General features: G+C 45.3%; 1 protein-coding gene across 1 annotated transcript; it reads right to left on the bottom strand.

The window, feature by feature from the left end:
• Positions 1 to 18,079: 18,079 nt before the first annotated feature.
• LOC131273153 (NBPF family member NBPF4-like) lies at positions 18,080 to 38,132 on the bottom strand. The gene is made up of 14 exons (XM_058275402.1): positions 38,123 to 38,132; positions 37,724 to 37,826; positions 36,715 to 36,929; positions 35,264 to 35,312; positions 34,293 to 34,468; positions 32,708 to 32,756; positions 31,737 to 31,912; positions 30,151 to 30,199; positions 29,180 to 29,355; positions 27,595 to 27,643; positions 26,624 to 26,799; positions 25,104 to 25,343; positions 19,997 to 20,184; positions 18,080 to 19,243 (listed from the first exon to the last, which is right to left on the bottom strand). Exons 1-14 carry the CDS (start codon positions 38,130 to 38,132, stop codon positions 19,208 to 19,210), a joined length of 1,692 nt encoding a protein of 563 aa, XP_058131385.1. The 3' UTR covers positions 18,080 to 19,207.
• Positions 38,133 to 60,948: the final 22,816 nt, after the last annotated feature.

Below are 60,948 nucleotides of genomic sequence, written 5' to 3'. Positions count from 1 at the left end.
TGGCACGAACAGGAGCTCAGGGCGCCCACGCCCACGAATGGGTCACTGGCGTCGTGGGCACAGCCACGGCGCTGACGGCAGCCAGGAGCGCTCTCGTCCACCCACAGCACAGGACGCGTGCTGGAAGACACGAGGCCAAGGCCAGGGGCCAGCGGCGCTCCTCTGCCGTCCTCCAAATCAGCGCCATGCCAGCCGACTCAGAACTGCTCGCAGGTGACGTAGCGACGACAGCGAAAAGCCACTCCTGCAGCACGCAAGGAGCACGATGGCGCACCCTCCCAGGTGAGGGAAGGAAGGACACAGAGGGGAGTGGAATTATCCCCAACCCGGGAAAGGCCGAGCCCACGGAAAGGCTCGCGGGCCAGCACACGCCTCAGGAGACCAAGGAGGGCCAGGAGAGCCCAGTGTGCAAGTGACATTAAGGAGAGGAAACGGCGGCAGCGGGGCGGCGGCGCCAGCCCATCCTGAGCTGCGTGTCAGCTCAGCGCTCGCTGCAAGGAGAGAGCCGACCCCGGAGGTCAAGTGCATGGAGGGCGGCTGGCAGCAGGCGGCAGCGCGGGGCTCAGCCCAGCTCACCTGCCCACGTGCGGGCTGGAGCCAAAGGCGCCCGCGGGAGGGTCCACCGCGCACGGCTGGGGCTTCGGCGTCAAGGCAGCCAAGGGCTGACCCAGGGGACGACGACAGGACTGCACGGCTCAGGGCACTTCCACGGGCCACGAGGGTCCTAACAGGAAAAAACGGCAAACTGGGGAAAAGCACCAGCGACCCCAGAAACCTCAAGTCTAAGGGAGTCACCACCGCGGTGACAGAAAACCAGGCCAGATAAGAGACAATGGCTGGGAGAAACGTCGCTAACGCCCAAGCAAAGCCCCGCGGGAGCCACGGGTCAGGCGACGGCGAGGAGTAGAGTGACGTCCCCGTGGGCTCAGAGTCCAGCCCCGCGCTCCTGAGCGGGCCCCGCTCCCCGGCGCCCAGAGCCGCTCCTGCTGCGCGGTCCCCAGCCCAGTTCCAAGGGACGAGGCAGCGCGGGCGGCGCGTCCCGCGGGCGCTGAATGGCGCGTCTGCCCCAGGAGCGCCCACGGCCGCCGGGCGGCGCGGGTGACGGGCTCGGGCCTGGGGGCGGCGGGGGCCGGGCGGGCCCTGCTGGGGGCGGGGCCGGCGGGGCGGGCTGGGGTCCCCTCGCGCTCGCGGCGGCCCCCGTGTCCCTCAGGGCGCGCCGCTGGGGCCGAGGACGGGGGCGCGGGCTGTAGGGGCGCCCGGCGCTCGGGGCCTCGAGCCCGGCTCTCCCAGGCCGCTGGCTCCGCCGAGGGCTCGGGGCCCCGGGAGGCGACGGGACCCTGGCGGGAGCAGCGCCCAGGCGGCCCGAGGGACCCCGCAGCGCGCCCGGCTCAGAGCAGGGCGCTGGGGAGGGCAGGGAGGAGGACGGCGCCGGGGGCTGGGGGACCCGGGCGGGAGCAGCGCTGAGCGCCCTGGAACTCGGGCGACCGCCCCCACCAGTGGCCCGAAGGAGGGGCCTCCCCGAGGCGGCTTGGCCGTGGCTGGCTCCAGGCACCCAGGGGAGTCAGGAGAGACAAGGAAACACCTCAAGGAGGGGGCGCCGCGGGGCGCGGGGGCGAGTCCTGGCAGCCAGCCCTGCCCGCGGGGTCCCGACGCCCAGTGCCCGGGGCTGGAGCCCCGTGACCGGCTCTCAGCGCCTCAGGCCGGCGCGGGTGCAGTGGGACGCCCTGAGCCCCCCGCGCAGCCCAGCGCGGCCCCAGGCCGGTGAGGACCCCCGGCGCGTGCACACGCTCAGGTCGCGGGAAGGGCGGTTGAGAAACCTCCCCTGGCGGCGCCCAGCGCCCTCTGTCACCAAATCGGGACCGGGGCCACCAGGCAGGAGAGGCTGAGCAGGGCTCTGTGCCCCTCCTCCCCCACGCAGCCTCTGATCACCAGCTCGCTCCTGTTTATGTGACAGTGTGTCCCAAAAGGAGAAGCAGGCCACAGCCGGGGAACAGCAGGACGCTGGGCAGGGCACGAAGGCACATCCCCAGGGGCCCTGCTCCACCCTCCTCCTGCCCATCACCCGGCGCAGCCCACCCATGGTGGTTTAAGGCCCTGCTTCTCCACGGCGGGGGCAGCACTGACTCCCACCCTCTGGGAAACGAGGCACAAGCAGCGCCAGCCAGGCTAGCTCCCCCTGGAACAAGCACGCAAGGGGACGTGTCCACTCACCAAGGCACCAGGCCACGGCCTCTCGCTGTCCACGCCGGGGACTCTGGCTGGTTCCCCACCGTGGGCTCACAGACACCCCCGTCCACCACCTCCCAGCTCTCCCCTGGGCTGTGCTCCCCGAGGGCAGAAGCCTCAGTGCCCACTGCACTTGCCAAGGCCCTAAGCAAACATGCTGCATGTCCCCTCCTGGTGTCCCAAGCTGAGTGATGGCGCAACAGGAGGCCCATGTCCTCCCCGACTGCTGCTTCCATGGGTCCCACCAGGAGGTGCAGTGGGTCTTAGGGGTCCTGAGGGCAGACAGGGTGGCTAGAGCATTCCAGTCTGGGACTGGCACTTGGGATCCGTGTCCACAGCTTCTGGAGTCCTGGGCTGCCAGCAGGGTGGCATGAGAGGCACACAGCAGGCCCTGGGCAGTGGGGGGGCCTGTGGCTTACCCTTGCCGAGTGCTTCCTGGGCACTGGCCCTGCAGGCAGGTCCCAGGGAGCTCCTGTCCTCTCACTTGGGGTGGGTGCCAGCACAGCTGCAGTTTTCTGCCAGCCTCCAGGGAGCTCCAAGTCACAGCCCATGTGCAGCAGCATCAGCACGTGGGCAGGGGAGCAGTAGCAGGGACCCGACCAAAGGATCATGGGTCATGGAGGGGTGAGGGGGGCAGGGTCCAGAGAGCAGCGTGCAGGAGCAGAAAGAGGTGACAAGTTTCAGCCAGTGCCTCTGATAGCTACTGAGCCTGCTGGTCGCTGTGGTGGGGATGCCCCAAAGCAGCCCTTTCAACACAGGCTCCCACCGACAAGCCCGGGAGGTGCTGCTGCTACGCCGTTTTCCTGGTGGAAGGAGACACAGGCACAGGAAGAGCTCGGCCCAGGCTCAGCTGGTGCATCCTCAACCTCCTTGCTGGGACAGTTGTGCCTCTGGCGTGGGGCACGTAACCGCCATGAACTTCAGGTCTGGCCAGGTTGTCAGGTTGGCTAAAGCGAGGCCACCTGGGCCCGCACTGGCAGGACATGGAGATGGCCACCAACATGCTGGAGATGGCGCTGCAGAAGAGCCAGCGCAAGACCCCAAAGCACCAAGGCGACTTTGCAGCCTGGTTTAGTGGGTGGGCGTGGCTCAGGAAGGAGCCAGGCGATGTGAAGGCTCCCTTGCTCGCAGGTGACTCAGGCAAGGACCCTTTTGCTCTGGGACGTCCCTGCTCATCTTCCCTGGATGGAGTTCACACCAGGAACGGGACTGCTGCTCCACGGGAGAGGGAAGGCGACCCCTGCCCTCGACCACGGGGGCACACGCAGGAGCTCAGGTGCAGGTTAACGGACCAGGTGCAAACAAGTAAGGAAACGGAACAGGCACTGGGGGGATCTCAGACCCTGTGCTGGCCTTCTTTTCTGCTCAGGGAGAGGCCCCTTCCCAACCCTGGGCTGCATCTGAGCTGAATTCTCACTCCTGGGCTCTCTTGGGGACTCATGCCTGGGCCCCTGTCTGGGCACAATCCCTGCTTCTGGGAGTCTCCAGAGAAGTTTGCACCCCTCAGTTCCTCACTCCTATATCCTGCCCACATGGAGAAGCGCTTACTAATTCTAGGAGGTTACATGAGCTCACATCTACACACAGAAAAAACACTCTCCAGTACACATAGAGTGACAGGCAGATACAAAGGGACCCACAGAGTCACCCCCCACACACACACACACTCAGGTAAACCCAGCCACAAGAGCAGCCCATACCCAGAAGCACTTAGACACTCGCTCACTCACAGCTCCTGACACGCTTAACACCACGATGGGGGTGTGCTCCCCACACACAGCCCCTTTGGGTGCAGGTACACGAGGACCCTCCACCCCTACCCCGTGTCCTAGGAGGTTTCCCAGATGGCTCAGCCTCAGCCCCGCAGGCCGTCCCTCCCTCCTGGCCACCTGGCTTCTCTCCTCTCCCTTCTCCTCCTTTAAAGATGTACAAAGGCTCCTCAGAAGAAACCCTGGGCTCTGGGTGCCTCCCTCCCTCCTCCCGTCAGCCACTGCCCCAGGCCCTTTCCCCCTCTGGGATAAGTCCCTCCCCCCAAGTGGCCCAGTCTGGGCGCTCCCTGCCCAGAGCGGGTGGCGCCCTTGAACTCTCCCTTCACAGCCGCCTCACTTCAGGGCCCCAGGGCTGCGATGGACCTGGTGGGGACAGGAGGAAGGTCAGGGAGGGGGCTCGAGCCTGAGTGCAGGAGGGAGAGTGAGGGCGGGAGGGGCGCGAGGGCGGGAGGGGTTGCGAGCATGGCAGTCGCCTGGCAGGTGGGCAGTGCCCGTCTTTCAGAGCCAGGATTCCTGCCTGTCCTCGGGGCCAGTGAGGGGACATTACCGTTAACTGTGAGGCAGGCCACTAGGAGCAGGGACCCCCACCTGCAGTCCCCGCGTCGTCCCCTGCATGAGAGCTGGAGGCAGGGCTCTACAAGTTCCCACAGCCAAATAAAGGGTGTCTGCACAGCTCTCCCCCAAAGACCCACATGGACCCCAGGTAAGGGGAGCCCTGCTCAGCGCCCCCCGCTCTGCTGCCCTTGGAGCCAGCCTCAGGATGCATTCAGGGCGCCCCCAGCAACCTCCCTTCACCTCCCATCACCCTGGTCCTCTCTTCCCTGGGTCTCTTGCCACTTCCAAGCCTTCTTGGGTTCCAGGGAGGGGGTCTCCTCCATAGGGTGCAGGAGGTTAAAATGCAAATTTTAGTAAGTGGGGTGCATGCCCCCCGCGTGCTCCTGACTAGTGTGCCACGATGGGAGCTCGATATGCTGCTAGTGTGTTGGCCTGTGAAGGGTCCTTTGCGTTTGCGCGTGTGTTTGTGTGTATGTAGGGGAGGGGGTGAGGATAGAGGCCCTATACCGGCTTATGGCAAGAGGTGTGGGTGCGTGTTTGTATGTGTGTGCTTGTATGTGTGAGCTTGAGTGTCTCTAATTAGGTCTCACCAGCTTACACGGAGTGGGGTCCTTGCTATAGGATCAGGTAGCCATCTGGGAACTGCCTGGACTTCCTCTTGGTGTTCTGGGCTGGGGGCTTGGGAAAGAATATGGGGAAAGGGTTGGCTCCCTGTTTCACCTGATGTTTGCACCCTCTAAAGGAAAATTCCTCCAAGGGATGGAGTCCTGCTTCACCTGGACCCACCCGTTAATATGGAAGAGAAATGGCCAAACCCTGAATCAAATGAGATGCTGTCACTTTAAATTCCGCACAGGGCAGACTCAAGGGCTTTGATGGGAATTTGGGGACTCTGGGTACTGGGTGACAGAGAAAGGGGGGAAGTCAAAGGCAGGTTCCTTTTCTGGGGCTTCACAAGTCCAGGAAAGAGCTCTGCCCCTGCCTCTGTAATCATAACAGCCTAGCAGTGTCTCAGGTTTCTGGGGCTTGTGGGAGGATCGGGGCAAGTGTGCACCCCTCACTGTTCATCAGGGGGAAGGAAGAGTCCTGGGGACCTGCTCACCCACCAGAGTCAGGCAGGGCCTCGAGGAAACTTCATTTGGGGGCAGCTCTGGGTAATGGGGAAGGAGATGGATGGAGCACTTTCTGAAGATAGATTCTTCCTTCCCTTCCCCCATCACAAGGCTTGAGAAGCCCCAGGGACTCCTTTCCTGAACGGGGCCTCCCCATGCTCCATTGGAGTGAGGGCCCCTGGGGAGGCCAGGCAGACACGGCGTGCATGTGAGTGTGTGCGTGCAAGTGTTTCCATACTGAGAGGGACCTATACTTTGGGAAAGGGTTGTAGATGGAGAACCCATGGCAGAAGATGGGGTTAATTGCCTGAAGCTGCTAGGGATTTGCACCTTGTTTCTTGCATGGCTCCAGAACACTGCCGAGGCGCCAGGGGCTGTGGGAAGAACCTCACAGTGAGGAGCATGGTTCTGGGCAAGGCCTCCCTTCCTTTCCTCCCCTCTTAGGAGGCTCCAGTTAGGTCCCTTGCCCACCCTGCCTAGGACTTGGCCTGGACTTGGTCCCTGGGGTCAGCCTTGATTTGATTCCCTGATGCCTCTTGAAGGCTTGCCCGACTCAGCAGCAATGCTGCGTCTTCCTGCTGGTAGCGCGGCTTCCAGACTCGGCAGCTGTGACTCTCCTCAGGTAAGAGGCAGCAGTCCTGCTCTTAGACAGCGAGGCTCTGGGAGGGCAGGGGCTGAGATGCTGGGGTCGGGCTCTGGGCTCCTTGGCTCCAAGGGGCCACTGTAAAGGCCATTAGGGAAAAAAAGAGATGGAACTATATGTGGCTTTATACATATATGTATGTCTATCTTCTGGGGAGAGATAAAATCAAATGTGTGTGCAGGAACCTGCCAGGCGGGTGGGTGACTGAGCTCCCCACCTGCTCTTGTACACACACCAGTCTCGGGCCAGAGGCTGATGCACAGCCACAGGGAATCTGCCTTAGGAAGCTCCTGCGGAAGCACAGCTCCCCAGATCATTTTGGGGGGGGGGGGTGAGAAATCAGAAACAAGGTCCCACGTGAGGAGTTGTTCTCATTTTCTATTTAATTTTCAATTCATAGAAAAATGAAGTAGGAAGGAAAGTGAAAGAACACACAGGCAGGACTCTGGCCCAGAGAGGGGATGAGAATTCCACAACATTCTCTAGCAAATTGGTGCCATGCCCAGGGCCAGCACCTATGTGGCCTGAGCGCCAGGGCAGTTTCCTCCCCATTCCCCCACACTAAGCTCTGTTCTGTCCCCAGCCCACCTCCACACTCCCCCCAATTCAACCCCGGGTCTTTCCTCATTTCATCTCATTTCAGAGACACATTTCAAAGCTGCTCACCTGGACACAGGACTCTGGAGAGAAACAGTCCAATGTCTCAACCTCTCTCCCCACTAAGCACACACCCACATACAGGCACACACACACACCATGCACACACACACACAGAATGCATGTTCTTTCCCCAGTGCCTTCAGAGCATTACACACAAGCAGGGACCCAGTACTCAATATGACCACAACAGGTAGACAGAGTCCTGTACACCATCAGGGCTGTGCCTCACCCCTTTATTAAGGAATGCTTTACTTTCCAGACATCAGAGAGGACTCCCATCCACTGATGCCAATACTTCAGGCTAATTTATTTCTTTATATTAATGAGAATCTCACCCCTACATGTTTATTCATATTGCAGGCACATGAGCTCACACAAGCATACATGCATACATGACCTCACACACACGTTTACACACAGACCCAGAAAACTTTCCTACTTACTGTATTCTCCAAAGGAGAATTGCAAGGTCTGCACCAAATCCTGAGCCTCTGTGTAAAGACATCACCCACAGGAAGACGGCGCCTTGTGGCCCCTGGGAAGGGGACATCTAAAGCCCTGTGAGTGACAGGCCCTTGAGAATTCACAATAGGGCCCATGCCAAAGGGTGCTCCCAACTCCTCGATGCCTATTTCAGAGGACAGGCCAGCCCTGGGAAGCACGGGGTTTGCAGGCTTATCTGCAACATAGACTTTGCCATGGTAGCCTTTTCTGTGGCTGGTGGTACTTTAGTTCCCAGAAGTGGCAGCTGTGACTCCCCTTCAACGTAGGAGAACCAGCTCAGAGATTCAGAATTAGCGTTTGGGCTCCTGTTGAGTTTAAACAGTCCAGCTCAGGCTGCAATGAATATATTTGAAGAGGTACAGCCAGGGACTCTAAAAACACTCCCCCATCCTAAGCCCAAATAAGACATATTCTCCTTTGTAGTTCTTGCAAGAATTTATGTTGACCACAAAGTCCTCTATTTCCCTGAATAGATCTTGCCCCAAGTGTCCTTCAGTTGAGTGGGGAGACATTTTCTGATGCGATCTTCTCTTTTGCCTGTACACATCAGCTATCAGGCCACTAAGGATAGGTATATCCTGCTCTTTTCTTCCTGGGACCCCTGTGCTTAAGTCCAGAGCTTAACAAAGTATCCCCTGAACTCCTGCTAACCACATTAAAAAACATGATGGGAGTCATGTGAATAGATCAGGTCTTCAAATGCCATTCTCCAAATAATGCACCCCCCCCCCCCCCCCGCTGGCATGGTTTTCCATTCCAGATTTTCTGGCAGAACATGGGAAAAGGACATTAACACTGAAGTCAGCTCTTGGGAAAACATCCTGGATGGGTCATTTGAGCTGACGTTGAGATATGGGTAGGTTTTCAAAAACTGGAGACTCAAGGTAAGTTTTGGAAGAAAAAAGGTATCTATTCTGGAAAGTGAACATTGTCCTACTGTGTTCAGGGCCTTTACTTGTATTCTCTCACTGAATATTCCTTCCCACCCAGTGAGCAGATACAGCTTCTTTACAGAAGGAGAAAGTGAAGCTCAGGCTGATTAGAGCCTTTGCCGTGGGTCACACCTAGGTCTTCCTTGCTTCAGCGACTCTGCTTTTTCCACTGTACCCCTGGATTAATGGCAGCATTGGATAGCTAACAGGGTTGCCTTATTTAATAGAAGCTAGCAAGAGCAGAGACTTAGCACTGACTCTTGGAAGTTAGGTCAGGGAGTCCTAGAATCCAAATACCTCAGAGTTTAAAGGTTTCTCAACAATTAAACCTTTCTTCTTATTCAAGAACCAAAAATTCCTTTTGTGCTATTCATAATGCATGACTATTCAGTCTCAGCTTTGGCACTTTTAGGAACAGTGAGCTTATTACCACAGGATCCAGCCTAGTTCATATTTGGAGAGCTCTGACTTCTGTCCATCAGTCTTTGAATCATACAACACAAGTATAAATCCTTTCTCAACGGTCATTTCTACAGCTATTATGGCAGCATAATCATGTCACCACATGTGTCTTCTTACAGACTGGAAGCTCCCACTTCCACAGCTCTGTCTCCTGTGTCATTCATTTGGAGGCCTCTCTGCAGGCCTCTTCTAGGGTTTATTTCACTTCTAGAGTTTAGAAGACTCAACTTTGTAAGAGTCACTTTACATTGAGTGAGAATGAAAAGGAGGATTCATTCATTTATTCATATAACATTCTTATTGGTATCCTACTCTGTACCAAGCATTGCCCTAGACTACTGCTGTCAAATAGAGCATCTTTGATGATATAAATGTTCTCTCTGCTGTTCAATATGGTAGCCACTAAATGCACGTGTTTATTGAGCACTTGAAATGTAACTTGTGTTACTAAGGAAAAGAGTTTTTTAAATTTTTACTGATTTTTATTTGAACTTAATTTAAATACCTACATGAGGCTCATGCCTACTCTATTGCATAGTGCTGATACAGACATTAGAAAAGTAGGATGAATAGGGTCCTGTTTCCATGTAGCTCATACTGTAGAGGAAGAGATGGATAGTCAATGATTAAACAAATAGATAAGCACACTAATTTCACATAGTGGTAAATAATTTGCATAGTCTTTTAGAGAGGAAGGTGGACAGTGTAAGTTTAGCTAGGTGAGTTGGGAAAAGCCTTCTATGAGGAGGAGATATTGAAAGTCAGATTTAAATGAGAAGGTACCAGCCATGGAGTGTTGCAGAGGAGGAGCATTCTAGACAAAGAGAAGAGCAAAGAAGAAGTCATGGAACATGGACAACCTCAGCGAAGGTCAGGCACAGGCCAAGGGCCAGCGTGACTGAGGCTTTGAAGGAGAAGATGAGCGGCATATGACAAAGACAGAATTGTAGGCACAGGACAGATAATACCAGGCTTTCCACATGAGGAGGACCTGAAAAACCTTCCTCTCCATCTTAGCATTTCCCTGTTTGAGGAAGAGAGGAGTCTAAGGACTGAGGGAAAGTTGGGAATTGCCAGATGTTTAGCAAGAATCCCCAACAAGTTTTCCCCATACCATTCTTAATTAGTCATTCAATGGCTTCCTTTGATTCTTCATGTCTAGCCCTTCTCTAAATGCTTCACCCTGGAAATACTCAAATCTAAAGGGAGGGGGAGAAGCAGGGCAAGGGGAAATGGACAGAAAAAGAGGAAGAAAATGAATAGCTGTGGAGAAGGCAATGGAAATGAAATCTGGTGAAAAAGGAGGAGAGCTGGAGTCAGTTTGGATTGGTGATTATGTGTCTTGTCTGTGAAAGGCCTGGAGTGAAGTCACTTAGTTGGGATGGTGGTGAGGCCTGCTAACTGCTGGCAGCCTAGAGAGGAGATACACAAATTCATTCATTACCATTCATGGCAAACTGATAATTGTCATTACAGAAGTTGAATGAATGTTTGAGGAAAGGAAAGTTTAGAAGATGATGGAGTGGTGGTGATGGTGGAAGTGATGCTGGGATGAGGAGGAGGAGAAGTGGAACGTGACAGTGACTAGACTTTTGCAGGACAGATACCATATCTTTCAATGGCCGTCTCCACTGATTCCTAATTTGATGTGGTAAGAGCAAAGGCTCTGAGGACACCTGATTCTAATTCAGGCCCTACCTTTGATTGTCTGGAAGGAGGACCAAACTGTGCCTTGACTTACTGAAGGGACATTGTCCAGCTCTGAAGAAATGTTACATGGCAGAATTCTTGTTAAAAGCAGAGAGAGAAATGGCCATGCTTTATCATAAGCCTGAGATGCCTTCTCAAAAGGAGCACATCTAAGAGAATTCAGGCCTCAGGACACAGTCTGTGACTCAAGACAGGGGAGGACAGAGTGGAATGGATGGTGATCTGGCCCAAATACTGTAACTAATAGTATCAGAGTGATTAAGTGTTTACATGAAACCCTCTGTCCTCGAATATACAAATCTAAAAGTGCAAGACACTACGTATACTGCCTTAACCCAATGAATGGCCTGGAAGACAGTATAACCTACAACATAAACTATAATTCATGCTGTGTAGCTGTGCTCCAAAATGTACTCATCAAATGCAGTGAATGTAGCACACTAATGAAAGAAGTTGTCAACGTGGGAAGAGTGGGTTTGTGGAGAGTGGAGTGTGCAGGGGATCTTATATTTTTAAGGTTACATTTTGTATAATCTATGTATCTTTAAAAAAGATAATAATAAAATGGGGTGTGGGAAAGGTTGCCTAGAAACCTATACAAAGTCCTTGAAGCTGAGGGGGCAAAGAAAACAAGAAGATAATGAGTCTGAAGAAAAGTGAAATTAATCTTTTTCATGTGAGGGTAAAGTGATTTTGTCTCCCAAGGGAAATATTTTTTGGAGATTGCAGGTGGCCTTAAGGAGAAGAGACCTAATCAGACAGGGTATGAGAAAGTGTTTAAAATTGGTAAATAACCAGACATTCATGGTATCCATTGGAGGAGACACAAGATGTAGAGACTCAAGATGCAGATAGCCTGGTGAGGACACAAAATATATCTTTCTAATAAATCCTGTTCTCAGCTTGTAGGGATTTTCTCACAGGGTGAAAAGCTCTATACATGGATGTCAGGACAAATCTGGGAACACCTAAGAGACTCTGACCCCGAAGAATGGGGCAATAGATTGCTTGGGAAATTATAAATAGGAAAAGATGCACTCATTTTTGTTAAACTGCAAAGTTTGGAGGAGCAGGGTTCCAAGTAAATGGCACATCTGAAGAGATAGAACCTTTTGTCAGGGTTGACCCAATACTGTCCTGGAGGAATTTCTGAGGTATCATTTATCTAGTTTTCGAAAAGCCCTGCAAATGAGCCAGTGGCCACCTGTAGAAGAAATACTGGATTCTGGGGCAATGTGAGACAGCAGCCTCACAGACTGCAAACTGGTTCAGACAGAAGATGGGTGGGCACCCTAGATGCAATTGCCTTTTAGAGGACCCACCACTCACAAAAGCTGCAGTCAGGGCTTCAGTCTCCATTCTAAGGATCTGCAAATGTATATGAAACTCTGGTGGCTTGTGGAATTCCTGGAATGTCCAGCATTCTCAGAATGCTGAGAGAGATTACTGCCAAAAGTTTGTGTGTTTACATGGTAATGGTTAAGCTAAATTTCTTATGGAATTTGAAGGGGTCTGAGTTTATAGACACTTCAGTGGGGAAGGACTTTCAAGCATTGGCTGCTACTGAAAAAACATTGAACAAAGCACTGGCCATTAAAAAAGAAAATCAGTGCTATGGTATGATGAAGAGTATTGGGGAAGGATAGAAAAATCGAACACCCTGCAGAGGTGGTTTTGCTGCTAGGATGTATTTTGGAGACAAGACTCTTTTAGATGAAATGGTCCTCATCAGAAGCCATTGCCAGAGATGGCCAAAGCATGGCAGTGCCCAGAGGGGCCATAAAGAATTTTATTCTGGATGCTTATCAATAGGACAGAATCATTCAATGCCTGGTGATGCTTCTTACAACTGATTCCCAAAAATATTAACAGGTCAGTCACAGTTCTGCCTGTCCTCTCCTCTTATACCTGACAATGAGAGTTCTACATTTAGGCAGATGGAATTTGAGTGTATTCCAGAAATATCTTCACCCATAACCTTTAGAGATGGTCAAAACATCAGAAAACCATTAGAAAACCCATCTCAGGGTGGGAAAGTATATGTGACAGACATGTTACCTTGCCTTTCTGCTGTGATCAGTTGTAGATATAGATTACCTTGTCGAATAGTCTAAAGAAACTCCTGAATAAATAGTATTTGATATGAGGAAACTGAGCCTCACATCAGTGATGCCTCTTGTTCAAACCATAAACTGAGTCAGTGTAAGATTGAGGATCTGGGGAAACGGACTTTGGCCCAGTGGTTAGGGCGTCCGTCTACCACATGGGAGGTCCGCGGTTCAAGCCCCGGGTCTCCTTGACCCGTGTGGAGCTGGCCCATGTGCAGTGCTGATGCGGGCAAGGAGTGCCATGCCACGCAAGGGTGTCCCCCGCGTGGGGGAGCCCCACGCGCAAGGAGTGCACCCATAAGGAGAGCCGCCCAGCGCAAAGGAGGGAGCAGCCTGCCGAGGAATGGCACCGCCCACACTTCCCGTGCCGCTGACAACAGAAGCGGACAAAGAAACAAGACGCAGCAAATGGACACAGAGAACAGACAACCAGGGGAGGGGAGGGGAATTAAATAAATAAAAATAAATCTTTAAAAAAAAAAAAAAGATTGAGGATCTGAATCTCGTGCTGTGTGGCTTGAAAGTGTAGAGGTAAAAGCTTGGGCACTGGACTTTGAAGGCCAGCTCTGCTGTTTACTGGCTATCTGACCTTGGCCAAATTACCAAATATTCCTGTGCCAGTTTCCTCATCTGTAAAATGAAAAGACAGTAACAGGAACTCTTCATATAGTCATTATGGGGAATGATGAGTGTCAGTGATAGGGGTTTGAACAATGCCTGGCATGTCATCAACACTGTATAAATATTAATCTATTGTTACTTTCATTATGATCACAGTATTGCATTAAGTTAAGCCTTGCCATGGTACCCCCAGCTATGTTCTAAAACTGGAAATACCCTGTAGCAAAGAGGCTTTTGCCATGTCTTTGGCACCACATTGCAAATGAGCCTGGTCAGTGATGTTAATTCCCCTCCCCCCAAGGTAGTAACATCATAGCAAGGATTAGGGAAATGGAGCATTGGAGAGGCAGGCAAAGCACTGAAAGATGAAGAATTCCCAAGGCAGATATTTTATTCTTGATATTACCCTGAGACAGAACCCAAATATGGCTAGAAGATCATCTGCTATCAGAGCTGAAAGTCATCTTAAACATCATCCAGTTCCACTTGCAATTTTTTTAAACATATAAACTCTTTCTCATCTAAAATCAAAGTTTCTAAGTTGGTACTAAAAACTTAGCTCACAGCAGCCAAGCTCACTGTGTCTCTTGATGTTTTAATTAATTAATTAAATTAAGTGTTTCCTTGCACTAAAGAGAAAGGTCCCACTGATATTTGAACACTATTCCCCCAGTTGTCTTCCACTCCCCACCCTTTCTGTCCCCCATCACCTTCACCTCCCTCTTCCTTGGATCCTCCTCCCCAGTGCAGTGCATTCCAACATAGACATGAACAGCCAGAGTGTGAGAGGAGGATAAGGAATACATCTATCCCTGTTCTAGACCCTTTGGAAGTCTTTGTGGGCAAGGTAAGGGAATTGACATCCACCAGTACAGGTTCAGAATAAAAGTTGTTTTATTATCTGGGATGAGTTCTCATCATTACACCCTAGAACCACTGGCAAGTGTTAACCCCTGATGCTTTGGAGGTGTGGGCCTCTTCCCATGCTGTCTCCTTCTCAAGGACTTCCTTCCCAGACATTTCCTATCTGGTCACACAGGAGCCCTGTGGGATCCTCTGCAATAAGAGGAGATGTCCCTGGCTGATGATGTCCACGGATTGGGTGACCCATATAAAAACACTGGTCCAGAATGGCTAATGTGTGTCCTTGGAAGTCCAGGGAAATTGAAACCAGGGAATACCTTTGATTTTTGCAAGTGGAATTCAAAGTGGAAGATTCACAGCACCCCCTCGTGTCCCTACAGGGACCCATCTCGCCTAGACCAGGGGCATGTCCAAAGTAAACCAACCTAATGCCCTGTCGACACCCTGGGGTAGTCTCCCATGGCCCCTGACCTTCAGCTTCTCTCAAGGCCTTTCTGTTCTGGTGATGTGGGGAATCTTCAGCACCACAGGCTCTTGAGGGTGCTGCCATCTTGTGGCCTCAGGGTCCTCCAGCAGTCTCCTTGCAGGGAAGGCCTTGTCTACTCTGAGCAGGATGTAGAGCACTGCCAGGTCCTAAGCGTCACACTACACAGCATTGCTGGCCTCCGTTGGGGACAGAGTCATCTGTTATGATCAGGATTTGAACAGAAACTGCCATGGCCCTAACACAGGTCCCTAGGTACACCATAGTCACAGCTGGAACCAGTGTGGCCAGGTGTAAGTTACCATCTCTTCTAAGTAGACAACATTTTCTTCTGGGCTATTTCCTCAAGGCCTAGAGGGGCATCTCCTCTCTCTCTGTGTATCCTTTCAGCTTTCTCAGTTCACCCTCCTCCCCACGTGCTTGTGTCTCCCCTGTTGAAGGTTTGAGGCCTCTGCCCCATACTGGGTGGGGAGTTTAGAGCCGTTCCAAGCAGTGCCCTCTAGATGTTCCCATGATCAGGACCTATAGCTGGTTCTAAAACAGATGTGGATATAAATTTTTTAAAGAAATTTTTTGGATACAACAATATATAAAAAGACTTATGCACAGTGACCCAGTGGTATTCATTCCATGTATGCAAGACTATTTCAACAGAAAATCAATTAATGTAATTCATCACATCAATATGCCAAGAAACAAAAATAAATAGAAACAGGAGTACATTTAATGAAATCCCCTCAGTTATGATAAAAATAAATTCTCAGCCACCTAGATATTGGAACTTCCTCTACTTGATGAAATCCATCCACAAAATCCTATAGCTAACATAATACTTAATGGTGAGAACTGGATGGTTTTCCTTGAGGTGAGGAGCAAGGCAAAGGATGTTCCCTCTTAACAAACCTATTCAACGTTGTACTGGAAGTCCTAGCTAAAGAAAAAGAAAAAGGATTGAGAGATATGCAGATTGTGAAGTAATAAAAACTTTCTTTGTTTGCAGATGAAATGATTGTCTATATAGAAAAATCCAAAAGGAAGGACAAAAAAAAAAAAAAAAAAAAAAAAAAAAGACACTCCTGTAACTAATAAGTGATTGTAGCAAGGTCACAGGCTATAAGGATAATATTCAAACATCACTTGCTTTCCTAATACCTAATACAACTGAAAAGAAAAATATAATATCATTTACTTTAGCCCTCCTGAAAAACATAAATCTAACAAAATATGTACAGGATCTAAGGATGGAATACTAGAAGACTGTAGTTAAAGAAAGTAAAAATGATCTACATAAATGGAGAGAGATTCTATGTCCTGGGTAGGAGGAATTAGTACTACTAAGATGTCAGTTCTTCCCAACTCGATTAATAGATTCAGTGCAATCAAAATCAAAATCCAAGCACATCATTTGTGGATGCTAACAAACTTATTCTAAAACCTATAAGGAAATGCCAAAGAACTCCCACTTTTGGAAACCATTAACATTCTTCCATTTTGGTTAATGTTAAGACTAAAAACATTGAATACACATGAAATGTTAGGCATACCCCTTCCACTGAATCCTAGGACAGAATGCCTTCATTTACTGAGCACCTATTTTCTGCTTACTAGATACCAGGATCGGCTGTGGATAAGGGGTGGTATCTGGAGCAAAGCTAAGGTCCCTGCCCCATGGGGCCCACATCTAGAGGCACCAAGAGGGGCAGCACTGTATAGACAGACAATTTGTGTTCTTTACATGACCATCTACTGGTTCAGATCTGTGGATTCAGGGTAAGAATGACCGGCAAGTAGAGTGAAGAATGGAATATGGATGACTTCAGCCTGATAGGCTGTGGCTGTCACCCTTGGGGGCAGCTTTCAAGGTAGTGAGAGGAGGTGGGGAAGGTAAGGGCCTGGCATTTGATTGCCAGAGTCCTGCACTCACTTGAACTCCTTGTCAATGCCCAAAGGAGCCCAATGACAGAACTCAGTGTCACTGGCACCAGTGATTATTTTCTTCCCATTAAAAAAAAAAAAAGCCTATTTCTGTTACTCAGATTGAGCAAATTCTATAGATCTGTCCTCAAGTTCACAAATTCCATCTTCTGTCATCTCTACTATAGAGCTCATCCAGCAAGGTTTTAAAAATACTGGTTACAGTACTTTTCATTTTGATTTTTCATTTTTACTTATAGCCATACCAGCCTAATTAGACTTAGTGTTTGCATGGCAATTAAATTTTCCATCTATTTACTTCCAACTTGTGTGGCTCCTTCTATTCAATGTCAGTTACTTATAAACAGGTAGAGTGCCACCATAGCTTTTTATGCAACATTAATCTATTGGCATCTTATGGAATTATTGATATGGCTCAGTTTGAGTCCACCACCTTGCTATTAGTATATTTTGTTCCCTTTGTTGTTGGTTCTTTAGCTACTACTTTACAGTAAATTTCTTTATGTTTGACTACTTTAGCAAGTTTGAACTCCATTTCCTTTGGTAGATCCTCATTTAGCTTATCTCATAACGCTGGCCTTCACTTACAAAAATCAAGAAGACTTAGGTGATATTTTCAATATTGTTGATGAACTCTCTTTAGTTAAACCACATAATTCATTATGTGTATTTTTCATTTTCCACAGAACAACAGGCAATGTTGTTAAATTATGGCTGCTACAGAATACACATGGCCCCCTTGCCTGATTCCAGTGTTTCTCACTTTGGTTTAAGCTTTCAAATGTGGAAGCCTCTTCAAATATCTTAGAGCTTTCACCCACAGCCTAGTTCCAAAGTTACTGCCACATTTTATCTGCCAAATTCTATATTTCATTTTCTCTTGCTTTATGATGAATTACTAGAAAGGTTGGCAGCTTAAAATAATGAGCATTTCCTATTTCAGACATTTTTTGTTGAGCTATAATCTGGGAGCAGCATTCCTGGGTGGTTTTGACTCTGGATCGAACCAATGTATTCTCCTTGTAGAACTAAATCCAAAACCAAAGAAGGGAGAAGATGAGAAAATAGTCTATAAATGGTGTGTGTTTAGGATGGCAGAGTTGACACAATAACAAGTGGCAGGTAAAAAGAGAAATAAAACAAGAGAATAGGGTCATTGATCAAGGGGTAGAAGTTTGAAGTGGAGAGATATCTTTTAAAACTTGTAAATCAAACAAAAGATGTTGCGTACCTTAATAGGTTTTATTGCAATTGTAAACATAGCGTATACTATTGTTCCTCAGTAAGAAATAACACACAAACATCACATGCTCAAACAAAAGAAATAACATGGAGAAATGCAGTAATATAATCTAACACATACAGTTAAGAGAGTCTACAGCTCATGAGTTGTAAAAATAAATATAAATAGGGAAAATTATATTTATGATGATATATATCCATATGAAACCAAAAATAATGACCACACTGAATCAAAAATACGTGAGTCCATAGTGATAGTCAAAACAAATTTAATAGTAAGGAAAGGGTTGGGAAAGCTATTTTTTTTTACAGCAGAATAATAGCAATTAAAACAATAGAAGAATGACTAAATTAGGAAATTATCAACCTAGAAACACAAATAGTGTAATTGCCAAGGAGCAGAGATGATCAAAGAAGCTGGGAAATTCAGAGAAATATTATAGAACAGGATATTAACTACTCTCAAAGTACCACTCTCCAGATTACTGCATCATAAAAATAAAATAATATATCTCCACAGTGCAGAGTTCTGCTAGACCCCTCCTTACCCGGGTGACCAGACCTAGGACCACAGTAATGCTGGTGGACGCACTGGACATCATCCCTCTACTGGCACGTGCTAGGAAGCACGCAATCTTTCAGAAATCTTGCCCAAAATGTTAACCTGAATTTAGTCTTGAGCAAAATAATCAAACAACTTCAGAATATAGAACATTCCATGAGAAACCTGACCTGGCCTCTTCAAAAAATTCAACATCACTATGAACTAGGACAACAAAACAGTGAGGACACACTTTTGGTTCAAAAGTACTACAGAGTAAGTTCCTTGGTTGTGAACCAAAAATACATCCACGCCATTGTGTTATTATAGTTGTTTGTGATGTTGATTGTTTGAAGAGGACAAGTAGGTTGTCTTGTTGAATGGAATATATTCTGTAGTTGTCTGATAATTTCCTCCTGATTAAATTCAAGTTAAAATTTTTGAGCAAGACCACAGCATAGTTAATGCTGTGTGCTTCCTAGCAATCCCATCTGCTGTCAAAAGATGTCCAATTGACATGCTGTTTCTTCCACCTGCTCCTTCCTCCAGTTACAAATAGTTGGGGATGGAAAGGAGCAAGGATTAAGGACTCTCATATTTGCCTGTCGAATTTGGCATTGGTCCCGCTAAGTAGTAATCACATTTGAAGATGGAAAGAAGATGATTTTTCCAATCCATATACACTTTTGGACTAAAAATAAGAAGTGGCTGGTAGCTGTGAAATTGATTCCCAGGGATGAATGGCTCCAAGGGTCTGTTTGGACTTCAACTTGGACTGTTGTTTTATACTTTTTTTTTTGGTCAGGTAGAGAAGGTACTTTTCAAAAAAATCATCTCATTCAAATTAGTAGCATCTTTCCAGCAGAACTTAATATCTAAGACAAAAAAGAAAAAAAAAATCAAATGAGATTCCTTGTCAGTGATTGTTGGTAGTTGAGCTGGAGTGACTGCTAAATTGTGAGAGAGATCAGGCTTGTACTGAGATTCTATTGAATTTATGATCCTAAATGGTGGAGCTGTGGAATGGATCAGGGGTAGTGACAGCCTCAGATTAAAGGAAACATGGCCCCCCTTAAAATACAGTCCAGTCTATGGAGGAAGACAGAGATCTGCCCAACCCATACCAGGAACCAGCAATGGTCCTTCTCATCACTGCACAGAGGCCATGTCTGATCCCTACCACTCTTTCCTCAGCTGCCAGTTTTCACCTCTGTCCCCTTTGTGTAGAACAAAATCAGATTTTCACACCTCCAGACTGGGATTGGGTTTAAAATAAAAACAGCAAATTCAGAAACTGACTGCAGTAGGAATGAGAGGGCACATTGCTGGGAAACAGACCCTCCTCAAATTTGAAGTCCCAGGGTTTCCCTGTTATTGTGAGGCAAGGGGAGTGTGATCAGCCGGACAGCAGCTGTGAAACAAAGCAGAGTTCAGAAAATAAACAGGAGATGGAGTTGGCAGGGTGTGGCCTGGACCAACTTCAAGGTAAAAACAGGCAGAACTAGATGAGGTAACACCATCTCTTGGAGCAAATAAGGAAGTAAAACTGCAGTGGGAGAATGAGCAATGATCCCATAGAAAAAGCAAGAAGGAAGACATGCCCCAAAGAACCACAGATGTTTGATTACCTCTGTCTGAGCATGAAGGCCAGGGAATCGGCATGCTAACTTCCTCTTACTGAGCAGCAGTTTTCTTTTCAAAATCTTCTCTTTCAAGGCACTGGTGTCATCAGTGTGGCCAATGACTTGACACCCATGGTTGTTGGCTACCGGATTCTCAAGAGAATCACACTCTACCTTGGGAGAGGTTTTCATGCCTATGGAAGCATCAAAATCCAGTTATGAAAAATAAAAACATGGCTAAACAGGTTCCATTATTTAAAGCCTTACTATGATACATTTTATCAGTCTAAGAGGGGGCATCAAAGAACATAAGTCTCTGGGAACAAACAAGGCCAATAGAAATTCCTGGCCTGGTAGAGGCACTTCAATATTAATTCCTTCTTGATCATTGTTCCATTAAACAATAATATACACAGTGAGAGTATAGACACTTTAGTAATTTCCTTCTTGTTGATCTCTTTTCCATTCAACAATAATAGAGTGCTAGGAGGAAACAGCTCCCAATATTGAATATTAAATAAAAGTTGAGTTACTAAAAAGGAATTGTCCATAGGTGGTGAGGGCAAGGGCAAGGAAATTGCACTGGATGCAGACTGTTATTGGAAATGGAGAGACTGGAGTGAAGTTAACACAATAAAAATATGAAGTAAAACCCCATAGGAAAAAAGAACTGTGGAAGACTTCTGAGTTTCCAGTGGAAGTTAATTCTCTTTATAATGGAGTACTCACAGGCTTCATCTGGATTTAAGGTACTTGCTTAAATACATGATATATGTTATATATAACCCTTGTATAATATATATAGAAAATAAATATCATTACTATGACATAAGATATGAGTGTACATCTATATTTGTGTGTATATATCTAATTGAAAATATGATTAATGAGGATTTTAGTGATATTGAGTATGGCATTCTAATCTCTCTTCTAGTAGTTGGAATTCAAAAAATGTAGAAACAGAAGGAGAGAGAGATGTCAGAGTGGGAAAATGATGACCTGTTAGGGACCAGATAGAAATCACAGGGTGGAGGAGAGGGAGAATAAAACTAAGAGTCCTACCTACAATGACTCTTTCTGCAAATGCTGGCATTTGGTCTGATTTCATGACATGGCCTGGGTGGGAAGTGAGTAGGAGAAAGCACAACCTAGCTGGTGGCCTTGAGTCTTGTTTGCTGTTGTGGGAAATCAAGAAGGAAAGGAGGGGCTAAAGGGAAGAGAAGATAACATCAAACACTTGAAGATAAAATAGCACTTGTGAGGACTGTGGGAAGATGGAGACAGACTAACAGGCAGAGCTGGGTGCACTCAAAAAACAATGGAGAAAGAACAAAAAGTGGTCTGAGGGACCTGCTTTGAGAGTCACTAGTCCAGGACAGTGTTTCACAACTCTCAGGAGGGTGCAGAATAGAGAAAAGCAAAAATAAGAAACATGAGTTACCAAGCCCCCCTAGCAGCCAGGAAGGGCTCCGCTCCCCCACCCCCAAGATATTACATTCAGGTAAAACCCCTGTCTCAATGTAGCCAAATGAGATCGGAACAGACACTGTCCTTCCTGTCAGCTGTTTCAAGAGAAAAGGAACCTGCATGGTTTTTTCCTGTGGATTTGGCCAAAGAATCCACTTAGAATCTCTAATCTGGATTCAACACAGGAACACACAAAGCCAGGACTGAAATACCTCTATGGAAAAATGTATTGGCCAGCACCATCTCTTGGCCTGTCTGGAAACAGTATAAACAAAAACTGTTCTTGCTCTCTGTATCCATCCCCTGGGAGAAAATCTATTCCCCAAATGTGAGGTCCTGACCCAATTTTGAAAACTTATGATGGGCAATTTTTAAAGACTGAGAATAAGTTGAACCAAAGACCTAAGAAGAACTGTGGGAAAACTAGGCAAGAGAAAGAAATTAGCCATCAGATTAAACACAACACTATACTCAGATGCCTACATATCAGCAAAAAATTATAAGCCATACTAGGAAAAAGGAAGAATGGCCCAGCCAAAAGAAGAACCAAATAGTGAAAGGTATACAGGATTTAAGACAATCTGTGATAAACACACAACTCTTGTAAATCATTTCAAAAAGTTAAAGGAAAACAGGATGAAAGAAACAAGGATCTTAAGAAGACACTGAGAGAGAATAAAGTATATAAAAGCCTGCAAAGAAAAAATAACATGCCTTATGGAAATAAAAGACCCAGTGGATGAGATTAAAAATATATTAGAGGCACCTAAGAGCAGATTTGAATTGCTTGAAGGCACAATTAGTGTTTTCAAAGACAAGATCTGAAATGGAAAAAGAAAGGAGAATAGAAGAGAATAGAAAAAATGGAAGAGTCTCAGACAATTGAATGGCAAAGCAAAATGCACAAACATTCACATTATTGATGCCCCAGAAGAAGAGAACGCAAAAAGGGAAGTAAGATCATTTTAGAATATAACTGAGAACACCCCAACACTTATGAAAGATATAAAAATCAACATCCAAGAAGGACAATGCACCCCAAAAAGAATAAATCATCATAGGCCTGCCCGAGACACCTACTATTCAGAATGACAAATATCAGAGATAAAGAGAAGATCCTGAAAGGACAAGACAAAAGCAAAGAATCAGACACAAGGGAAAATTGACCTCTCATCAGAAGCCATGGTAGAGAGACGAAAGTGGTATGATGTATTTAAGGTCCCGAAAGTGAAAAACTGCCAGCCAAACATTCTGTATCCAGCAAAAATGTCCTTCAAATATGAGGTTGAGTTCAAAGCCTTCATAGACAGACAAAACCTGACGGAACATGTTACCAAGGGACCAGATTTGCAAAGTATATTCAAGGGGGTGCTGCAGCCTATAGGAAAAAAAACTAGGATAAGAAATTTGGAGAAGAGTTTAGAAAGGAAGACTATCAGGAAGGGTAAACCAAAGGGTAAGAAGACAAAAATAGAAAAACATAACAAGAGAAAGGTGAAGGACAAAAGGGATGAGGCAAAACAAAGTTTTCAAGTAGTCCTTCACATCTATCCAATGAACCCTGAAATATGGAAAGAACACTCCAGGAGTAGCAGAAAGTGGCAGAGAGGATTAAACTGAGTGAAACAGCAGCAGAAGTACGATTTCTCACCAAAGTCAAATCCTGAATATGACTTTGAAAGTGATGAAATTGTTGCTGTCTCTGCATCTGTTGCTGAGAAACCAAAGATGGCTTTAACAAGTAAAAGAACGGTTATTGTGTCTGCTTCTGGGACTGTAGAGACCGTAACTGAGAAGGAAGATGGTGCTCCAACACCAGATGATTCTGTTTTCATCAAAGCTTGATGAAGGAAAATGCATAGCATGAATTATTTGAATCTGTCTTTCATGATTATCATTTAAAATTTTAGAAACAGGGACATTTGTTCTGGAGAAACAGGGCAAAAGTCCTGTTTGTTAGATGAGTTTTCCAGATGAAGCATATCAATCTAAATGGTAGCATTATTGTACAATATTTGGACAATTCTTTGTTAAGTAATGGCTTATATTTAAGATTAGAATTCTGAGAAAAATGTTTTTGATGTATGAATTTAATCCAAATATATGGATGAATATATTTTGAAGATGCAACTTGAAAGGCAAATTCCTGAACAGTAATAGCTAGGTCAGTGTTATTAAAATGTTGAATCACTGACTTTTGCTTTATGAGAAAGGAAATGAGTGATTGCCTTCTCTCCTAGGAATATACTGCTCTTACCGTTCACTCTGGGTCCCTGGCTTCTGTAGAGTATGTTACAAGGCTTTATGTTTTTTATATGTATTTTCATTCAAAGTTGTGGTTTTGTTATATGTGCAATCTTTGAAAATTCAGCCAAAAAGACATCCAAATGTGAATATTCTCTAAATTTTGATTTGTGCTTAAGTTTTTGTCTATAAAGAAGTTATAACAAACGGGGGAGAGTGTTAAGTACATGGGAATCCCCTATATTTTCTATGTGACTTTTTTGTAACCTAAAACTTCTTTCAAGCTTATAAAAGGAATAAAATAAGATACTGGAGGAAAAAAAAAAAAAAAAGAAGTTATAACAATGGAAGTAGCCTCCTCCAGTATTTGTCAGATGTGTGAAGTAGTGATAACTGTCACAATGATGAGTTTTTAGATGATTACTCTATGTAGGTTAGTCCTAAACAAATGTGAATTTTTAATGAGCTTTTCATGTAACTTTTTTGTAATCTAAAAATTATTTTAAAAATAAAGTTTACTGTCCTTCTTTTAAAAAGAGCACTTGTGAGGATGGTCTGTTCCTCATTTCAGAGAGGAGGGCATCCTTGTACAGCTGAGCACCTAGTGATTAACATAGCACAGATAAAGTAGATGTGATGTGCTGAAAGCTGAGCACCACAATTATTGGAGAAAAAGTAGATCCTGATGTGAAAAAAACTGAAGGCATGGCCACCAAAAGTGAGGGGGAAATGAATATTTAAATGGAGTACCATAAAATAAGCTGTTTTGCATACTTTACTTTATGAAAGTATCTTAAAAAAAAATAAAGGTGTGGGGGTGAACAGTGAGCAGAAAAAGAAGCTTGATTTATCAGAAGACTGAATTGTGTGTCCAGGATTTACACCTATACACAATGTGTGAAACAGGAGAAATTCACTTGATGAGGGAAGATAAGAGAAGAGGAAGACAACTGGCAAACAGCCTTCTGAGATGCAGGGAAGGGAGGGTCTCGACCAAAAAAATGTTACTTCAGATGTGAAAATAAGGGACCAGAGAAATACAACGCTAATATTACATACTCCTGCCATTTACTGAACAATTTTTATTAAAGAATGCATTGTGAAATATTATCTTGCTTAATGCTCCTATAGGAGGTGGATATTATTTTTCTGGTTTCACGGATGATGAAACTGAGATGAAAGGACCTAAAACATGAGTAACTTGGACAAGTACAAACGCTGGTAAATGGCCAGGCCATATCTGATCCTTAAATCCAATGAACTTACTGAACTTGCAGTTTTAGAGAATCATGGGATTCAATGAGAGCTTAAGCAAGCAAGGGAGAGGTCCCATTCTTTTACCCAGATCACTTTAATGAAGTACAGGATGACTAGAGTGTCCTATTCTTCTCTTATTTCCTACCTTGCACAGATGACCATTTGTTTGCAGGCTCATTATTGGCTGTGAAGCTCCAGATGGTGGAGAAAGGGCTGAACCTAGCTCTGTAATCCCCACTATCCCACTGGCGCTGCAGCTGCAATTGGAGGCAGTTGTTAACCAAAGGGCTTGGCGTCAGCTGCAGCTGCAAGCCTTGCATATACGAGATGGGATGGCTCATGTGTCCAATCAGGGGGCCTGGGTGGTAGGCATCACAGCAGGGAGCTGAAAGCAGAAGAGGTATTTAGGATAATCAGTTTAAGTTCTTGCTCTGATAAACTCTCTCCAGAACACCCTTCTTTTTCCTCCCAGTGACAGCACCCTGATCCTCAATATCTAGGCAAAAATTACAGGCACCACTGTGTGAAGATGTCACCTTTCATATGGTGCCAGGGGATACCCAGATGAAAATTAGTGCCACTAAGAGGACAGTATCCACTGGCATGCATGGGGATGTGTGTGCAAATGAATGCCACAGTCACAGCCCATGCTGGTGAAGCTTATGGTCTGGCACTCAGGTGATATCGCTCCAAGTACAAACCAACTTAGAAAAGAGACAGACTGGTGCAGATCTGAGGAACAAAGAGGGTAGACATGCTCCAAAATTAGAGTCAAGAGGGCTGACTCCTTGGACAGCAATTATGTGCTCAAGGCACCCATTTCAGGGAAGAAGATTCACAAGAATAATTCAGGGGAACTGAAATGTCCCATTTTAAAGAGGCAGCTCTTGGAGACACCTGCATGCATGTGTTGCCCTTGTGCCTGTGATTCAATTGATCCTTTCATTCTACGACCCTGCCAGTTTCCTCTCCCCTCCATTACCCAGAGATGGCTGGGGTGACAGGCATGAGACGGGAGATGAGGAAAAGTGTGAAGATAGTTGACTCTGCTATCTGTGGTTAAATCTCTTCTAGAGGCAGTTTCAAAAGGAGATGGTTTGACAGGGGCATCTACACGGCCACGTGTCTCAGCCTAGACAGAAGTACGGGGCACAAAGAAATTACAGACTCCCTGAGGTCCAGTAGGAGACTTTTCTCTATCATAAGTGTTCCCTATAGGTCTGATCTAAAAGAGAGAGGACTTCGAAATCATTATATTTGAAGGCCAGTATACTGGGAAGTTCCTGGGAGCTAAGGAGTACATGGCAACAGGAAGGAGTCAAAGAGCTTGGGTACATAATGGATAGGATCACACACACAAAAAAGAGGGTTGAAGAGTCGGACTTGGATTCTTCACACTCTCCATCAGAGCTGCCTTGGAAGCTCCATGCACCACTTCTAGTGAATTGAAGATGAATTCAAACTAGGATGAATGAAAAAAGCCTTGACACATCAGAGGCCTGAGATTATGATTTGATGACAGACATATTTTATAATCAAGTTTAGTCTCTAAAAGGAAAGTGAAGACAAAGTATACCAAAGCTGAGACGAGAATGGGGAGAAGAAGAATGAAAAGCCTTCTGAGAGTCCGGTGGAAGTTAACTCTCTTCCAAACGCTGTACTCACGGGCTTCGTCCACAGCCAAGTCAAGTTTGTAGTCATCGAACAGGAAGCCGCCGCTGCGGCCAGGCCCGAGGGAACCAGGCAGGTCAGGAAGACTCGAGGGAGCCAGGTAACGCTCATCCACGGTGTCCCGAAGGACTTCCTTCACCGTCTCTGCCTCTTGCTCTGGACGGTAGAACCTGGTGGAGTTGACGAGAGAGACTTGAAACCCAGAAGATGACCTAGCACAGGACCACCAGGTCCTGACAGGAGGCTTGAGAGAGAGGTCAGAGCAGGCAGAGGCTAGGGCCACTCGACATGGAAGCAAGCCACCCTGCTGGGACGAGGGCAAGTCGCGGTGCCCTTTGGGCAGGAGAGAGCGAGAGGTAGGTGACGAGTCACCTGTACACAGGCCAGAGACTGCCTGACGGAGGGGGCTCGGCTCCCTCTGTAAGGCACATAGCCAGGATGGCACAGAGCACCCCGGGAGAACTCGGAGAGGGACTTCGATTGTCGTTGTTTCACGTGCAGAGGCCTAAGGAGTCCTTGTCCCTGAGGCACTGCCGTTTTTTTTTCTCAGACCAATGCCTCCTACGTCTCTTTCTCGGAGCGTTTTCACATGTACGATACCTCTTCTGCACTTACATTCTTTTCTACGAGCAATCTGCCGAAACCTAAGTCAAAGAGGGCTGCAGGCAGACATACATCTCAGCGTGCTGTGACCCACCCAGGGGAGGACAGGTGGTTTCTGTGAGTGTAGACACTCCCTGAGGCCAGTTATACTAGTTCACCTGAGGTCCGACTGGCTACTCCAGGACCGTGAGGAGAAGAGAAGCCTTACGTGAGAGAAGGGCGTCATCCCCGGTGAAGGGAATGGAATCAGTTCCGCACGCGCTAGAACCTGGGGCTACTCTAGACCTCTCTGCCTGTTCCTTCTGGGAGGTACTGTCCAAGTTTTTCCTGCTAATGGCCCTCGCCTGATCATTGGCTCTTACCTGGCCTCCAGCGGCAGTTCTTCTTCACCCGCCGCAGCCTCGGGACTTTCTGCAAAGAAATGAACGAATGCCCGGTCATACAGGGAACTGCTTGAGTTTCGCTTATTATCAAGACAGTAGCCTAAAGTGATCATGGAAACCCAATTATTTTTGGATGAGTTCAAGGGACACTAAGAGCATCTGACGGAAAGCCCCCCCCCTAGTTTGTATTTCACGAAAATCGACGGGCTTGCATTTCTAACCCTTCAGGCCAAACCTTCCCCATCTGGATCCTTGTCGTGCCGTGCTCCGTATCCAATGGGGCAAATGTTAAACATGTTCTTTAACCATGCCTTGGAGCTCTCCCAGCTGTGCCTGCCATCCTGCCGTGAATCTCCTGGGCAAACACAGCCCCTCCACGGCCATCGGGGCTCTAACACAGACCCATTCCTTTCTGGACGGCACGGAAAAGTCACCCTGACACACCTCTCCCTACGCACTGGGCCTTCCGAGAGACTTATCGATCGGCTTCTACTGTGTTCACACGGGAAACATTCACTATGGGGAGTGCTCCAGGGTTAACCACATCGAGCTACGGCATCCGGCACCTAAACCGAGGCCAAATCGAGGCTATATCTGCTTTTCTGACCTGGACTCAGGATGATTACACTTTTCCTTCTATCACAACCATGTGACACGAGCTGTGCCAAATTGCACTTGTGGAAACCCAAATCCATGATTATAACTCAACCCCTTGCCCTCAGGAAGAAAGGATGGGGGAAAATCCTCAAGGTCCTCATCCCCGATTTGGGCAGAGGTAAACATCTCTTGTCTTCCCAGAGTTCCTAAGGAACTGGACGCAGTGCTGTCTACAAGTTTTGCTGCAAGACGTAGGCTTTGCCCAGCGAGACCTCCTGATTGCTCTTGGCCTAGACGAGCGTCTCCTGTTACTAGCCTGATGGTTGGACTCTACAAACGTTCAGAAGGGAAAAACCGGGCTGGAGTTTCATAGACGATACGATCTGGGACCATTCGCGGGCTTGGGGACAAGGTCTGTGTCACAAGGTCTGTGTCACAGCCACGGGATTTACACTGGGACACTTCTGGGCCAGGAGAGACTGGGGCCTAGAGCCCAGGACTCAACGTAAGCAACACCCCCAGAAGTAGAGCCAAGAGATGGCCAACCTCCTTCCCTAGCCATAGGTTGTCCGGGGATATTGTTGCCAGGGGAAGGCGGGCAAAAGCATTTCAGGGGAGACAAGGTGGCCCGCCTTTTCTGAGAGGACCTCCCGCGGGCCAGGGCTGTACACGCGAGGCAGTGGTCACTCAGAGTCGGCCCTGGCCGCTTCCTCCTCCACGCCCAGGGCTGCCTTGTGAGCTACACCCACCGCGGGCCCGCAAGGTGAGGCGGGAGCGTGCAGATGCCCGACTCAACCCATGTCTGAGTTTCACGTTTGTTCCTAGAGACTATTTTCAAATCGACATGGGTCTACAGGGATTATGTGCAAAGACGCCTCTCAGCCGAGACAGAAATGGCGAGCCCAAAGAAGGAGAAGCCTTCTGAGAGTCCGGTGGAAGTTAACTCTCTTCCAAACGGTGTACTCACGGGCTTCGTCCACAGCCAAGTCAAGTTTGTAGTCATCGAACAGGAAGCCGCCGCTGCGGCCAGGCCCGAGGGAACCAGGCAGGTCAGGAAGACTCGAGGGAGCCAGGTAACGCTCATCCACGGTGTCCCGAAGGACTTCCTTCACCGTCTCTGCCTCTTGCTCTGGACGGTAGAACCTGGTGGAGTTGACGAGAGAGACTTGAAACCCAGAAGATGACCTAGCACAGGACCACCAGGTCCTGACAGGAGGCTTGAGAGAGAGGTCAGAGCAGGCAGAGGCTAGGGCCACTCGACATGGAAGCAAGCCACCCTGCTGGGACGAGGGCAAGTCGCGGTGCCCTTTGGGCAGGAGAGAGCGAGAGGTAGGTGACGAGTCACCTGTACACAGGCCAGAGACTGCCTGACGGAGGGGGCTCGGCTCCCTCTGTAAGGCACATAGCCAGGATGGCACAGAGCACCCCGGGAGAACTCGGAGAGGGACTTCGATTGTCGTTGTTTCACGTGCAGAGGCCTAAGGAGTACTTGTCCCTGAGGCACTGCCGTTTTTTTTTCTCAGACCAATGCCTCCTACGTCTCTTTCTCGGAGCGTTTTCACATGTACGATACCTCTTCTGCACTTACATTCTTTTCTACGAGCAATCTGCCGAAACCTAAGTCAAAGAGGGCTGCAGGCAGACATACATCTCAGCGTGCTGTGACCCACCCAGGGGAGGACAGGTGGTTCCTGTGAGTGTAGACACTCCCTGAGGCCAGTTATACTAGTTCACCTGAGGTCCGACTGGCTACTCCAGGACCGTGAGGAGAAGAGAAGCCTTACGTGAGAGAAGGGCGTCATCCCCGGTGAAGGGAATGGAATCAGTTCCGCACGCGCTAGAACCTGGGGCTACTCTAGACCTCTCTGCCTGTTCCTTCTGGGAGGTACTGTCCAAGTTTTTCCTGCTAATGGCCCTCGCCTGATCATTGGCTCTTACCTGGCCTCCAGCGGCAGTTCTTCTTCACCCGCCGCAGCCTCGGGACTTTCTGCAAAGAAATGAACGAATGCCCGGTCATACAGGGAACTGCTTGAGTTTCGCTTATTATCAAGACAGTAGCCTAAAGTGATCATGGAAACCCAATTATTTTTGGATGAGTTCAAGGGACACTAAGAGCATCTGACGGAAAGCCCCCCCCCCTAGTTTGTATTTCACGAAAATCGACGGGCTTGCATTTCTAACCCTTCAGGCCAAACCTTCCCCATCTGGATCCTTGTCGTGCCGTGCTCCGTATCCAATGGGGCAAATGTTAAACATGTTCTTTAACCATGCCTTGGAGCTCTCCCAGCTGTGCCTGCCATCCTGCCGTGAATCTCCTGGGCAAACACAGCCCCTCCACGGCCATCGGGGCTCTAACACAGACCCATTCCTTTCTGGACGGCACGGAAAAGTCACCCTGACACACCTCTCCCTACGCACTGGGCCTTCCGAGAGACTTATCGATCGGCTTCTACTGTGTTCACACGGGAAACATTCACTATGGGGAGTGCTCCAGGGTTAACCACATCGAGCTACGGCATCCGGCACCTAAACCGAGGCCAAATCGAGGCTATATCTGCTTTTCTGACCTGGACTCAGGATGATTACACTTTTCCTTCTATCACAACCATGTGACACGAGCTGTGCCAAATTGCACTTGTGGAAACCCAAATCCATGATTATAACTCAACCCCTTGCCCTCAGGAAGAAAGGATGGGGGAAAATCCTCAAGGTCCTCATCCCCGATTTGGGCAGAGGTAAACATCTCTTGTCTTCCCAGAGTTCCTAAGGAACTGGACGCAGTGCTGTCTACAAGTTTTGCTGCAAGACGTAGGCTTTGCCCAGCGAGACCTCCTGATTGCTCTTGGCCTAGACGAGCGTCTCCTGTTACTAGCCTGATGGTTGGACTCTACAAACGTTCAGAAGGGAAAAACCGGGCTGGAGTTTCATAGACGATACGATCTGGGACCATTCGCGGGCTTGGGGACAAGGTCTGTGTCACAAGGTCTGTGTCACAGCCACGGGATTTACACTGGGACACTTCTGGGCCAGGAGAGACTGGGGCCTAGAGCCCAGGACTCAACGTAAGCAACACCCCCAGAAGTAGAGCCAAGAGACGGCCAACCTCCTTCCCTAGCCATAGGTTGTCCGGGGATATTGTTGCCAGGGGAAGGCGGGCAAAAGCATTTCAGGGGAGACAAGGTGGCCCGCCTTTTCTGAGAGGACCTCCCGCGGGCCAGGGCTGTACACGCGAGGCAGTGGTCACTCAGAGTCGGCCCTGGCCGCTTCCTCCTCCACGCCCAGGGCTGCCTTGTGAGCTACACCCACCGCGGGCCCGCAAGGTGAGGCGGGAGCGTGCAGATGCCCGACTCAACCCATGTCTGAGTTTCACGTTTGTTCCTAGAGACTATTTTCAAATCGACATGGGTCTACAGGGATTATGTGCAAAGACGCCTCTCAGCCGAGACAGAAATGGCGAGCCCAAAGAAGGAGAAGCCTTCTGAGAGTCCGGTGGAAGTTAACTCTCTTCCAAACGGTGTACTCACGGGCTTCGTCCACAGCCAAGTCAAGTTTGTAGTCATCGAACAGGAAGCCGCCGCTGCGGCCAGGCCCGAGGGAACCAGGCAGGTCAGGAAGACTCGAGGGAGCCAGGTAACGCTCATCCACGGTGTCCCGAAGGACTTCCTTCACCGTCTCTGCCTCTTGCTCTGGACGGTAGAACCTGGTGGAGTTGACGAGAGAGACTTGAAACCCAGAAGATGACCTAGCACAGGACCACCAGGTCCTGACAGGAGGCTTGAGAGAGAGGTCAGAGCAGGCAGAGGCTAGGGCCACTCGACATGGAAGCAAGCCACCCTGCTGGGACGAGGGCAAGTCGCGGTGCCCTTTGGGCAGGAGAGAGCGAGAGGTAGGTGACGAGTCACCTGTACACAGGCCAGAGACTGCCTGACGGAGGGGGCTCGGCTCCCTCTGTAAGGCACATAGCCAGGATGGCACAGAGCACCCCGGGAGAACTCGGAGAGGGACTTCGATTGTCGTTGTTTCACGTGCAGAGGCCTAAGGAGTACTTGTCCCTGAGGCACTGCCGTTTTTTTTTCTCAGACCAATGCCTCCTACGTCTCTTTCTCGGAGCGTTTTCACATGTACGATACCTCTTCTGCACTTACATTCTTTTCTACGAGCAATCTGCCGAAACCTAAGTCAAAGAGGGCTGCAGGCAGACATACATCTCAGCGTGCTGTGACCCACCCAGGGGAGGACAGGTGGTTCCTGTGAGTGTAGACACTCCCTGAGGCCAGTTATACTAGTTCACCTGAGGTCCGACTGGCTACTCCAGGACCGTGAGGAGAAGAGAAGCCTTACGTGAGAGAAGGGCGTCATCCCCGGTGAAGGGAATGGAATCAGTTCCGCACGCGCTAGAACCTGGGGCTACTCTAGACCTCTCTGCCTGTTCCTTCTGGGAGGTACTGTCCAAGTTTTTCCTGCTAATGGCCCTCGCCTGATCATTGGCTCTTACCTGGCCTCCAGCGGCAGTTCTTCTTCACCCGCCGCAGCCTCGGGACTTTCTGCAAAGAAATGAACGAATGCCCGGTCATACAGGGAACTGCTTGAGTTTCGCTTATTATCAAGACAGTAGCCTAAAGTGATCATGGAAACCCAATTATTTTTGGATGAGTTCAAGGGACACTAAGAGCATCTGACGGAAAGCCCCCCCCTAGTTTGTATTTCACGAAAATCGACGGGCTTGCATTTCTATCCCTTCAGGCCAAACCTTCCCCATCTGGATCCTTGTCGTGCCGTGCTCCGTATCCAATGGGGCAAATGTTAAACATGTTCTTTAACCATGCCTTGGAGCTCTCCCAGCTGTGCCTGCCATCCTGCCGTGAATCTCCTGGGCAAACACAGCCCCTCCACGGCCATCGGGGCTCTAACACAGACCCATTCCTTTCTGGACGGCACGGAAAAGTCACCCTGACACACCTCTCCCTACGCACTGGGCCTTCCGAGAGACTTATCGATCGGCTTCTACTGTGTTCACACGGGAAACATTCACTATGGGGAGTGCTCCAGGGTTAACCACATCGAGCTACGGCATCCGGCACCTAAACCGAGGCCAAATCGAGGCTATATCTGCTTTTCTGACCTGGACTCAGGATGATTACACTTTTCCTTCTATCACAACCATGTGACACGAGCTGTGCCAAATTGCACTTGTGGAAACCCAAATCCATGATTATAACTCAACCCCTTGCCCTCAGGAAGAAAGGATGGGGGGAAATCCTCAAGGTCCTCATCCCCGATTTGGGCAGAGGTAAACACCTCTTGTCTTCCCAGAGTTCCTAAGGAACTGGACGCAGTGCTGTCTACAAGTTTTGCTGCAAGACGTAGGCTTTGCCCAGCGAGACCTCCTGATTGCTCTTGGCCTAGACGAGCGTCTCCTGTTACTAGCCTGATGGTTGGACTCTACAAACGTTCAGAAGGGAAAAACCGGGCTGGAGTTTCATAGACGATACGATCTGGGACCATTCGCGGGCTTGGGGACAAGGTCTGTGTCACAAGGTCTGTGTCACAGCCACGGGATTTACACTGGGACACTTCTGGGCCAGGAGAGACTGGGGCCTAAGAGCCCAGGACTCAACGTAAGCAACACCCCCAGAAGTAGAGCCAAGAGACGGCCAACCTCCTTCCCTAGCCATAGGTTGTCCGGGGATATTGTTGCCAGGGGAAGGCGGGCAAAAGCATTTCAGGGGAGACAAGGTGGCCCGCCTTTTCTGAGAGGACCTCCCGCGGGCCAGGGCTGTACACGCGAGGCAGTGGTCACTCAGAGTCGGCCCTGGCCGCTTCCTCCTCCACGCCCAGGGCTGCCTTGTGAGCTACACCCACCGCGGGCCCGCAAGGTGAGGCGGGAGCGTGCAGATGCCCGACTCAACCCATGTCTGAGTTTCACGTTTGTTCCTAGAGACTATTTTCAAATCGACATGGGTCTACAGGGATTATGTGCAAAGACGCCTCTCAGCCGAGACAAAAATGGCGAGCCCAAAGAAGGAGAAGCCTTCTGAGAGTCCGGTGGAAGTTAACTCTCTTCCAAACGGTGTACTCACGGGCTTCGTCCACAGCCAAGTCAAGTTTGTAGTCATCGAACAGGAAGCCGCCGCTGCGGCCAGGCCCGAGGGAACCAGGCAGGTCAGGAAGACTCGAGGGAGCCAGGTAACGCTCATCCACGGTGTCCCGAAGGACTTCCTTCACCGTCTCTGCCTCTTGCTCTGGACGGTAGAACCTGGTGGAGTTGACGAGAGAGACTTGAAACCCAGAAGATGACCTAGCACAGGACCACCAGGTCCTGACAGGAGGCTTGAGAGAGAGGTCAGAGCAGGCAGAGGCTAGGGCCACTCGACATGGAAGCAAGCCACCCTGCTGGGACGAGGGCAAGTCGCGGTGCCCTTTGGGCAGGAGAGAGCGAGAGGTAGGTGACGAGTCACCTGTACACAGGCCAGAGACTGCCTGACGGAGGGGGCTCGGCTCCCTCTGTAAGGCACATAGCCAGGATGGCACAGAGCACCCCGGGAGAACTCGGAGAGGGACTTCGATTGTTGTTGTTTCACGTGCAGAGGCCTAAGGAGTACTTGTCCCTGAGGCACTGCCGTTTTTTTTTCTCAGACCAATGCCTCCTACGTCTCTTTCTCGGAGCGTTTTCACATGTACGATACCTCTTCTGCACTTACATTCTTTTCTACGAGCAATCTGCCGAAACCTAAGTCAAAGAGGGCTGCAGGCAGACATACATCTCAGCGTGCTGTGACCCACCCAGGGGAGGACAGGTGGTTCCTGTGAGTGTAGACACTCCCTGAGGCCAGTTATACTAGTTCACCTGAGGTCCGACTGGCTACTCCAGGACCGTGAGGAGAAGAGAAGCCTTACGTGAGAGAAGGGCGTCATCCCCGGTGAAGGGAATGGAATCAGTTCCGCACGCGCTAGAACCTGGGGCTACTCTAGACCTCTCTGCCTGTTCCTTCTGGGAGGTACTGTCCAAGTTTTTCCTGCTAATGGCCCTCGCCTGATCATTGGCTCTTACCTGGCCTCCAGCGGCAGTTCTTCTTCACCCGCCGCAGCCTCGGGACTTTCTGCAAAGAAATGAACGAATGCCTGGTCATACAGGGAACTGCTTGAGTTTCGCTTATTATCAAGACAGTAGCCTAAAGTGATCATGGAAACCCAATTATTTTTGGATGAGTTCAAGGGACACTAAGAGCATCTGACGGAAAGCCCCCCTAATTTGTATTTCAAGAAAGTTCATTCGGTGGATTTCTAATCCTATTGGTAATATATTCCTATTCTGTACCATTATCATCCTGTGAGTATCTCTAATAGGACAAATATTTAAGTTTCTTTTTTTCACAAATGATTTGAACTTCCCAGCTAATCTCCATTCTCTGATATTGATGTTTTCTAGACACAGTAGCTCTATGACCCCTCAGAGGTCTAACCCTGACCCCCTTCTGTCTTTATTGTATGGAAAAATCATCCTGCTTCACTTACCTCTACACATTTGATTCTTCATGGGGACTAGATATGTGCTTCTACTGTGTTAATACAAGAAATTCATTATGGACAGCATTTCATATAAACTACCCTATGCTACTACTTCAAGTACGTACACTCACACAAAACACAGGGTCTTTATACTATTTTGAAGTGAATTCATAAATATTACATTTTTCCTAATACCATAATTGTGAAACACATTTGGCTTCTTTTTTTTTTTTTTAAAGATTTATTTATTTATTTAATTCCCCCCCCCCTCCCCTGGTTGTCTGTTCTTGGTGTCTATTTGCTGCATCTTGTTTCTTGGTCCGCTTCTGTTGTCGTCAGCGGCACGGGAGGTTGCACTTTCTTTTCACGCTGGGCGGCTTTCCTCACGGGAGCACTCCTTGCGTGTGGGGCTCCCCCACGCGGGGGACACCCTTGCGTGGCACGGCACTCCTTGCGCGCATCAGCGCTGCGCATGGCCAGCTCCACACGGGTCAAGGAGGCCCGGGGTTTGAACCGCGGACCTCCCATATGGTAGACGGATGCCCTAACCACTGGGCCAAAGTGCGTTTCCCACACTTGGATTCTTATTGCTGGTTTTGAAACCCAAATTCCTGAATGAGAAATCAAACCCTGATGCCTACATAGAAAGGATGGGTAATGTTTCATATCTACCCCAGAGTTCCTTCAGTCTCACAATACCTCTTCTCACCACCTTACTTTGGTCAATTAAACTTCTTTGGGTGCTCTTACTTCCCAAAAAGCCATATTCTATTGAGTAATGAAGGAGACATAATTAATAATGTGACCTCCAACCTAGTTATTTATTTTCTGACCTTGTATGCAGGCAATCCTGATTGCTTTGTGGCCACAAATGCCCCCTGTGAAGGTAGAGAGCAGATACAGTTGTCCTTTCCAGAGGTGGGGAGATGTGGCTCTCTTTTGACCCTGGCAATCAGAGCAACTCTGGGTCCTCAGGGCCTGTGGCCAACTTACCTGACTGGAGCTTGTGGTAGAGGCACTCTGCCAGCTTGCCTCCTTGATCCAGTTTCTTTCTAAAGCTCAGCCACTGGGAGCTGTCAGGTTCATTGTTGGTGAGTAGGTCTCTGAAGAGCTGATGGAGCATGTAAGAGACATCTCTCCCTACTTGCAGTTTCTGCCTCATCTGGAGCAGCTCTTGCAGGTGATCATGAATTGGGGAAATGTGTTTCCTATGATGGGACATGAGAGAAAGTTTAAAAATGCAAAGGCGTGAATAATTCTTTCTTTGTTTGTTTGCTTATTGTTTTTTAGACAGTATCAGGGATCAAACCAGGCACGTCACACTTGGAAAGTAGGCGCTCAACCACTTGAACTACATTTGTTCCCCTGAATGACTGGTTTTAATGATTTAAAAGACTTCTTTGAGAATATCCCAAAACCTTTCCACAAAAATTCTATCTCACATTTGGTGAAATGTGTCTTACAAAGAGAATGAAATGTTTTAAAAAACAAAAAACAGAAAAATGGCCTCCTTATCAGAGCCTCTCCTAAAAGATTCTGTGAAAAATCCCTAGCCCCACAACCCACTTCATTCTTCTGGAAAAAAAAAACAGGTGGTTTTTGACTCTGCTTCTGAAGGATTCCCCTTGATATCTTCTCTCCTCAGACAAGCCCATTTCATGATTTGACAAAGAGTGTATTATGCAGAGAGGGGACAGAGAGCCAGACAGACTGGTGGGAGAAGTACAGCTGGTGTGAACTGGAGAGATGAAAAGACAAAAGGAAGGGTTAAGAAAACATTATTTTCAATCAAAAGAAGACAAGCCATGATCAGTCAGAAGTAAAGGGAAAAGAAAGGGTCTGCGTAAGAAATGTAGTCCATATTTTACGATACAGCTATTTAATTTTTGGATATATATCTGGCCAATCTGTACTTGGATTGTAAATTTCTGCCCTTGCCCTTGCTCTATTTTTCTCAGCTGAGCTGCCCCATGGCAGAGCTTTATCCACCTTCCCTCCTTACCTGAGCCTCACAGCAGATGCAGGCTTCTCTGCCAGCTCCTCCTCCTCAAACTGCAGCTTCTCCCCCAGCACAGATTCCAGGATGTCTTTATATTGTCCAGGCTCTGAGAAAAGAGAGACATGACTGCCTCAGTGGAAGCTGGACATGCTGCCTTCAAGGGAGGAGGTAGGGTCCATTCCTTAGTCAAAAATAACCCAAGTGTGAGACTCAAAGCTGGGATTTCTATTTTTTTATTCTTCAATCTCCAGCTACATGGCATGATCCCTGACCATTTTAGAGATGAGAAATGAAAATCTAGCCCATGGAAACAGAGTAACTGGAAAAGGCTGATTCAACTGCAATGAATCAAGCCAAATTCATGTTCCCTCAGGTCTCATGGTGAATCCCGGGCCCCTTTACCAAGGCTCATCACCTCTTAGGTAGAGCGAGAAGCAGAGAGCTAAAGGAGAGAATTGTGGCAGACTGGGAAGGCCCCCAAAGACTATCAGTTTTGTTCTACTGTGAGTTTCAAGAATTTCAAAGATTACACAGATAATATACATTATCTAGAAACTATTATGTAAACTATAACGCTCAAGACCCATAAGTGCCTAGAACAAAGGAGACCAAACACTAGTACATTTGCTTTCAATTGCAAGTAGAAGAAATAATAATAAAATATTATACACTACACCTGGCTCTGCTGGGAGAGCTTTACAAAATTTCACTAATCTCTTTGTTTAAAAAACTTAGTGAGGTAGGTACTATTGTACAACTATTTTAATAGGTGGGGAAGTGAGGGTGCCAGAAGACAAACAAAATCGATCTGAACCCAGGAACTCTGGCCCAGGCTCCATTCTCTTCTTCACTACAATGTTACCTTCACGCACAGTTCATGGGAGATATGTTTCTTCTTCAACTGCATTTTCCCCCCAACATTTATATTATGACTATGAAAAAAGGACAGCAGTAAAACTCAGTTTATCCATTCCTCAAAGCGTTCCACTTAGTAACATACTTTAACTTTTACTTTCCTGATTTTCAGGCATTTTCAATAAAGCAAACCCCTCTATTGGTTTATACAAAAATAATTGTAGGAAAATGAAGCCTATTCAGGTTTAGAGTTGACAATGAATCGAATGACATTGATTCATTCTGTTGTGCATGTCCCCTTGTTCTCATTATTCCTTCAGACCAATGGGTTTCCAAATGTGAAGGATGACTGTGGGGAGGGAAGTGGCTTTCCCCGACACCGTGACCTGGGCTTTCCTGGGCTTGGTGTCTCCTCCACTTAGCCTAGCTCTCAGCTTGCCCATGTGTCCTAGCTCAGATGCTGAAGGCCCACCCAGAGCTCCTGGCTGCTCTGAGGCATGGAGGCTCACCAGCTCAGGGAGAGGCAGGCAGGCAGTACCAGATACTCTGATTCTCCCAGATTCACACTCAACCACACCACAGAATGGAAATTGGCTTCCTTGGACTTAAGTGGAAGGAGGCACTGCCTTCAGAAGCAGGACTACCTTCTCACCAGGCAGAGGGACATAGGAAGTTCAGTGAGGAGCAGTCTCCTGTTTAAACTCCTTCAAGGCAAGCATGGTGTCCTAAAGTGACGTTTCCCCAGTGTAACAAGAACAGTGCTTTCCCAATGGGGCCACCATAGAAGGATCAGTTGACAGAAGCCAATTAGTCCCAGGATATCTAGACCAACAGTAATGTCATTTCTCCAGTATCTGATCCAAGAGAGCTTTCTAGAGATATTGTGTCACCCATTACCAAGAAAAATAACAGTTTTGTGCCTACTCTGAGAACTCATAAAGTGAGATCTGAATTCTTGTTCTTTCACTCTCACTGCTAACTTGGAAAATTAGTTTTACTTCCCTGTGTCTCAGATTTTCCACCCTCTGCAAATGGAGAGAAAAATACATATTATTTCAACCTAAAGATTATGGCCTGGATGAAGTTCTTTTTGAGGTAGGGGAGAGAAGAATAAAATCTGGAGGGTCTTTATGTTATCACAGGGAAGACAGAAAGTCCATCATCACCCTGGGAGTCTAGACCCTATGGGACTTACTGTATTTCTGTAGCTGGTTGGCCAGGGAGTATGCAGTCGCTTGGGATATAAGAAATTTCTCTGTGAGGTCTCTGAAATCCTGTTTGCTTTTGGTCAGCTGGGAGCACAACTCCTGGTTGATTTCCTGGATGCTCATTTCTGTCCTGGGAGCACAGGAAGTGTGGAGAGAGACTGCCATGCTGAAGCAGGTGGCACAAGAGTGGAGGCCAAGACTGGGGAGAAAGTCAAGCACATGATGGATTAAAAACAAGTGAAATCAGGTGTTGAATCAGGAAGGAGAGATGAGGATACTGTAATTCTTAACTTACTGTTAGGAAAACTTTGATCAATTCTCTACAGCTCTTGAAGGTCCTTAACACACAAATCAAGTTCAAGATGCCAGAGCACAGAGCCTTAGGCACTGCCTGGGGCTCAGCCTCCAACAGGAGAGCTGGAGGGAAGGCCCAGTGCTCCAGGTAACTGCCTGCAGGCTCAATAACAGAATTAGAAGGTGGGGGTGTTGTGGAATGTTGGGAACCTATACCTTCCAGTTGCCTAGGGCACCTGATACTGGAGACCAACTGGTCCCCTCTGAAGGTCACCACCCATGGGGTCCACCCCTTCAGCAGTCCCTCTCAGTTTATGTGTGGCCTTGTCCTGGTACCACCCACCTAACACTTGCCAATAAATCTAGGCATTTCTCATTATTCATTCTTATATAGATAAAGAATATCAGTCACTCCCCAAATCCTTATTTTCTTTATGGCTTCCTTGAAGTCATGCCACCTCCTCTTAAAATTCAAACATATTTTATGCCTTATCTTGGGAAAAATGGAAAACTCTCAGATTAACACTGTTTTTCTCTGGGTCTTCTCTATTTTATACATCTTCTTAAAAGTATAGAAAAAATAGCAACATATTATATAAACAGTAAATGATTAAATACTTCTAAAAATGCTTACTTTACCTTCTTTTTCTGTATCCTATCATGTTTTTTTTCTAACTATGGGAAGCCCAGCTGGCTTTTCATTAAATTCACCTACAGACTGTCAGCCTACCAGGTAACCCTCATCCTACATGAGTGTGATGCTTTGGCTATACACATCACTAAACATTACATTTTGTACTCTTCAATTCTGTATTATATTCAGGCCCTACAAGAATTGTTTCCAAGATGTTCAAGTGATTAAAATAGTCGATATTTCCTTAAATACTTGTCAACCTGATGCTATTTACATGTTTTTAATACACTACATATTGAATAGAACAGGACTCAAGAATAGGTGTAAGGAATATTTCTTGGTAGGATGTTTGTGTTGGACTAAAACCAGAACATGGTAAGACCAAGTCATTACTCTGGGGTGGGTGGTGAACCCCAGGAAATGTGAACTATGGGGCTCAGTGTCAGAGAAGGTTAAGGAGAATTAGGCAGGCAGAGGATAGTGGGCAACTGGGTCATTCTTCAGTGACTCTTTCTCCCCACAGTTTCTAGTCATCCCTTTCTACCTGGGTTTTGCAAGCCTGGCTCACAGATGAATCCCCTGTGGTATCCTCTCTTCATTTCAGTTGCTGGATTTACCTGAGTTGAAGGTGACATGGGTGTCACTATGAGCCTTTGAACAGTCATGAAAAAGGAAAAAAGTCAAGAAAAGGACAACTGGATCAACTACTTCCCCCACTTTCTTTTTAAATAGGAGGTACCAGGCATTGATCCCAGAACCTCATACATGGGATGAAAGCACAGAACAACTGAGCTCTATCTACTCCCCAATAGGAGTTTTTTGCTGGATTGTTTGCTTTTTAGGAGATGCTCTGAATTCAACCCAGCATCTCATATATGGGAAGCAAGTGCTCAACACTTGAGCTATATCCTCTCCCCTGCATCCACCCCTGCCTAATAATATAAATTTTTGTAGTTTCCAGTTTTGGGCAATGATAAGTAAAACTACTAAGAAACATCAAGGAAAAGATTGTTGTGTAGGGTATATTGTGTGAACACTGAAACTCAACCATCTGGTCATATCACTGGTATATGTTTAAATTTTTAACAATTTTATCTTTTCAAGTGCTTATACCATTTTTCTTGATCACAAGTGGATGAGATTTTCTGTTGCTTTAAAACCTCCCTTACTTGGTAATTTCAGTCATTCAGTTTTAGTTAAACTAAGGGATGTGTGATGGTGTTTCACCTTAGAGTTAATTTATTTCCCAGATGACTAATGCATTGAGCATGTATTCAAGTGCCATTGGCCCTTTATATATATTCTTTGTAAAGATCGGTTCAAGTCTTTAACCAATTATTTTATTGCATTGATTATCTTGTCAGGCTTCATGATATATTCTATGAATTGTTTCTTGGAAATAAATATTTATTTTTCCTATTTAGTGTCTTATTTTTTCATAATGGTGTTATTTTTTGACATAAACATTTATGTGTGTGTGTGTGTGTGTGATAATTTAAGAAAAATTCATTGCCTAATGTAATGATGAAAAAGTTTCCTTTATTTTCTTTTGAGAATTTTGATAGTTGTAGTTTTTCCACCTGCTCTAATCCAGGTTTAGGGATTTTTGTGTATGTGGTGAGAAAAGGGCTGCTATTTTCAATACAACATTTAGCTTTCCTACCCTCATTTCCTGTAAAGAGTTAACATTTTCCATTGAATAGCATTGGTCCTTTCAGTGAAAAGCAATTGACCATGTTTGTCTGTCTATGCCTGGGCTTCTCTGGTCCATTAATCTGTAGGCTACAGTTTTTGTTTTTGACAACACAGTATCTTGATTTCTCTAGTTTTATGAAAATTCTGATATTCGGTAGTGATTCCTTTTACCATGGAAAGACTTCAATATTCTTAAATGCTTCTTTGCATTTACTGAAATGATCATGCGTTTTTTTCTCCTTTATCCCACTAACATGAAAAATTGTATCATTGATAACTTTAAACATATAAAAGCATATAAGCTGTATTTCAGGTTATACAGTTTTTGTGCATTAAAACTATTCTATTGGTTATATAGGGGTATACTTGATATACAATAAAGTACTCAAAGTTGAGGTAAAAAAATTAAGAAATTTTGACACATATTTATATGCATGCATCATCAAGAGTGTGGGTACATCTATAACCCCAAAAGTTTCTTCCTATTCCTTAGAAGCCTCCTCACACCTTTTCCAAACTGCAAAAAAATCACTCTCCTAATAGATTCATATGCATTTTAAAAAGTTTTCTATAAATGCAGTCATTCATTATACACAGTCTTTTGTTGGGGATTTCTTTCAGTCATAATCATGTGATTCATCCATGTTTTTGTTGGTTTCCTCTTTTATTATCATTGAGAGGAATCCATGATATAGGTACATAGGAAATTGTATTATTCATTCAAATGTTGGTGGATCTGGGGGTGATTTTGTGAATTAAATAGAAACTGCTAAAATCCACTTTGCATGGATATATATATATGCTTTCTTTTCATTGGGCAGAGTGGCTTTATCACATAATGGGTGTATATTTAACCTTAAAGATGATCCAACTGTTAACTGAGTGTTTATACAATTTTACTTTCCCATTAGCAGGTTAGAAGTTCAAGTTCATTTATATCCTTGTCAGCACTTGGTGTGATCAGTTTTCCAGTTTGAGATATTTGTAACATTGGGTTTTAGTACCTCATGGAAGTTTAAATTTGCATTTACTTAATGACTAATGGTGTCGAGTATCTTCTTTTGTTGTTGAGTATCTTCCATTCAAAGTACATCTACACATCTTTTTTTCCTTTTATTTTCTGAAAAAGAAACCAGGTTTAACATTTGAAAATTACTTCACCATAAAAAGGTCTGATTTTCAAAGACAATGTTTTTCACTGTTGTTAAGTGTACATGAATGAATAATGGAGATCTTAAAAATAATAGCTCTAATGGTACCAGCATTCATTTTTGAATGCATTTTTTAAATGAGAGAGGTGTAAACTTACAAAAATTTCATGCACAATGTGCAGAATCTCATGCATCAAACTTCCACCAACACCTTGTATTTTTGTGGCACATTTATTACTGATTATGGAAGAATATCGAAATATTACTACTAAGTATGGGCTAAATCTTACATTTGATATATTTTTCAATATACCTCCCTAATAGTAACCGTGTATTAGTATTGCACATTTTATACTTCATGAGAAAATGCTGTCATATTTCTACAATCTTTTGTCCTTTTAAAATCTGTTTTTGTTTTTTTTTAGTGTGTCCTTATTGAATTTTGAGAGCTCTTTATATCATCTAGATAGAAGTTCTTTATCAGCAGTTCCTTCTGGAGACAACTAAGCCACCATGGAGCCAAGGTGTAGCTTACATCCACTAGACTGAAATCTGGCTGATGTTCAGAGACATGTCATCCAGCTGTTGGAAATAACCAGGAGGACCAGGAAAAGCACTGAGGTGAGGCCCCAGGCAGCAGTGATCAGTTCCTCCTATCAACCCTCCTTCAAACATTTCTCCTGCCTTACTGTTTCCTAGACTGAGAGCACCCTGGGTTGGTTAAGTTCATACGTGATTTGGCTAGTTATGTGTCCAAAGGTTTGCTCAAGCAAGCACTGGCCTGATGGTCACTGGGAGGGTACTTTGCAGATTTTAATCTTTAGTCAGAACTGTGCTTTGTTGTTGATTACCTCTACAATCCACAAAGGAGATTGCCTTCAGCAAGGAGAAAAGTCCCACCCAATCCTTTGAAGGCCTTAAAGGGAGAACTGATGATTTCAGCAGTTAGGAAAGAACCATTTCTAACTCTATTCCAGCCAGTCAGCTTCTGGGGAATTCATTGAAACTTACAATGATTCAATATGTGTTCATCAATTGTAGCAAATGCAACACACTAAATGAAAGATGTTAATGTGGGAAAGTGTGGAAGGGGGTGGGGTAGGATATATGGAAATCCCCAATATTTCTGAAGTTACATTTATGTGATCTGAAGCTTCTGTAAAAAAAAATTTTAAATACAAAAAGTAAAAAAGAAACTTACATTGTCATTCCTACTTCTGCCCTATGTCATGGAATTGGGACTTGCCAGTACCCATTGTCACATGAGCCAATTTCTACAACAGTCCTCTTAATATTTATATACATCCTGGCAGTTTTGTTTCTCTGCTGAACCCTGACTGATATGGCCTATGAATTGGGATAATATTACACACATCTTTGTATCCATGGGTCCAGGTACAGAAGCAAGCACTGAGGAACCCTACAATAAAGTTCTTCACAGACTGAAAAGGGAAGTAACTACAAACCTCAAATGATCTCACCTGCACTCCTGTTCCAAGCATCCTCTCAGGGATGCTGTACATTCTCCAAAGGGGAGCAAATCCACAGTCCACATCCCTTTACCATGCACACTCTATGACCAGTCACCCAGGAAAGCTCAGATGAAAATGGGACTGTTTCAAGTATTCAACTCAATACACCTCTCAATAGGAACAGGTGTCTTTAGCCACCTACACCTCTTCTCAGATGCCACGATACCTGAAATAGGGGATATAACATAATTTGCTGGAAGTGTTTTTACTCTCAAAGATCATGTAGGAAGTCTTAATGACCTATACCGCACAGAGTTTAACACAGTGAAAGGAAACCCAAGCATCAGAAATTATTGACATAGTGTGTGCAAAGTCCATCTCAACTGTTAGCACAATAGACTATTATTATATCACTGCTTTAAATGCAAAGATCCCCTTACCTGGACTCTGCAGAACTCAGGGAAAAACTGTTGAAGGTAAGTCTGGGGCCATCTCTAACACTTCCTCAAGCATTATTTACTCCAGCAAAGGTCACACCTATTTAGATGGTATCCACTGTGAGGGCAGCCCTAAGGTAAAGCCTCTGAGTCAGGGACAGGTCTAGCGGTCACATCCACCTCCTCTTGAAATTGGTGTTTCCCAGCAGTATAAACCAGCCCTCAGCATGTCCTCCGCATTTCCGTAACCAGGTAAGCAAGTTCTCAGCTGAATAAAGGGACTTTTCCAGTGCTCATGGGGCAGATAGGGCTGTTCTTGACAGGTGTGTTGATATCATGGGCAGTCTTCAATTTCCCCATAACTTTGAGAACCCAGTCTGGAGACTGTCCTCATTCTGATCCCCTATGTTTACCATTTGCTCATGTCTTTGGGACACTATTACCTGGTCCTTCAATGGAGTATTCTCATCCTCCAAACCTGCTGACTTTCTTCCATCTGATTCCTCAGCTCTGTGTTATAAGGTCTTGAGCTCAGGTCAGGTTCCTGTAAGAAATACACACAGCAGAGACCAAGTCAGGTCTCAGGGACACTGCAAGCAATATCTCAAGCCCTCACAGACTCGGGAAAAAGTGCGCAGGAATCAATCCTGAGAAAGAAAACAGAAACCTGAACTTACTGATGAGGAAACTGAGGGCAAGAATAAATAGGAATTTTTGCAATGCCCACATTCATGGATGACAGCAGAGCCCCCATCCATAGACCTGACTTCAAGTTTCTCTGTCCGGAGCACATGAACAAATGCTCCAGGTCCATGGACCTGAATATCAGGCAGTTTGGAACAAATATGGGTATTTCCACAGTAAAAACAGAAATTTCAGAAAGGCCTTTGCTGGGACAAATCTTTATCAGAGTTCTGTTTTCCTACATTTATACTCAGTCAGTGTTCAAACTCTGGCTGATAGCAGAGAATCAATGAACACAGACGTATTCAATAATGCTCACTACAACTAAGCTGAAAAGATATTTATTTATATGGTTACATGGAACATGTCTTCCTTTTCTGCCAGAAAATAGTCTTCCCAAGAGCAGGGAGCCTGTCTGCCCTATGCAGCCCATATCACTGACATATAAAACAATCAGTAAATAATTCTGAAATTAATGAACATAAGTCACTAGGCTTAACCAACTTTCACCAATGCCCTCAATTTCCAACCATAGTTCTAACAGATGCTATGTTTGGTCAGAGTTGAAGCAATAAAACAGCAGCCTTTAGGAAAGGAGAGTAAGATAGAAATATCACTTTCAGAAAGCAACAAGGATATTTTAGTGGACATTTCCCTTACCATGTTTCAATCTTCTTCTCTTCATGTATAAAATAGATACGACAGCATTAAGCACTAGGGCACTGGGAGATTAAGTTAAATACTAGGCAGCAGAGAGGTCTCCTGATTCCTAAGTAATAGCTGCAAAGATAAAGAACGATGACAGTGTTGTCACTGGGGTGCTTGTTTAAAGGTCTCTGGGAATATAGCCCAACAAAGAACAATTCAGACAAACTCTCAAAGAGGTTTCCTGCAAAGTAAAAGCCCCACCATCAAGCAAACAGCCTGGGGTAGAGACTCCAAAAGCCTCAATGTCAAAAAAAAACTACTCATATGGAGCAGTGCTAGGCCTTGACCATGGTGGCCATCCAAAGGGAATTGTTTTCTTTCCAGGGGAGGGTAGCCTACATGCAGTGGGAATAAGGTAGACCCTGCAACCCCAGTCTAAGCCTTTAGCTTTCCATTGTCTTTCATCTTCTTGCCTCTGCTCTAATTGTTGGGGATCTGGGAGCTCATATGGACTTCAGGAGCAGGACGCTTGATATTTTCTTCTCTTATTGGAGAAGGAGAGGTGAGAGATTGGTTCTGGGTGACTTTTGTCCTACACTTTTTCATAATCTACCTAGAGTTGCTGAAAGAAGTAATAACTGATAGAAGTCAGATCACTACAGATGATCCCAGTAGACTGTGAGACCATAAGCCCTATTAGGAACCAGTCACATCCATGACATCATCGGCAGATTTGTTGGTGCTGGAAAGACACATTGACAAATAATAAGGAAGATTGGGGTATGGGAATGGGAAATGAAATGAAGATTCAGAGGAGTGGGAAGAAAGAGATAATTACCTGAATACAAATGGGAAGGCATGAGTCACAGACAGACCCCATGTCACAGAGCATTATTTCCAGGCTGTTGGGGATTGAATCATATCCCCACAAAAGGTATGTTTGGGTCCCATCCCTGGGTCCTGTGGCTGTGAATCCATTTGTAAGTAGGATCTTTGAAGATGTCATAAATTGTTGTGCCCAAAGTGACTAGGATGGGCCTTAAGCCCATATGGATGAAGGCTTCACAAGCAGAGGAAATTGGACACAAAGGAGAACATACAAGAAGCACCCAGAAGCTTGAATCAATGGACTCTGGATGAGAAAGGAGAAGGTGCCACCATGTGCACAGTCGTAATGGAAAGCCAAGGGCCCCCAATGATTGTCAGTCAGCAAAAAGATACTGATCCTGAAGGAAGCAAGAATTCTCACCTCTGAACCAGTGAGCCAATAAATTCCCATTGCTTAAATCAATCCCTGGTATGGTATTTGTTTTAGCATCCTGGAAACAAGAAGAGCTTTTTGTAGGAGAATGTGGAGAGAGGCTACACAAAATACCTAAAATGTGGAAACAGCTTTGGAAATTGATAATGGGTAGAGACTGGAGGAATGATAAGGTGTTTGACAGAAGAAGCCTAGATGGCATTGAAGAAAATGTTGGTAGGAAAGTGGACATTAAAGCTACTTTTGGTGAAGCCTTAGAAGAAAGTGTTGAATGTGTTCTGGGAAACTTTAGAAATGGAAATCCTTATTTTAAAGTGGCCAAGAACTTGGAAAAATTGTGTTAGATGAAAGGGAGAACTTGAAAGTGATGAACCTGGGTACTTAGCTGAGGATTCTTTTTTTTTTTTTAAAAAAAAAAGATTTATTTATTTATTTAATTCCCCCCTCCCCTGGTTGTCTGTTCTTGGTGTCTATTTGCTGCGTCTTGTTTCTTTGTCTGCTTCTGTTGTCGTCAGCGGCACGGGAAGTGTGGGCGGCGCCATTCCTGGACAGGCTGCACTTTCTTTTCACGCTGGGCGGCTTTCCTCACAGGCACACTCCTTGCGCGTGGGGCTCCCCCACGCGGGGGACACCCTTGCGTGGCAAGGCACTCCTTGCATGCATCAGCACTGCGCATGGCCAGCTCCACACGGGTCAAGGAGGCCCCGGGTTTGAACCGCGGACCTCCCATATGGTAGACGGACGCCCTAACCACTGGGCCAAAGTACGTTTCCCCTTAGCTGAGGATTCTAAGCTAAGTGTAGAAGGTTCAGCCTGGTGGCTCTGCTGCTTAGAGTGAAATGAGCGAGGAAAGGGATAAATTGAGGATTGAAATGTTGAGCATAAAAAAACGAGCAACTGGAGAACCAGCAACAAAAATACGAAACTTCATGGTGCTGTATCCACAAGCTTCCAAGTAATTTTGGTTCCTTTTCATACTCTTGACATTTCAAACACCAGAAATAAAATCTTCAGTGCACCCTTCCTTACACCTGTTGTGTGCCACAAGCAAGCATTGAGACAATGGCTAAAACCAGTGAGCACAGATCGGTGACTACATTTCTTTCTAAACTATTCAAGCACTTTAAATCCTGAAGCCTATTGCTTATTTTAATGTGGAGAACTGTATGAGCACTAAATATTGAAAATTATAGGCCTCCATCTAGTGCCACTACCAAATGGATGTAGATAAGCCATACTTCTCTTGGTATACTTGGTGAAATACTGAATTTAAAAGTGGATATTATATCTGAAAATATCTTTGTACATAGAAAATTCTGACTCTGGAAGATCTGATTTCTTTCTGGAAGTACTGAATAAAGAGCATGCCTTTATTTAAAGAAACTTAAAGGGGTCAATAAAGAATAATTCTCAAAAGGAACCTAACCTGCACCTAATCTGATTTACTTGTGTCATTCAGTAATCAGCTCAAACAATACTAGAGGCAAAGGTTTACTCTAAACACCTGAATTGCCTTTACCTCTGCTCTTTAACTTGGCCCTCCTAATACTTAGGAATCAAGTATTCCAAGACTGCTTTCCTGGTTTTGATTACCTACTGCTGAAGATTGTAACATTTTAGCAGGGTCATTCCTAAATGCTCTCAATTGTTCTCTCTCTCCCTTCTTGTAACTTTTCCTTGATTTGGCTAAAAAGGGAGAAAAAAAAAACCTCCTTTCAAAGAGCAGGAGTTGATTGAATAACAAAAATACTACACACACACACACATTTGTGACATGACTGAAAAGTGAAATGGATTGCAAAACTAGGGGAGGAATAAAATTTATTGGCCCATAGAAGCAACGAGGAAGGGAGTTCCAGGAAAATGGTGTCGATGTAGGTAGGCACTGCTCAGCTCTTTCACACAGACACACACTCACACAGACACACACACACACACAGACACACACACAAAAGCAGAGAAGGGGCAAAAACCTACCCCAGTGAGCTGTTTTGGGAATCAACTGCTCAGCTCTTTCACACAGACATACATACACACACACACACACACACACACACACACAAAAGCAGAGAAGGGGCAAAAATCTACTCCAGTGAGCTGTTTTGGGAATCAACAGAGGAGACTTCAGAGCATCATTCTGGAGGGAACTGGACAAAGGGATAAAGAGCCCAAGGGAAACTAGGAGTTGCTCCTCCTGTGGCTGGATAGGGCAGGCAGGTAAGCCCCACCCTCAAGACAAAAGCCTCTTTGGACCGGCTGGTTCTCCCCAGCCAGCTGGGGGGAGGGAGCAGAGAAGGCACCCAGCCAGCATCTTATGATAGGGAACTTGTAGACTGAGTTTCTACTGTTTTGTTTTACAGTTTGGGGGATGTTTTTCACTCTTTTTCCTTTTTTTCATTCACTAAAACTGGATACATCCCCTGGGTGGGCAGCCTGCAGGGGGGATTAACTGGTGAGCACCAGCAGCCTGAGAAGGTCACTAGGGGCCTAACAGGGAAGGCTGTTTCTCTCCAGTCACTTCTCTGTTGCTGTTTCATTTCTTGCTTGTCGCTTTGTCTTTCTCTTTCCTTTTCTTCCTTTACTTGTCTTTTCAGCATAATTATCTCGCTTCTTTCCTTCATCTTTCTGTTTTCTGACTTCTGTGCTTTTCTTCCATTCCACCACTTCCTGTTTGGTGTTCATTTTTTCTTCTTTATCTCTCTCCTTTTTTACCTTTCCTTCCGTCTTATTCTCTTCTCATCTGTGCAACCTCATTCTATTTTTTCAATCTTTTTTACTTTTATTTTTTCTATTCCACCTGCTTTTACTCTTATTCCCTTGTATCTCCTATGATTTTATTCCTTATTTTAAATGTATTGAAGTATATCACTCATGCATAAATACACATAATCAATAAGTGTATAGTAATAGTTGTGTAATTACAAAACAAACATATATAGCATCATAGAGAACCCTCTAACTCACCCTACCACCAATACCTTGAATTGTTGTTAAACATTTTTAACTAATGATTAAAAAGCATTGTCAAAATATTACTACTAATCAAGGTATTTTCCCCCAATGAATATTTTTTTGTTTTCATTTAATTCACCTCCCCTCCCCCCGTTGTCTGTTTTCTGTGTCTTTTTGCTGCGTCTTGTTTCTTTGTCCGCTTCTGTTGTCGTCAGCGGCACGGGAAGTGTGGGCGGCGCCATTCCTCGGCAGGCTGCTCCCTCCTTCGTGCTGGGCGGCTCTCCTTATGGGTGCACTCCTTGTGCGTGGGGCTCCCCTACACGGGGGACACCCCCGTGTGGCACGGCACTCCTTGCGCGCATCAGCACTGCGCATGGGCCACCTCCACACGGGTCAAGGAGGCCCGGGGCTTGAACCGCGGACCTCCCATGTGGTAGACAGATGCCCTAACCACTGGGCCAAAGTCCATTTCCCCCCAATGAATCTTATTATTATCTTTATATGATTTATATATGAATGTACATAAAATATAAGTATATAGAAAAGTTGTAAACTTACAAAGCAAGCACGCATAATATAGTGGGGTCCCAAACTTCAACCGTCCACCAACACCTTGCTTTGTCATGAGACATAGGTTAGAGATTACGAAAGAATACTCTCAAAATCTTACTGTTAACTATAGTCCTTATCTTACATTTCATAAATTATTCCAACCACACTATTATTTTTAAATATATTTTTATGACAGAAGTTGTAGACTTATAGAATAGTCATGCACATGTGCAGAATTCCCAACACCCCTCTATCAACATACCACACTGTGTGGGAACATGTTACAGATAAGATAATACCATCTGATTGTTACCATGTTCATAGTGTGCATTTGGCTCATATTTTCCATACTATCCCATTATCAAAAATTACATCTTTAGCACAGATGCAAGCCTATTACGTTATTACTGCTAACCACAGTCCATAGGTCACTCTAGTTGTCCTTTTCCCAATTCTCTTCACATTCCCACTACCTGCAGTAGTGATGTACATTTGCTCTAGCTCACAAAGGACACTGCTGCATCTGTACCATCAACTGCAATTCTCATCCGACTCTTAGTTTACTGTGCTATTCAGTTCCTAGATTATTCGATAGCATTCTGTCAATTAGCATTTACATCCCCAGACTACCAATTCAGCCACATGCCCATTTCTAAACTAGTTGTTACTCACTATTTGTTACCATCCACTCTATAATTTCCTCACTTTTACATTAAAGCTAATTAAAACTCCTACATACATGAAACATTAGTAGTCCATCTCAATCCTCCTCTTAACTCCTTTAAGAATTCCCCAGCAGCTACCACCAGGACTTGAAGATATTTAATGACAATTTCTTCTAGAAGCTTTATGGTTCTTGTTTTATATTTAGGTTTTTGAAACATTTTGAGAAAATTTTTGCATAAGGTATGAGATATTGGTCCTCTTTCCTTCTTTTGGTTATGGATATCCAGATCTTTCAGCACCTTTTGTTGAATGGACTATTCTACCTGAGCTGTGTGGGTTTGAAAGGCTGATCAAAAATGACTTGACCATACATATGAAGGTCTGTTTCTGAACCATCAGTTTGGTTTCATCAATCTATGTCCCTGACTTTATGACAGTACCATGCTGTTTTTACCACTGTAGCCAGGTAATATGATTTAAAGTCCGGAGACGAGAGTTGACTTTTCACTTTTAAGATGTTTCTGGCTACTCAGAACCCCTTACACTTTCAAATAAATTTGAGAGTCATGCATTCTGTTTTTTAAAAAATGCTAGTGGAATTTTTATTGGGATTGCATTGAATCTGTATATCAATTTCAGTAGAACTGTCTTAAGTATTTAGTCTTCCAATCCATGAGCATGGAACGTTCTTCCAGTTATTTAGAACTTTTTTGATTTCTATTAAAATTGATTTACAGTTTTCTGAATACAAGTGCTTTACATCATTGGTTAAGTTTCTTCCCATTTGAGTTTTATCTGTCATATTTTATTTTCCCCACTCTTTGGATACTTTTGATTACTTTTATTGATATAATCTTCATTTCTAGACTCTCTTCCAGGCCTTTCTCACCCGTCTTTTCTTTTCAGGTTCCAGCACATCCTTTCGCATTTCCTGAAAATCTGGTCTCTTGGTTAGAAATTCTCTCAGTTTCTGTTTATCTGTGAATATACTAATCTCACCCTCATTTTTGAAAGACAATCTTACCAGATGTAAATTTCTTGACTGGAAGTTTTTCTCTTATAATATCTGAAATATATCATACCACTGTCTTCTTGCCTCCATAGTTTCTAGTGAGAAATCAGTACTTAATCTTATTGGGTATTCCTTGTATGTTGTGCATTGCTTTTCTCTTGCTGCTCTCAGAATTTCCTCTTTATCTTTGGCATTTGACATTCAATTAGTATGTGTCTCAGAGCTGGTCTATGAAGATTTGTTCAGATGGGAGTACACCGTGCTTCTTAGACATGGATATCTATGTCCTTCAAGGATGGGAAATTTTCTACCATTATTTTTTCAAATATTCCTTCTGTCCCTTTTCCCTTCTCTTCCTCTTCTGGGACACCAAGGATACATGTTTGCACACTTTTCCTGTCATTTAGTTCCTTGAGATCTTGATCAATTTTTTCCATTCTTTTCTTTATCTATTCTTTTGTATGTTCACTTTCAGAAGCCATTTCTTTTTTTTTTTTTTTAAAGATTTATTTTTATTTATTTAATTCCCCTCCCCTCCCCCGGTTGTCTGTTTTCTGTGTCTTTTTGCTGCGTCTTGTTTCTTTGTCCGCTTCTGTTGTCCTCAGCGGCACGGGAAGTGTGGGCGGTGCCATTCCTGGGCAGTCTGCTCCCTCCTTCGCGCTGGGTGGCTCTCCTTATGGGTGCACTCCTTGTGCGTGGGGCTCCCCTACGCGGGGGACACCCCCGTGTAGCAGGGCACTCCTTGCGCGCATCAGCACTGCGCATGGGCCAGCTCCACACGGGTCAAGGAGGCCCGGGGCTTGAACCGCGGACCTCCCATGTGGTAGATGGATGCCCTAACCACTGGGCCAAAGTCCGTTTCCCCAGAAGCCTTTTCTTAAAGCCCAACAATTCTTTCTTCTGCCTCCTCAAATCTGCTTACATGATTCCAATGCTTTTTAAATTTCATTTATTGCACCTTTCATTCTGATAAGATCTGCTATTTTTCTATGTATGCTTTCAAATTCTTCTTTGTGCTCATCCAGTGTTTTCATAATATCCTTAATCTCTTTAGCCATGTCACTGAATTTATTAAGGAGATTTGTTTGAACATCTACGATTACTTATCTCAACTCCTTTATGTTATCTGGAGGTTTATCTTGTTCCTTTTACTAGGCCAGAGCTTCCTGTTTCTTGGTATGGATTGTAATTTTTTGTTGGTGTCTTGGCATCTGGCTTACTAGAGTATTTATTCTGGGTGCAGTTTCTCTTTTTAGTTTAGGCCTTCCTCACTTTGTGCCTTGCTGGCTGTGAAGTAGAAGCAAAGGATGTAGTTGGTGCTATAAGCTGTGGAGTGTCAAGCTGCCCTCATTGCCCCAGGGACCAATGATGCTTCTCCCAATTTCAACCTTTGCCAATAGTAGGACAGAGTCACAGCTGTGTGGAATAACCCAAGTTTTTCATGCCTAGACTAAAGTTGCCTAGAGAGACTGATGAGGTTTAATGCTCCTTTCTTCCCTGCCTCAGGCAGGGATGGAGCTGCAGGAGTGGACAGCAATCTATGCCGTGTGGGTCCAAAATGACTACAATTGCCTGGGTAGACTTCCAATTTTTCAGTCTGTGCCAGCCAAAAATACTAGCACTTACATGGGTAGGCTGGTGCAGGGCCTACTGCCTCCTCCTTTCCAGAGTGGGTTGAAGCTTAGCCTAGGGCTCCAGGCCAATCTGGATGAAAGAACCCCATTCCTACCACCACTGTGATTTTTGCTCCTGGCTTCCCCTAATGCTGAGGCTGGAGTCAAAATGGCCTCCCTCTGACCTGGACAGATTCATACTCCAGCTTTTCCTAGGGCCATACCATAGCCAACCAAGTCTACCTATCAGCATCCCAAATCAGTGGCCAACTGTCTCCTCCTCCCTTGCTTTGGGAAAATGGAGCTTCAAATTCCGGCTACAGAATAGCTCCTGGGTGTCTTGCACTGACAGAGTAGGACAATCACCAGCCTCCATGACTTGGCCAGTAATTTCCTGGAGACACTGGCACAGGTCCCCCCAGCTTCCTCCCTGCCAGAGGGCTGGGGCTGAGGCTGGAGCTGCAAATCTGATCTGGATAGAGAGAAGCCTATCCCCAGCAGTACTGTGATTTTCAGTTTGCCCTTCATGAAATATTAAAGGGAGTTCTGATAGTTGAAAAGAAAAACAGGAGAGAGAGAGAGAGTTGGAGGAAGAGAGTGTAAAAATAACAAAGAGAAAAGAGAAATAAGAAACAACACATGGTATACATAAACCTAAAGAATAAATGGCTACTGTAATTCCTTGACAGTATAACATTGAATGTTACTGGATTAAGTTCTCTAATCAAGAGACAGAGATGGTCAGAATGGATCAGGAAATATGACCCATCTATATGCTGTGTGCCAGAAACTCACCTTAGAATCCGGGATGCAAGGAGGCTAAAAGTGAAAGGTTGGGAAACAATTTTACATGCAAACAATAATCAGAAAAGGGCAGGAGTAGCTAGACTAATATTAGACAAAAAAGACTTTAAATGTACAACTATTGGAGGAGACAAAGAAGGACATTATATGTGAATAAATATGTCACCTTATCAAGAAAAAAGAAGAATCATAATCACCTATGTACTTAACCAGGGTGCCCCAAAATACATGAGGCAAACATTGAACAAAACTAAGTGGAGAAACACATGCCTCTACAATTATAGTGGGAGATTTTAATACACCATTATCACCATTAGAGAGAACTTCTCAACAGAGGATCAATAAAGAAACAAAGACTGTGAAAAATACATTCAGATCTGGCCTGAATAGACATATATAGAACAGTACACCCAAATACATGGATCATTCTATAGGATAGATCATGTGCTATGCCACAAAACAACTCTCAAGAAATTCAGAAATTTGAAATTATACAAAGTAATTTGCCTGACCACAAAGGAATGACACTGGGAATCCATCAGGAGCAGAGGAGCAGACTGGGCACAAAGATTTTAAAAAATACTTGAAAAGAGGAATAGAAGGAAACTTTCTCAACATGATAAAGTGTATAGACAAAAAACCCACAGCTAACATCATATTCAATGGTGAAATCCTGAAAGCTTTCCAAGATCTGCATCAAGACAAGCAGGCCCACTGTTCTTAGTTAACATTCTGTTAGAAGTATTTGCTCAAGTACTTAGGCAAGAAAAAGAAAAAGATATAAAAGCCATCCAAATTGGAGAGGAATAAGTAAATATTTCGCTATTGGCACATGACATGATCCTATACATAGAAAACTCTGAGAAACCTGGAACTCAGATATGACTTCCTTTAAGTGGCGGGTTTTAAGATCAATGTGCAAAAACCAATAGCATTTCTGTACACAAATAATGAGCAATCTGAGGAGGAAATCAAGAAAAAATCCCATGTACAATATGAACTAAATGAATCAAATACCTGGGAATTCAATTAAAGATATAAAAAACATGCATGCAGAAAAGGACTCAACACTGTTAAAGGAAATAAAAAAGGACCTAAATAAATGGAAGATTATTCCCTGTTCAGGGATAGGGAGACTAAACATCAATAAGATGACCCCAAACTCATCTACAGATTTAACACAATCCCAATAAAAATTACCACAGAATTTTTTACTGAAATGGAAAAGCTAACTATGAAATTTATTTGGAACAGCAAGAGACCCCAAAGAGCCAAAGACATATGGAAAAAGAAAATGAAATTGGAGGAATCAAATTCCTGACTTTAAAACATACTACCTACATGTGTTTATGGGCATTTGGGTTGTTTCTAATTTTTGGAAATAGTGGAAAATTCATCTATGAACATTGGTGTGCATAGTTCTGTTCATGTCCTTGCTTTTCCACCAGCAGTAGATGAGGGTTCCATTCCTCCACATCCACTTCAACACTTGTTATCCTCTTCTTTTTTAATAACCACTAGTCTAATGGGTATAAGATGATATCTCATTGTAGTTTTGATTTGCATTTCTATAATAGCTAGTGATGTTGAGCATGTTTTCATGTGCTTTTTAGTCATTTGTATTTTTTCTTTGGACTACAGTCTGTTCAAATCACTTGCCTATTCATAAAAGGATAGGTTGTCTTTTTATTTGTGAAGTGTACAGAACTCTTATCCACTGCTGGTCGGAATGTAGAATGGTGCATCCATTTTGGAAGATAGTTTGGTTGTTGCTCAGGAAACCAACTACAGAACTGCCATATGATCCAGCAATCCCACCACTGGGTATATACCCAGAAGAATTGAAAGCAGGGACATGAACAGATATACGCCCACCGATGTTCCTAGCAGCATTATTAACTATTGCCAAAAGTTGGAAACAACCAAAATATCCATCAACAGATGAATGGATAAACAAACTGTGGTATACACATGCAATGGAATATTACTCACCTGTCAGAAAGAATGCAGTATTAATACATAGGATAACATGGATGAATCTTGAGGATCTTATGCTGAAAGCAAGCCAAACACTGAAGGACAAAGACTACATGATCTCATTATATGAATTAAGCAAACTGAGCAGACTCACAGACCTAGAATCTGGAAGATAGGAGTACAGGAGATAGAATGGGAGAAGAAGGTTGTGAGCCAATGGCTATAAAGGCAAAACCTATGATAAGGTGGAACTGTGTAGTTGTGCAGTAGAGGGGCAGGACAGGGGTGCAATTGTATTACTGGTTTGTGCAGTGCTAGTTTCTTAGGGGGTAGTTTGGGGAGGGTGGGTTGAATAGTCCATGGAACTGGGGGATAGGGTTGGGAGAGAGCAGGTGAACACCGGTGACTTGTGGGTATGTGGTTGCAATGACAACATTGGGAATGTTCTTTTTGGCAACATAGCAGTGGAAGGTTCCTGGTTTAGGGTGTTGGATGTGGGAGGCATTCAGGACAGGCTGCACCTGGGCACGCTTCAGGGAATGTATGCTAATGTTTGCATAGTGTGTTGTATCAGTGGTTAGAGACCCACATAATGAGCAAGAAGGTGTTGGACTCCCATCCTGGGGAGTCCTGCTATGATCTCAAATAGAGGGGCGGGAGACTCTCAAGAGCCTAGGGAATGATTAATAGAGGAGGACAGACCAGTATGTCAAGCACTCAATGTTGTTGCAAGTAACTATGAATATCGTTCTTCAAGGAGTGGGTCCTGTTGGTTGCCATGGCCTTGAGGGGTGGGGGAGACAGGAACAGAATAGATGGAACATGCGGCATTTTGCGGGTGATGGAAGTGTTCTACATGAACTTGCAGTGATGGATACAGGCCATATTAAATATCATCAAAATTTAAAAGTGCATGGTCCAAAATGTAAACCATAACGTAAATGATTCACAATGGAAACAGCTATGTTTCACTATTTGTACATCAATTGTAATAAATGTATGATTCACATTTAAAATGTAATTAATAGGGGAAAGGGGGAAGGGGGAGGATTTGGGGTATCTGGGATTCCCCTATATTCTATACATGACTTTTCAATAGGATAAAACTTCTTTGAAGATGAAATGAAAAAAAGTAAGACATGGGCGAATAGAGCAAAGAAAATCTCACTGTCCATACAAAACAACAGATCTTAAACTGATGAAAAACATGTCAAAAATTTCTAAAAAATATTTTTCATTGGTTTTCCTTGTTTCACTTTTTTTTTAAAGTTTTTTGTAATTTTTTCTTTTTTGAAAACTATCATATTATCTATCTCTTTCTCTTATTAATTGTATTTAGTTATTTATTGGCTTCATTTTTTAAGAAGTTTTGGATCACAGAAGAGTTACAACTATGACAGGGGAGGAACATTGGCATGGGGTGTCAGTGATCAGGAATACATGGGAAGAGGTTCATCTGGGGCATATATATAAGGCATGGGGGGAGTTTCACACAATAAGCGAAAGAATATTGAATTCCCATCCTGGGAAGCGCTGCCTTGTTCTCTAATAGAAGAGTAAGAAAAGAAACAGGGACAGTGACTACAGAAAGAGCATGGACCACTGAAGGGCCCTTGATACTGCTGACATTACTTTTAAAATGGAAAATTACACTAATATTGTATGAAACTTTACTTTTGAAATTGAAACTCCAAACGTTGAAACTTAAATTTCAATGCAAATGGAGAAAGACATTGAACAAAAGGGGGTACAGAAAAAGTCAAATGAGTTCATATGAATAAAAGATTTCAAAGTTGGAAGGTCATTACAGAGTTTACATCTGTGCACATCTCAGCAGGATCTCATTGACTGCCAAAGTAAATATTGCCTCAAATACCAGGGCTCCTGAGGACTCTGGAGCTATCCAGACACTATAGTCAGGGCAGGTAGCTCAGGAATTTGGTGCCCTGCCAGTGGGCCCTACTTTGGAATTTATGCTCCCCAGTGTGACAGACTTGGACTTGGTTGTGTTTTCCCTACACATGGCTCTCTGACCCTTCTATATGAAATTATAATTAGTACGAGATTTGATAGATGTATGTCCAAGAGATTTTTTAAAATTCATTTTTTAAAAAAATATTACATTAAAAAAATATGAGGTCCCATTCAACCCCCCCACCCCCCCCCCCCCCCACAGCAACACTCTCTCCCATCATCATGACACATCCATTGCACCTGGTAAGTACATCTCTGGGCATCGCTGTACCCCATAGTCAATGGTCCACATCATAGCCCACACTCTCCCACGTTCCATCCAGTGGGCCCTGGGGGGATCTACAATGTCCCGTAGTTGTCCGTGAAGCACCACCCAGGACAACTCCATGTCCTGAAAATGCCTCCCACCTCATCTCTTCCTCCCATTCCCCGCACCCAGCAGCCACCATGGCCAACCTTCCCACACCAATGACACATTTTCTCTGTGGACATTGGATTGGTTGTGTCCATTGCACATCTATGTCAAGTGGGGGCTTAGATTCCACATGGATACTGTATGCAATCCTCCTGCTTTCAGTTGTAGGCACTCTAGGCTCCATGGTGTGGTGGTTGACCTTCTTCAACTCCATGTTAGCTGAGTGGGGTAAGTCCAATAAATCAGAGTGTAGGAGATGAAGTCTGTTGAGGCTCAGGGCCTGGCTATCATATTGTCAGTCAAGAGATTCAAATCCCCTAAATATATCTTAAACCCCAGCACCAACTACAATTCCAGTAAAGTAGCATGAAAGTCTTGTGAAAAGAGATCCCATCTGAGTCCAGTTCCATCATGCAGAAACACCAGCTCCAAAGAAGGGCCATCTGATATGGCAGTGAACCCCATCTGCCATGACCATAGAACCCGTGGGTCTCTTTATCCCTCAAAAGAACCAATAGCTGGGGTTGTATCTACTTTATCTGTCTCTTAGACTCTGCTCAGTTGTGCATAAGGGCAATCCTTCTGACTACCTCCAGACTCTTTTTTAGAGACTCGTAGCCATATAAACTCATTTCTCCTTTCCATTTCCCCCTTACATTAGGTCAAACAGCATTTTAAAGTCAAGTTATTATATGTAGACAGGGATATTCTGCTGATCTGCATTGAACCTTTAATTCAAGGTCATATTCTAGTTGCATCTTCAGCTTAAACAGACTTGCCCTGCATCTCATGGAGTTGCAATACCTACACTCCAGGTCAATGGAATCACCCAGGACAACTAAGAAGGAAGTAATAATAGATAATGAACATCTCAAGGAACTGAGAGAGTCTACAACTGCAAGCAAGAGATGCCCACGAATCTGC

Source organism: Dasypus novemcinctus, chromosome 13 (assembly GCF_030445035.2).
Source record: "Dasypus novemcinctus isolate mDasNov1 chromosome 13, mDasNov1.1.hap2, whole genome shotgun sequence".
Classification (NCBI taxonomy): domain Eukaryota; kingdom Metazoa; phylum Chordata; class Mammalia; order Cingulata; family Dasypodidae; genus Dasypus; species Dasypus novemcinctus.
The sequence above is the reverse complement of the archived record's forward strand: the minus strand, read 5'-3'. Positions and strand labels throughout refer to the sequence as shown.

What these genes read in the sequence shown, in the direction of transcription:
- LOC131273153 (XM_058275402.1), bottom strand. An exon ending in CTTGGCTGTGGACGAAGCCC is followed by an intron (nt 30,200 to 31,736) that starts GTGAGTACACCG and finishes ATTTCTTTGCAG; the next exon opens with AAAGTCCCGAGGCTGCGGCG. An exon ending in CAAATGGTCATCTGTGCAAG is followed by an intron (nt 20,185 to 25,103) that starts GTAGGAAATAAG and finishes ATGCTTCCATAG; the next exon opens with GCATGAAAACCTCTCCCAAG.